Source organism: Coregonus lavaretus, assembly GCF_964263955.1.
Source record: "Coregonus lavaretus genome assembly, chromosome: 4".
Lineage (NCBI taxonomy): Eukaryota > Metazoa > Chordata > Actinopteri > Salmoniformes > Salmonidae > Coregonus > Coregonus lavaretus.
The window spans coordinates 45,118,011-45,178,958 of record NC_139991.1 but is presented as its reverse complement, the minus strand read 5'-3'; the positions used below and the strand labels follow the sequence as shown (position 1 = coordinate 45,178,958).

Genomic DNA, 60,948 nt, shown 5'->3' with positions numbered 1-60,948 from the left:
ACTGTAACTTCTGCAAGATTCGTAAATGGTGCTTTCAATGTCTGGTCAGAACACCTGTTTCACATCAGAATCCGGAATTCTCTGCCTGGAGAACCAAACGCCCTAAACATCCACAGTGTCTGGAGAAGCTTTACAGACCCTGGTGAAAGTTTGTCGTTTATGTAGTCCAGGGATAGGATGAAGGTTGATGTGCGGTGAGTCTCCATCCCTAGCAGGGTCTCCAGACAGTTTGAGGAATTCATTGACCAAGTACTCATTTGCGAAATCCCTGCAGAACTCCCAGTTTGCAGACTGGCTCCCCCCAACCAGACAGCAGATTACTGGACGGGCAACCAGCACAGCAACAGCCACAAACGGAACACTCCCATGACACGCACAGAACTTTCCTATTCCATACTTCTCTAAACTGATCAATGCACACACCATATAGCCCACCTACTTAAGAACTCTAAAGATGTATTTTCTAAAGCTGCCACCCCAAAGCTTGTCTTTGTAGTATTGTTGTTTTGTATATATTGCATATTTTACATTGTATTATATCGAAAGTGTTTTGCTAGTTTAGGATTTTACTATTTAATAATTATTTATGATTGATGTTATGATTGTAAATTGGTGTACAGTTCCGTTTATGACTTTGAGAAACCAATAGAACTTACTACATGTACTGAACAAAAATGATCTGCACATGCGTTTGTTGCACGTGACAGGCAACTTCCAACTTCTTCTTCTATGGTATAATGGCGGTCCGCAAACAAATGAGGTTCATTTTTATTTTCATTTTCTGATGCAGTACATATTTATACAATTAGACATATTCAACATATTTCAATCAAATGAAATATTTGTTAAATAAATCATAAAAAGCAGTAAAGGAAATAGGAGTGCAGTACACATTTAAATCATTACACAATTCAGGAAGTGCTTCAATTAACAAAGTCTGATGATAATTGATTTGAACATAGGCTACGAATATAACCTAATACTGTTACATTTGTTGATAAATAAAATTATACAAAATGTGCTACTAGAACTACTAACTGATTTACAGTAGTCCTACATGTTCAGTGCCAATGTATATTTTCAAGTTAAGGTGGTGTGTATAGAGGAATTCAGCAGTAGTTTCCTTTTCTGTTTAGTAACTTTATAATTTGTAAACATTTTGATTTGCATTCCTTTACACAAATCAATGGATTACAATTCATATGGTAGGCTACTCCTTGAATATTTGTCATGGAATGAATCAACACAAAAAGTGACAGTAACAAAGGAAGTTTTTGGCCAGCTGGACAGAGAAGGCGGAGAGCTGCTGGATGGCGTTGCTGCTGGGTCCCTGGGGTCCGGGGGGTCCTCACTTCAGGGGGATCTAGAAAGGAATACAGAAAAATAGGGTGATTTTTGGAGATAGGGGTGGATGGGTTGTGGATGGATTAAATGTCACCTCAGTGCAGAAGTATTGAGTTATTAACCAATTACCTCATTGTCCTGGTCCGACTGCTCCAGCTCCTGCTCCTGCTCCTGGTTCTGGTCCTGCTGTTTGGCCTTAGTCGGATTCACCCTCCAGGCATTGAGGTTTAATTGTGGGATACGGTTGCAGTTGACGATACCGTTGGTCTGACGATTGTAGATCTTGAAGGGGTTACGGGTGACTTGTAGAATGCCAGTGTTGTCACAGATGATCCGAGCCAGAGAGGCACATTTCAGGGCAGCCCTCTGTGCCGAGGTAAAGATGCCTGGGTTTTCATACCACAGCCTGGGGATCAACAAGCATGATGAGGACATGAAACACACATGCATACTCTGACAGACAAACACACACTCGAACAACCACTCCCTCTCACTCACACACACACAGACACACACACACCTGTCTCCCTGGCGGATCCTCTGGAACTGGGTGGCTATGAGGCAGGCGAAGAGAGGCCCGACGCGGCCTCCTCGTACAAAGGGTTCAGCCACGCCCCCCATCCACACATCAATGTTAGCTGGGGTGCCGTAGAGATCCATCAGTCTGCGGGCCAGGTTTCTGTTGTTCAGAACCACAGCCAGCTGAACCTGGTTCCTAGGAGTTGAGAGTCCACAGTATTTTCGCCAAGCATTGTAGCCTAGGTTGGGGGACAGAAAGAGAAGAATGAGTGCATGGAACAGATTGATATAGCTATTTTGAGGAAGACAGAGAGATGAAGGACATTTTAGAGTTGATGTTAACATGTGTAAAGGATAAGCTGGGATATGAGTATAATGGTATAGATGTGTTTATCTGTGGTATCAGTATAGTATATAGAGGGGATAAGGCAGGTGTGTACCAGGCAGGCCATGGTCACGTCCACGCTGCATGTTGAGGGAGCCCAGGTCCAGCGCCAGATGTTGTACGAACTGGAAGAGTCTCTCCCTCAGAGCGTTCACCATCATGTGATCCTGGGTGTTCAGCTTAGCAGGCTGACCCACCAGACCTCGGATCAGAGGGTCGATACCACCTGAAGGAGGACAGAGAGAGAATTGAATATTTAAATGTTTAACCTTTTCCACCATCAAAGTTAATTAGTTAACAACTGGCAAGGGGTCTACAAAGTATCTCCCACCACTCACCCTCAAACACCAGCCTCCAGGGGCTGAAGAAAGCCTTGAACAGAGGCACACTGGGGAAGTTGGCATTTTCCCTGTAGTTGCTGTCCAGGCGGGACAACATGGGCTGGATGGCCAGGTGGGCAAAGCGGTACGCTGCTGTAGCAAACACGTTGGCAATGCTGGGATCAATCTTCGCATCATAACCAGGGTAACGGCCGAGCTGGCGGGCCATGATGTCTGGGCCCACGATGTGCGGCAGGTAGTCCCGGAACACAAACACCTAGGAGGGATTGAGAGGAATAGAGTGAGAGAGACACAATTTTAGGTGTCTATGTGATAGGGAAGCTTTGTCAGAGTGAGAATATTCTAGAATATTTCCATGTGTAAGAATGAGAAGCAAAGGGAAAGAGAGTGTGTGTTAGAGAATATGCACTGGACAAGTAGCGGAGAGAAGGAACTGACACCATGAGTATTAGTGATATGTGTCTATTTGTGGTACCTGGGTGTAGGCGCCCATGATCTTACGGGCCTCCTGATAGAGTGTCTCAGCATCCCATTGTGGGTTGAGACGACGCAGGGCACGGGCCAGACGGTTGTGCTCACGCATGAACATTGTGTGAATAGATGTCAAGGCTATGTTCTCATCCACACGGACATCACCTGGCAGACAGAGACTTACTTGTTTGTCTGTGTCTGGGCAACTACAGTGGGGGAAAAAAGTATTTAGTCAGCCACCAATTGTGCAAGTTCTCCCACTTAAAAAGATGAGAGAGGCCTGTAATTCTCATCATAGGTACACAAATTGAGAAAAGAAAATCCAGAAAATCACATTGTAGGATTTTTTATGAATTTATTTGCAAATTATGATGGAAAATAAGTATTTGGTCACCTACAAACAAGCAAGATTTCTGGCTCTCACAGACCTGTAACTTCTTCTTTAAGAGGCTCCTCTGTCCTCCACTCGTTACCTGTATTAATGGCACCTGTTTGAACTTGTTATCAGTATAAAAGACAACTGTCCACAACCTCAAACAGTCACACTCCAAACTCCACTATGGCCAAGACCAAAGAGCTGTCAAAGGACACCAGAAACAAAATTGTAGACCTGCACCAGGCTGGGAAGACTGAATCTGCAATAGGTAAGCAGCTTGGTTTGAAGAAATCAACTGTGGGAGCAATTATTAGGAAATGGAAGACATACAAGACCACTGATAATCTCCCTCGATCTGGGGCTCCACGCAAGTTCTCACCCCGTGGGGTCAAAATGATCACAAGAACGGTGAGCAAAAATCCCAGAACCACAATGGGGGACCTAGTGAATAACCTGCAGAGAGCTGGGACCAAAGTAACAAAGCCTACCATCAGTAACACACTACGCCGCCAGGGACTCAGATCCTGCAGTGCCAGACGTGTCCCCCTGCTTAAGCCAGTACATGTCCAGGCCCGTCTGAAGATTGCTAGAGTGCATTTGGATGATCCAGAAGAGGATTGGGAGAATGTCATATGGTCAGATGAAACCAAAATAAACCTTGTGAAGACTTACAGAAAACGTTTGACCTGTGTCATTGCCAACAAAGGGTATATAACAAAGTATTGAGTAACTTTTGTTATTGACCAAATACTTATTTTCCACCATAATTTGCAAATAAATTCATAAGAAATCCTACAATGTGATTTTCTGGAATTGTTTTTCTCATTTTGTCTGCCATAGTTCACGTGTACGTATGATGAAAATTACAGGCCTCTCTCATCTTTTTAAGTGGGAGAACTTGCACAATTGGTGGCTGACTAAATACTTTTTTTCCCCACTCTGTTGTACATGAATTGCTTTAATTAAAAGGAAGTGAAGTTACTGGAAGAAAATGTTGAGCAGAGGCCTCATTCTGTTCTTTAGACTTTCACTTAAATATACATTGGTCTATACTCCTCAGACAAACAGAGTTAAAAAGCTAACCTGCAAGGAAGCAGGGCACCTCCTTCGCATTTGTGCTGTTGGTGACTCTCTGGCGGGTGGCACACATGTTTCCCGTCACATTTGTGAAGGGTAGCAGTTCGCGCCCTTTGTCCTTGTACTCTTTGTTGACACGCAGCAGGCCCCCATCGTTGGTGAGGTCACGGAGGTCACGCGCCAACCCCTCCTCAGAGCCGTACACCTGCCCCAAGTCCAGGAAGGCCGTGAGAGCATTGATCTGCTCCCTCTTCTTGGCCACACCACCGAAATTGAAAGCAGACTCTCCGGTGCCGCACACGGGCGCTGATCGGAAGACCGGGATGCAGCTGTCTGGGCCAGTGGGCAAGCGTGGGTCTCTGGGAGGAATCTGTTCATGGAGGAAACAACAGAAGTTGAAGACCTAATAATCCATGGACCATGGATAGAAAAGGGCAAGATATACAGAGATGACTATATAGGCATAGTGCCTGCTCTAAGTGTAAGTCTGTGGTATGTGATGTGAGAACTGTGACTGACCTGGATGGGGAAACAGGGTTCGGAACGTTCACAGCTCTCGTCACAGTCCAGGCCGTTGCTGAAGGAGCGGATGCTGGGGGAGAAGGGCGTGAACGTCAGGTCATGGTCATTCCACTGGCCAAAGAGGGTGACCATGTGTGTGAACTCGCGATCGCACTCAACACCTGTATCATTGGTTGCCAGGATACGGTTAGAGACCTCCCTTACCTGCACACAGGGAGGGAAGGAGGGAAAGAGGGAGAAGGATAAATACAATTATGTTACTGTATATAAAACTTGTGGTGACATAGTAGCAGTTATTCCAAATATATTTTTTCTCGTCAAACCAGAGGGAGCATAAAGTTGTTGTAGCGCGTGTTTCGGTCCCAGCCATTGGGTTGAGAGACCCCATTGTCATACTGAGCAGGCAGCCAACGAGTGAAGGGTGTATTTGAGGCTCCAAGACGAGGGTAATTCCTGATAAGCATGAAGAAAATACACACCAGAATTTAGAAACTTCACTTGAGGAACTCAAGGGACATGACCTTATCTCCTGCAGCCTATGCACTCAGCCAGTCCTCAGACATAGTGTACACGAACATGAACATCCCCTTACATTCCACCCTACACAACTTCTGTGTGCAAGGCTTTCAAATTGTTGTGTAAACCCGCCAGCCCTGGTGCTCTTACAGGTTGTTGCAGACGCTGGTGGCTGTGCGGTACTTGTTAACATTGGGTGTGGTGTGGCAGGAGGGTTTGCTGACACGAGCTGCACAGCCAGTTACCCGGACAATGGTGTCTAGCTCCTCTGGTGTGAGCAGGTCTGAGAAACAAGAGCGAGGGATAAGAAAGACTTGTATGTGTACTTATTACCACTGTGTGTCTACATCTGAGTGAATATGTATTCTGAATTTCTCACAGAATGAATGTGTGTGTATGTATGTATGACGGTGTGTGACTGACCTGTTGCGTTGAGCGAGCGTTTGTGCAACCTGTGCGTGCTGTGGACTTTCTCATGGATCAGTCTCAGGGTGTTCTCCAGGTAGTCTGCAGACCGAACAGCAGAGCGTGTGTCCCTGGCAGGCTGCTTCAGGAGACGCAGGACATCTGAGGGCCTGGTGGACTGTCCACGCACTCTCTCCAGACTCCTGAGTTATGGACAAGAAGCTGACAGAGTTATGAACAGAAACATGGCCCTGCAGTTGAATAAAAACTCAGTGTAGAGGAAGATTTTGTATTAAGGCCATACAAATGTAATTAAATGTTTAACAGATGCCCCTCTTCCTTTCCTAAAAAATAAAATACAAATACAAATCTGAAAAATTGAAAAATGTACTGAAGAATTGCATGGTTATGGCAAGAATTATATCGAGATACACAACTTCCTCTCTGATTGTGGCTGAACTATACCTCTTTAAGGCTGCCTCAAGAGGCTAATATTTCTTGATTAGGTTGCTCAGTGTTGAACTAAGGTTACTATAGAACTTAACATGAGGGTCTACAAAAATAATTCTCTAGCCTCACTTTAAAAATTAAAACAAATATGTTAATTATTTCATAAAATGGGTATGGCCTAATCATTAGAAATGATTAGAAATTGAAATGATAAAATATAAATTATGAAACTATTATTATTTTCTAAAGGAAATACAAAAAGTAAAATAAAGGGAAATAAGGAGGAATAAGAAAGACTACCGTAATAAATAAATAAAAGTAAATCCATCTCTTAGACTGAGTGAGAAAATGTTGCTAATTGCACACAGTGACACTAGTGCTGCTATCTACAAAGACAACTGTCAGATTCACCCACTTTTCTCTGGAGTACTTGTAAGCTTCATCTACGAGTCTCTTTGCCTCCTCCACTGAACTTTGAATGAAAGGGCCACCCAAACTTTCCTCTGTAGACAGGGCTGGCTGGCTGAACATCATGCACAACCCTAATGCCAGGAGGGAGGGAAACGGCTTCATCTCTGAAAAGCAAAAAGGGGTTCATCAGATCTTCTTTTGAAAAACCATGCTGCTCTCTGAAATCTAATGTGCTAATCCTTATGCCCTTAGCTCTTTTTCAGATAGTGTGAGAGATAACTGTTCTCTTCTCAACTGCAGAGACATCTCTAAAGAATTCACAAAATACTACTTTTCACAATATTAATAACACATTCATAGTACATGGATCAGAATTACCATGGATAACAGAGAAAAAATGTAACCTGATTAATAGACAAGAGTGAAACATACTGCATAAAATGTGTATACAATAGTCTTACCTTTGTTTTAACAACCCTTGTTGCGAAGTCAACTCTTGTCTGAAGATGTATGGTGCTCTCTCTAACTGTTCTATTTATAGTAAATGTTGCAAAGCCTCGCCTCCTGTCATCTGTCATTTCACAGGTGGGGTGTCTGATTGAATTTTGTACAGTGCCTTCAGAAAGTATTTATACCCCTTGATTTATTCCACCGTTTGTTGTGTTACAGCCTGAATTCAAAATTGATTAAATATGTTTTTATCTCTCACCCATCTACACACAATACCCATAATGACAAAGTGAAAACATGTTTTTAGAAATGTTTTCAAATGTATTGAAAATGAAATACAGAAACATCTCATTTACATAAGTATTCACACCCCTGAGTCAATACTTTATACAAGCACCTTTGGCGGCAATTACAGCTGTGAGTCTTTTTGGGTACGTTTCTAAAAGCTTTGCACACCTGGATTGTATGATATTTGCCCATTATTCTTAAAAACATTCTTCAAGCTCTGTCAAGTTGATTGTTGATCATTGCTAGACAGCCATTTCAAGTCTTGCATTGATTTTCATGCCGATTTAAGTCAAAACTGTAACTAGGCCACTCAGGAACATTCAATGTCATCTTGGTAAGCAAGATGACATTAAATCAGTGTAGATTTGGCCATGTGTTTTAGGTTATTGTCCTGCTGAAAGGTGAATTTGTCTCCCAGTGTTTGATTGAAAGCAGACTGAACCAGGTTTTCCTCTAGGATTTTGCATATGCTTAACTCTGTTCTGTTTCTTTTCATCCTAAAAAACTCACTAGTCCTAGCTGGTGACAAGCATACCCATTCCATGCATGGAAATATGAAGAGTGGTACTCAGTGATGTGTTGTGTTGGATTTGCCCCAAACATAACGCTTCGTATTCAGGACATAAAGTTTATTTCTATGCCACATTTTTTGCAGTTTTACTTTAGTACCTACAGTGGGGAGAACACGTATTTGATACACTGCCAATTTTGCAGGTTTTCCTACTTACAAAGCATGTAGAGGTCTGTAATTGTTTTATCATAGGTACACTTCAACTGTGAGAGATGGAATCTAAAACAAAAATCCAGAAAATCACATTGAATGATTTTTAAGTAATTAATTTGCATTTTATTGCATGACATAACTATTTGATCACCTACCAACCAGTAAGAATTCCGGCTCTCACAGACCTGTTAGTTTTTCTTTAAGAAGCCCCCCTGTTCTCCATTCATTACCTGTATTAACTGCACCTGTTTGAACTCGTTACCTGTATAAAAGACACCTGTCCACACACTCAATCAAACAGACTCCAACCTCTCCACAATGGCCAAGACCAGAGGGCTGTGTAAGGACATCAGGGATAAAATTGTAGACCTGCACAAGGCTGGGATGGGCTACAGGACAATAGGCAAGCAGCTTGGTGAGAAGGCAACAACTGTTGGTGCAATGATTAGAAAATGGAAGAAGTTCAAGATGACGGTCAATCACCCTCGGTCTGGGGCTCCATGCAAGATCTCACCTCGTGGGGCATCAATGATCATGAGGAAGGTGAGGGATCAGTCCAGAACTACACGGCAGGACCTGGTCAATGACCTGAAGAGAGCTGGGACCACAGTCTCAAAGAAAACCATTAATAACACACTACGCCGTCATGGATTAAAATCCTGCAGCGCACGCAAGGTCCCCCTGCTCAAGCCAGCGCATGTCCAGGCCCGTCTGAAGTTTGCCAATGACCATCTGGATGATCCAGAGGAGGAATGGGAGAAGGTAATGTGGTCTGATGAGACAAGAATATAGCTTTTTGGTCTAAACTCCACTCGCCGTGTTTGGAGGAAGAAGAAGGATGAGTACAACCCCAAGAACACCATCCCAACCGTGAAGCATGGAGGTGGAAACATCATTCTTTGGGGATGCTTTTCTGCAAATGGGACAGGACGACTGCACCGTATTGAGGGGAGGATGGATGGGGCCATATATCGCGAGATCTTGGCCAACAACCTCCTTCCCTCAGTAAGAGCATTGAAGATGGGTCGTGGCTGGGTCTTCCAGCATGACAATGACCCGAAACACACAGCCAGGGCAACTAAGGAGTGGCTCCGTAAGAAGCATCTCAAGGCCCTGGAGTGGCTTAGCCAGTCTCCAGACTTGAACCCAATAGAACATCTTTGGAGGGAGCTGAAAGTCCGTATTGCTCAGCGACAGCCCCGAAACCTGAAGGATCTGGAGAAGGTCTGTATGGAGGAGTGGGCCAAAATCCCTGCTGCAGTGTGTGCAAACCTGGTCAAGACCTACAGGAAACATATGATCTCTGTAATTGTAAACAAAGGTTTCTGTACCAAATATTAAGTTCTGCTTTTCTGATGTATCAAATACTTATGTCATGCAATAAAATGCAAAATAATTACTTAAAAATCATGCAACGTGATTTTCTGGATTTTTGTTTTAGATTCCGTCTCTCACAGTTGAAGTGTACCTATGATAAAATTACAGACCTCTACATGCTTTGTAAGTAGGAAAACCTGCAAAATCGGCAGTGTATCAAATACTTGTTCTCCCCACTGTATTTGATCATAGTATTTGATTCCCTGCATGATTATTGTCCTGCTGTAGCAAACTGGCTCAAATTAAGACTACATCTATAGCTATAGTCTGTGGTCACCATGCTTTTGCTTAATGTTGTTTCCACACACAAACTGTTACTTGAGAAAGCAGCCTGCATAGGGAAGTTTCAGTACAAAGGTAAGGTCATTAACCCTTAACATGACTAAGGACATTTGAAATAAAACAGCCACACCAATGCTTTGGACCTGGTTAAGAAATTCAAAAATGTTCATCCTGATTTCAGAGCGTGATACTTATTGATGTTATCATATGGAGGGTGGCAAGACTTATAGTTTTCTTAATTGTGCAAAGTTACATAGCTTAAGGGATAATTTGCAGCATCACACATAAAGAGGAATTTGTGGTATGTAGTATGCCATCTGTTTTTTCAACCCAAGTTATTATCAGCATAGAATAGAAGAGGTCAACACACCATGAAAATAATGAAGCTATCTTAGTTATTAGTGATGCGCAGGTTGACTCATAACCCACAGTGGGGCAGGTTTAGGGTTCAAAAGCCGGGTTCAATAAAGAGAAAACAATACCTTAAAAAATCCATAAATGTTTAATTCTTAGACAATTTATAGGCTACATTATGGGTTTCTTTTATTATTTTAGGCTATCTGGCATTAGTGCGTAAGCCTATGCATTAGGGCCAAAAGGCGTCCGAATGCTTCCCAGTCGAAACAGTTCTGAAGAGTTTGTGCATATATTATGATGTGACGTTTTTGCTAGTTTTGGAATTCGCTAAGGATTTCTTCGGTTGTTCCGGAACACATATTTTTCTTGGAACAATCCGAAGTCGGTAGCTGGAGTCTATCACCCTTTCTTTGGTGATTGGTAAACAGTAGGGATTCTTCAGTAAAGTCTTTGTTGTAATTTAACGAGAGATCCTTTTCGTGCACATTTTTTTCATTGAGGAATACTGCACAAAACATCTAAGTTAGATGTAAAATTGCGCGACTAAGATCTCCTCTGCAAAACGTCAAAATAAATGACAGATTTCTTGAGTTAGCTTAGATTTAAATATCCTACACGCAAATCGCCAAATGCTTTAGGGAACTGGCAGAAAAAGTTAACGTTGATCCAGAGGCAAAAGGGACAATGTCGGAGTTTAATTCAATAAGAGAAAAGCTGTGAAATGGAGAGTTTAAAATAAAGAGAAGGGAGTGTCAGAAAAGTAATGTTTGTAAAATATTTGGTGAAGTGGTAAAAGAGGATGATAGCAAATTCGACAGTCACAAGAGGGGGACTTCAAATAAGCCTATGGCATGTCAAGGGAACTGTATGTAGCCTACTGTTCAGATGGGTTAAATGGAAACGGAAATCTGGACACTGACTGTAGGTCTATAACCTCTCACACAGCCTTAATATTAACTCCTGCAGAATTAAGCATTTCTTGCAGTAAAATTATACACCAAATGCAGGCAACATTTTGACTTGGGAACAGGAGTGGAGAAATATGATTGATTTCTTTCAGCATCTTGCAACGAATGCAAATGCTTGGTTAGACACCATCTGTAGAGGTGCTATCTTTATCAGCATCATAAAAGCTGTTAGTAGGCTATTTCAACCACACAAAATAGCCTATACATCCAAGCCGAACGGAAATCTTATCAGAAACATATTGGGTCATTTTCACAGCTTTCTATTCCCTTACAACCGGTCAAAATTTTGCACTGAAAATCTTTCCTGTTTTTCTTTTAGTTATTGCATTTGGTCCCCGGTCCTTTGCTCCGTGAAACAAGCAGAGATGTCACAGAAAACTTTACCGGTGTTGGCTGGATTGAAACACTCAATCTATTGATTTATGACATTATTCTGGCATTACTATGGAAATGGTCCCCCCATTGCTGCTATAACAGCCTCCACTCTTCTGGGAAGGCTTTCCACTAGATGTTGGAACATTGCTAAGGGGACTTGCTTCCATTCAGCCACAAGAGCATTAGTGAGGTCGGGCACTGATGTTGGGCGATTAGGCCTGGCTCACAGTCGGTGTTCCAATTCATCCCAAAGGTGTTCAATGGGGTTGAGGTCAGGGCTATATGCAGGCCAGTCAAGTTCTTCCACACCAAAACCATTTCTGTATGGACCTCGCTTTGTGCACAGGGACATTGTCATGCCTGAACAGGAAAGGGCCTTCCCCAAACTGTTGCCACAAAGTTGGAAGCACAGAATCGTCTAGAATGTCATTGTATGCTGTAGCGTTAAGATTTCCCTTTACAGGAACTAAGAGGCCTAGCCCGAACTATGAAAAACAGCCCCAGACCATTATTCCTCCTCCACCAGACTTTACAGTTGGCACTATGTATTCGGGCAGAAACCCAGATTCGTCTGTCGGACTGCCAGATGGGGAAGCGTGATTCATCACTCCAGAGAACGTGTTTCCACTGCTCCAGAGTCCAATGGCGGTGAGCTTTACACCAGTCCAGGCGACGCTTGGCATTGTGCATGGTGATCTTCGGCTTGTGTGCAGCTACTCGGCCAAGGAAACCCATTTCATGAAGCTCCCGATGAACAGTTCTTGTGCTGATGTTGCTTCCAGAGGCAGTTTGGAACTTGGTAGTGAGTGTTGCAACCGAGGACAGACGATTTTTACGCGCTACGCGTTTCCACTTCACAATAACAACACTTATAGTTGAACGGGGCAGCTCTAGCAGGGCAACATTTTGACAAACTGACTTGTTGGAAAGGTGTCATCCTATGACAGTGCCATGTTGAAAGCCACTGAGCTCTTCAGTAAGGCCATTCTACTGCCAATGTTTGTCTATGGAGATTGCATGAATGTGTCCTCGATTTTATACACCTGTCAGCATCGGGTATGGCTAAAGTAGCAGAATCCACAAATTTGAAGAGGTGTCCACATGCTTTTGTATATATAGTGTATATAAACCCTGGATTGTTGATGCTATGTATTGGCCAGTGAGAGGCTTTGAAGGTACCGGTTGGTCATATTTGCACCATAGCCGCGGGAAGTAGGGGTGCTGAGGGTGCTCCAGCACCCCCTGAAAAATTTGAATAAAAAAATAATAGATATATTTAAAAATAATAATAAAAATAAAAAATATCAAAAGTAGTGCACTGGGCCTTTACTAGTTCTGTACTAGCGGACCGATATAGCGTCTGTAGCAAGGGATTTTGTTGTTGTTGTCAGCACCCCTCCCCACCCGTCGACAAAATCATTTAAAAAACTCGCAGCACCCACACCCCCAAACTTTATACAGTGCATTCGGAAAGTAATCAGACCCCTTTACTTTTTCCACATTTTGTTACGTTACAGCCTTATTCTAAAATTGATTAAATTGTTTTTTACCCCTTATTATTCTACACACAATACCCCATAATGACAAAGCAAAAACAGGTTTTTAGACATTTTTGCGCATTAATTAAAAAGAAAAAAGAAACAGATGCAGTACACATTTAAATCAAATCAAATCAAATCATTTTTTATTTGCCACAGAGTAGTTTCCCTTTCTGTTTACTAATACATTTACTTTATAATGTTAAACTTTTTGCTATTTTTTCTTCTGTTTGCATTCCTTCACACAAATCAAACACAGTACAATTCTTACAGCACTCCTTGATTTTTTTGTCATAGAATGAATCAACAACACCTAAAACACCCAAAATATCAGTTTGCAGAATGCAAATAAATCTTTTAAAAATCCTGTTCAAAATGACAAGAAGCCTTACTAGTTAATTGACCTTAACCAGCTGCAAGGAGTGCAGCATTCCTGAGAATCAGCTGGCTGACGTAAGGCCATTGACACAGCTCATTGTTACGCCACAGGTCCACGCTGTGAACCGCAGTGCAGAAGAAGGGAAAGTAGTAGATACCAGGTATGGTGCTGGTGGTAAATAACACCCCTGACTCTGTGTTGTAATGCTTCTGCTGTAAGTGTGAGGAAGTTGTCAGCCAGCTGATAAGGCGGACAGCTGCAGGGTGGAGTTGCTGCTAGGACCTTGGGGTCCAGGGGGCCTTACGTCAGGGGGATCTAGAAAATAATACAGAAAAAGAGGGTGATGTTTGCAGTAAGCGGTGGATGGGTTATGCAGAAGTATTGAGTTATTAACTGATGTTGAACCAATTACCTCGTTGTCCTGGTCCGACGGCTGCTGCTGAGGCTGCTGTTGTTGTTGCTGTTGCTGATGTTGTTGCTGTTGCTTCTGAGCCTGATCCTCCTCCTGATTCTGCTGTCTCTCCCTCCAGGCTTGGAGGTTTAATTGCGGGATACTGTTGCAGTTAATGGGTCTGTTCTTACCCTCAGGGATTCTGAATGGGTCTTTGGACACAACTGTAATGCCAGTGTTGTCACAGATGATCCGAGCCAAAGAGGCACGACTCAGGGCAGCCCTCTGAGCTGAGGTAAAGACGCCTGGGTTTTCATACCACAGCCTGGGGATCAACAAGCAAGAAGGGATATGAGCGACACGTGCATACTCTGACAAACACATGCTGGAACAACCACTCTCTCTATTTCTCTCTCTCTCTCACTCTCCATTTCTTTCTTTCTTTCTTTCTTTCTTTCTTTCTTTCTTTCTTTCTTTCTTTCTTTCTTTCTTTCTTTCTTTCTTTCTTTCTTTCTTTCTTTCTTTCTTTCTTTCTTTCTTTCTTTCTTTCTTTCTTTCTTTCTTTCTTTCTTTCTTTCTCTCTCGCTCCCTCTCCTTCTCTCTCTCTCTCTCTCTCTCTCCCTCTCCTTCTCTCTCTCTCTCTCTCTCTCTCTCTCTCTCCTTCTTTCGCTCTCTCTCTCTCTCAATTCAATTTCAATTCAAGGGGCTTTATTGGCATGGGAAACATATGCTTGAATTGCCAAAGCAAGTGAATAGATAATAAACAATAATAAAGGTAATAAAAAGTGAACAGTAAATATTACACTCCAAAAGAATAAATAAATTTCAAATATCATATTATGTCTATATACAGTGTTGTAAAGATGTGCAAATAGTTAAAGTACTAAAGGGAAAATAAATACACATAAATATGGGTTGTATTTACAATTGTGTTTGTTCTTCACTGGTTGCCCTTTTCTTGTGGCAACAGGTCACAAATCTTGCTGCTGTGAAAATTATCTTCCCCAAACCTGAAACTATGCCAGTTAGGCTCTACACCCATTGTAAAGCGGATTAATGTGCTTAATTTTAAGAAGTTATTTGGTCACTTTAGTTGTGATACAAACCTTATTAAAACATATAGGCCTATGGGCTAGGCTACATGATGTGTGGGACTATGATATGAAAAAGTACCCAAAACAAGGCATCATTCACAAGTGATAATATATAATTCACAAGTGATAGGCTAATATTGTCACCCATAAGACTATTCTTGATTTAATCTTGTCTTAACATATACTAAATAATATGTGTGAAATTTGTTTTGATTTAGAATGGACCATTATCATGCACCTGTCTCTAAACAGGGGCAGGGGAAAAAATACATGTAATCTATGCTGTTCATTTTCATGCCAGCCAGGTAGGCTATACTCCTGTTGTAAAGAAAAGCAATGTGCTTAATATTAGGAAAGTTGAGAAATAAATATAGTAAGCCTATAGAAAGCTGATGGGATCCTCCTCTTTTTAATAGAGGCCATCACTCTGTTTTCTCACGCAATTGCATAGCCTATAGAAATGTTGCGCAACATTAGCTCATTGGCTCTCATTAAGTGTTTGATTAGATTTCCGATTACATTTGCATTGATGTCAGAGTGATTAGAGGGACAATAGAATGCTGAGTACCAGGCAGTTAGCAAGTTTGGTAGGCTACTAATGACCATCAGAAGCATCAGAGCTTGGAGAAGCCTAATTACCATGACTGGTCACATGGAATTTGACTGCCTTCATGACTCGTGACTGCTGGTGCGGCGATAATATGGTCACCGTAACAGCCCTATATCTGACTAAGATCATAACATGGTGTCAGAAGTGCTTTAAACTTGTCAAATATAAGACAGGAGAGATTATTTCACAGAAAATAATAATGTTCCTTGAGTTTTGCCTCGTCATTGAGTAGAGCAGCACAGACGGAGCCGTTGCTATGGATAATCACAGACGCAGAGCCACCATTAGCAGCGCGCATGCAGAGCGCGCAGCGCGCAGGGAGCAAGTGACAGAGAGAGGAGCAGCTAATGGATTTACTAATGGAGGAAGTTATTTCTGATTTCGGGTTTCAGGCAGGGCCTTAAATCTGGCAGAAGCAATCGGGCCTGGGTAGGGTAGGGCCTGACCGTCTCAGGCTTAAAATTCATGCCTGTGCAGGGCTCTAACACACATACATACACACCTGTCTCCCTGGCGGATCCTCTGGAACTGGGTGGCTATGAGGCAGGCGAAGAGAGGCCCGACGCGTCCTCCTCGTACGAAGGGTTCAGCCACGCCCCCCATCCACACATCAATGTTTGCTGGGGTGCCGTAGAGCTCCATCAGTCTGCGGGCCAGGTTTGTGTTGTTCAGAACCACAGCCAGCTGAACCTGGTTCTTAGGAGTTGAGAGTCCACAGTATTTTCGCCAAGCATTGTAGCCTAGGTTGGGGGACAGAAAGAAAATAATTAGTGCATGGAACAGATTGATAGAGCTATATTTAGGATGAGAAAAATGAAAAATATTAATCTTGTAGGCAATATTTCCTCCCCAACAGATTTGGTGTCAATAGATCTACTCTGCTGAAAAAAACAGCATAGACTGGTCATGCTGGTCACCAGCCTTCGCTGTGTTTTGGACACTGGTGTAATAAAATCTAAATAAAATAAAACATGTATTTGTCACGTGCCGAATACAACGGGTGTAGACTTTACCGTGAAATGCTTGCATCACAACGATGCAAAGTAAAAATACAAAAATAAAATACACAACAATGGAGGTATATAAAGGGAGTAGTACCAAATCAATGTGCAGGGGTACGAGGTAATTGAGGTAGATATGTAGATGAAGGCAGGGTAAAGTGACTAGGCATCAGGATAGATAATAATAAAAGTAAATAAAGAACAGAGTAGCAGCAGCAAATGATGAGTGTAAAAGTGTGTGTGTATGTGTGTGTGTGTTTGCGTCGTATGCGTTTGTGTGTTACGTGTGTGTGCGTATGTAGTGTGAATGTGTGTGGGTTTTGTGTGAGAGTGTCAGTGTAGTGTGTGTGAGTGTGTATATTGTGTGTATATATATTCTTGTGAGTGTGCGATAGGGTCAGTGCAGATAGTCAGGGAACCATTTAATGAACTATTTAGCAGTCTTATGGCTATTAAGCAGTCTTATGACTTGGGGGTAGAATCTGTCTCGGAGCCTGTTGGTCCGAGAGCCGATGCTCCGGTACCGTTTGCCGGATGGTAGCAGAATAAACAGTCTATGGCTTGGTGACTAGAGTCTTTGGCAATTTTTCGACCAGCCTTCGCTGTGTTTTGGACACTGGTGACCAGTGTACCACCATATGCTGGTCACCAGCAAAACCAGCATCAAACTGCTTAATTATTTAAGCCAATACATTAAATAAATCATAATTGCTTACTTTGAGGACCTAGTTTTTCCCTAATACAGTGGCCACATCAGGCCTGCAAGTCACATTATGCTGGCTTGCAAAGTGATGTTTAATTCCTATTGGAATCCAGCCAGAGTGGGGATATCCAAATGTTTAAACTTTTATTCAACCACAATCTGCATTCAGAATGACTGCCCGGGTTAGAAAGATTAATAAATGAGACTACCTAAACACTCTAAAGTGGAACAACCATCTCAGTAACAGATGCAATAAGTCCAACTAACAGATTGGATTAGTTTAGAATGTATTTATCTTTGTGTAGTATAACATTCATTAATCAATCAATGTACATATTGAAACAAACAATTCTAAAAATCTAACTGCAATAGAGCATGCTGGGAAATATGATAATGATAGGAGTGGTTTTGCCAGAACAGCTTGATCAGCTAGCTAGAGCATAATGGACCAGCATAGACCAGCATGGACCAGCTTGGTCACAAGCATACCAGCATCACCAGCATACCAGCATAAGATGGTCACCAGCAAACCAGCATACCAGTATGAGCTGGTCACCAGCACACCAGCATACCAGTATGAGCTGGTCACCAGCACACCAGCATACCAGTATGAGCTGGTCACCAGCACACCAGCCTAACCAGCTAAACTATGATGGTCAGACCAGCTTGACCAGCAAAGACCAGCATGGATAAGAATAGACCAGGATGGACCAGCTTGAAATGTTTTTTTCAGCAAGGTATGTAAAGGATTAGCTGTAAGTATAACGTTAGAAATGTGTTTATCTGTGGTATCAGAAAGGCGGTATAGGGACGTGTGTACCAAGCAGGCCATGGTCACGTCCACGCTGCATGTTGAGGGAGCCCAGGTCCAGAGCCAGGTGTCGTACGAACTGGAAGAGTCTCTCCCTCAGAGCGTCCACCATCATGTGATCCTGGGTGTTCAGCTTAGCAGGCCGACCCACCAGACCTCGGATCAGAGGGTCGATACCACCTAAAGGTGGACAAAACGAGAATTGAATATTTAAATGTTTAACCTTTTCCACCATCAAAGTTAATTAGCATCCCTATGAGTATCTCCCACCACTCACCCTCAAACACCAGCCTCCAGGGGGTGAAGAAAGCCTTGAACAGAGGCACACTGGGGAAGTTGGCATTTTCCCTGTAGTTGCTGTCCAGGCGGGACAACATGGGCTGGATGGCCAGGTGGGCAAAGCGGTACGCTGCTGTAGCAAACACGTTGGCAATGCTGGGATCAATCTTCTCATCGTAACCAGGGTAACTGCCGAGCTGGCGGGCCATGATGTCTGGGCCCACGATGTGTGGCAGGTAGTCCCGGAACACAAACACCTAGGAGGGATTGAGAGGAATAGAGTGAGAGAGACACAATTTTAGGTGTCTATGTGATAGGGAAGCTGTGTCTGTGAGAATATTCTAGAATATTTCCATGTGTAAGAATGAGAAGCAAAGGGAAAGAGAGTGTGTGTTAGAGAATATGCACTGGACAAGTAGCGGAGAGAAGGAACTGACACCATGAGTATTAGTGATATGTGTCTATTTGTGGTACCTGGGTGTAGGCGCCCATGATCTTACGGGCCTCCTGATAGAGTGTCTCAGCATCCCATTGTGGGTTGAGACGACGCAGGGCACGGGCCAGACGGTTGTGCTCACGTATGAACATTGTGTGAATAGATGTCAAGGCTATGTTCTCATCCACACGGACATCACCTGGCAGACAGAGACTTACTGGTTAAGCCAAATAGTGATTGAGATGAACATCATACACATTGTTTGTCTGTATCCAGACAACTATTGTACATTAAAGTCAAATAATTACTCTAATTAAAGTTCTCTCTCTTTGTGTAATTCTGTTCCTTAGACTTCCTTAGTCCCATTGCAGTCAAAAATGTGATTTTCCTGTGTTTTATATATATTTCCACACCGTTAAATTGTGAACATGATAATGCCCTTTTAGTGTAAGAGCTGTTTGAAAAGACTGCCTGAAATATCCGCCTGTTTTGATGGCATTGAGTTTTGGTGATTAGTTAATAGACCAATAAGAAAGAGAGTTCCAAACCTCTCTGCCAATAACTGCAAGTTTTCAGTTTCCCCCTACCCACTCAGACCACTCCCAGACAGTCCTAGCAAAATTATTGCTTGAGAAATTGGTCTTGGTAAGAAGCTATCTTTGTTTATTTTTTAAAATGTTGATTGAAAACAATCACAGGAAGGTACTTAATTGTTGCCCAGAAGTTATATGATATTGAGAAAAAAAACGGCTGCATTGGGCCTATAACCTAAATATATACTTTCACTTAAATATACACTTATTGTACAAAATGTTAGGGACACCTGCTCTTTCCACAACATAGACTGACCAGGTGAATCCAGGTGAACGTTTTGATCCCTTATTGATGTCACCTGTTAAATCCACTTCAATCAGTGTAGATGAAGGGGAAGAGACAGGTTAAAGAATGATTTTTAAGCCTTGAGACAATTAAGACATGGATTGTGTATGTGCGCCATTCAGAGGGTGAATGGGCAAGACAAAATATTTAAGTGCCTTTGAACGGGGTATGGTAGTTAGTGCCAGGCGCACCGGTTTGTGTCAAGAACTGCGACGCTGCTGGGTTTTTCACGCTCAACATTTTCCTGTGTGTATCAAGAATGGTCCACCACCCAAACGGACATCCAGTCAACTTGACACAACTGTGGGAAGCATTGGCGTCAACATGGGCCAGCATCCCTGTGGAATGCTTTCAACACCTTGTAGAGTCCATGCCCCGACTAATTGAGGCTGTTCTGAGGGCAAAAGGGGGTGCAACTTAAAATTAGGAAGATGGTCTACTCTTCAGAGAAACAAAGTTAAAAGGCTAACCTGCCATGAAGCAGGGCACCTCCTTGGCATTGGTGTCGTTGGTGACTCTCTGGCGGGTGGCACACATGTTCCCCATCACTTTCGTGAAGGGTAGCAGGTTGCGCCCGTTGTCTGTGAACTCTTTGTTGACACGCAGCAGGCCCCCATCGTTGGTGAGGTCACGGAGGTCACGCGCCAACCCCTCCTCAGAGCCGTACACCTGCCCCAAGTCCAGGAAGGCCGTGAGAGCATTGATCTGCTCCCTCTTCTTGGCCACACCACCGAAATTGAAAGCAGACTCTCCTGTGCCGCACACGGGCGCTGATCGGAAGACCGGGATGCAGCTGTCTGGGCCAGTGGGCAAGCGTTGGTCTCTGGGAGGAATCTGGTCATGGAGGAAACAACAGAAGTTGAAGACCTAATAATCTATGGACCATGGACACACTCTTAGAAAAAAAAAGGTGCTCAGTAGAACCATACAGGGTTGTTCGGTTTGTCCCCATAGGGGATCTGTTTTTGGTGCTGGGTAGAACCATTTGCAGAGCATTCTATCTAGAACCCTCTATGTAGGGTTTTTCAAAGAACCTCATGTATAGGGTTCTACCTAGAACCGGTTTGTGTCAAGAACTACAACGCTACTGGGTTTTTCACGCTCAACAGTTTCCTGTGTGTATCAAGAATGGTCCACCACCAATCAGCCTATTACCAACCCAAATTGTGTTTGATCAGATACAATGCTATTTTACAGTAAACAAATTGACAACAGACTTTCAGCATGCTGATAGGGAAGGACATTCAACAAGCACAGCACTTACACAAATGACTGATGATTGGCTGAGAGAAATTGATGATAAAAAGATTGTGGGGGCTGTTTTGTTAGACTTCAGTGCGGCTTTTGACATTATCGATCATAGTCTGCTGCTGGAAAAAACGTATGTGTTATGACTTTACACCCCCTGCTATATTGTGGATAAAGAGTCTAACAGAACACAGAGGGTGTTATTTAATGGAAGCCTCTCCAACATAATCCAGGTAGAATCAGGAATTCCCCAGGGCAGCTGTCTAGGCCCCTTACTTTTTTCAATCTTTACTAACGACATGCCACTAGCTTTCAGTAAAACCAGTGTGTCTATATATGCGGATGACTCAACACTATACACGTCAGCTACTACAGCGACTGAAATGACTGCAACACTTAACAAAGAGTTGCAGTTAGTTTCAGAATGGGTGGCAAGGAATAAGTTAGACCTAAATATTAAAAAAACTAAAAGCATTGTATTTGGGACAAATTATTCACCAAACCCTAAACCTCCACTAAATCTTGTAATGAATAATGTGGAAATTGAGCAAGTTGAGTTGACTAAACTGCTTGGAGTAACCCTGGATTGTAAACTGTCATGGTCAAAACATATTGATTCAACCGTAGCTAAGATGGGGAAAAGTGTATCCATAATAAACCGCTACTCTGCCTTCTTAACAGCACTATCAACAAGGCAGGTCCTACAGGCCCTAGTTTGTTGCACCTGGACAACTGTTCAGTTGTGTGGTCAGGTGCCACTTAGAAAAATTGCAATTGGCTCAGAACAGGGCAGCATGGCTGGCCCTTGGATGTACACAGAGAGCTAACATTAATAATATGCATGTTAATCTCTCCTGGCTCAAAGTGGAAGAGAGATTGACTTCATCACTACTTGTATTTGTGAGAGGTATTGACATGTTGAATGCACCGAGCTGTCTGTTTGAACTATTGGCACACAGCGACCCATTGTTGTTAAATAACCACAAGGCTGTGCTTCTATACTCTGGCACAGCATATGATTACTTCCTTACTACAGAAGAGAGCCCAGCAAAAGCTGGTCAGACCTGTGGTCTATTGGGCTTGGTATTACTTAACACAGCTCGGACACCCATGCATACCCCACAAGACATGCCACCAGAGGTCTCTTCACAGTCCCCAAGTCCAGAACAGACTATGGGAGGCGCACAGTACTACATAGAGCCATGACTACATGGAACTCTATTCCACATCAAGTAACTGCTGCAAGCAGTAGAATCAGATGTAAAAAAAAAAAAAAAAAAAAATACACCTTATGGAACTACGGGGACTGTGAAGAGACACACACACACAGGCATAGACACATGCATACACACAATAACATACGCACTATACACACACGTACACATGGATTTTGTGTTGTAGATATGTGGTAGTAGAGTAGGGGCCTGAGGGCACACACTTAATGTGTTGTGAAATCTGTTGTAAATGTATTGTAATGTATTTTGTATAACAGCCTTAATTTTGCTGGACCCCAGGAAAAGTAAATGCTGCCTTGGCAGCAGCTAATGGGGATCCATAATAAATACAAATACAAATACCACCCAAAGGACATCCAGCCAACTTGACATAACTGTAGGAAGCATTGGAGTCAACATGGGTCAGCATCCCTGTGGAATGCTTTCAACACCTTGTAGAGTCCATGCCCGACGAATTGAGGCTGTTCTGAGGGCAAAAGGGGGTGGGAGTGCAACTCAATATTAGGAAGGTGTTCCTAATGTTAGGTATACTCAGTGTATATCATATGACCTTTCTTTGACGGCCTAATTACACCCTAACACAGTAGTGTTAGGAATCTCCTGGTTTACAGGCCACATCAGGCCTGAAAGTCACATTATGCTGGCTTGCAAAGTGAAGTGTAATTCCTATTGGAGACCAGCCAGAGTTAGGATATACAACAAGTGGAATTGTTAATCACCCACAACCTGCACTCAGAATGACTGCCAGGGTAGGCAAGGTTGAATACTGAGACTATGGGTGCAATAAATCCAATTACTAACAGATTGGATTAGTTTAGAAAACTGTATGTTATTTATCTTCGTGTAGCATAAAATTAATCAACCAATCAATGTACTTCCAAAAACACAGACATTACAGTAAAACAAACAATTCTGAAAATCTCTCTGCAATAGAGCATGCTGGGAAATATTATATATGGTTCTATGTAAAACCCTCGTTGCCTTCCAAATAATCCTTCTTGCCTTCCAAAGAATCATCAAAGAACCCGTTCTTCTGACCAAAACGGTTCTTGGTAGAACCCTATCCCTCCGCAAAGAACCCGTTTGGAACCCTTTTTTGTAAGAATGTAGAAAAGGGCAAGATATACAGGGATGACTGCATGCAGTCATTGTGCATGCTGTAAGTGTAAGTCTGTGGGATGTGATGTGAGAGCTGTGACTGACCTGGATGGGGAAACAGGGTTCGGAACGTTCACAGCTCTTGTCACAGTCCAGGCCGTTGCTAAAGGAGCGGATGCTGGGGGAGAAGGGCGTGAACGTCAGGTCATGGTCGTTCCACTGGCCAAAGAAGGTGACCATGTGTGTGAGCTCGTGATCGCTCTCTACACCAGCATCATTGGTTGCCAGGATACGGTTAGAGACATCCCTTACCTGCACACAGGGAGGGAAGGAGGGAAAGAGGGAGAAGGATAAATATAATGATGTTACTTTATATATAACTTGTGGTGACATAGTAGCAGTTATTCCAAATATATTTTTTCTCGTCATACCAGAGGGAGCATAAAGTTGTTGAAGCGCGTGTTTCGATCCCAGCCATTGGGTTGAGAGACCCCATCGTCATACTGAGCAGGCAGCCAACGAGTGAAGGGTGTATTTGAGGCTCCAAGACGAGGGTAATTCCTGATAAGCATGAAGAAAATACACACCAGAATTTAGAAACCTCACTTGAGGAACTCAAGGGACATGACCTTATCTCCTGCAGCCTATGCACTCAGCCAGTCCTCAGACATAGTGTACACGAACATGAACATCCCCTTACGTTCCACCCTACACAACTTCTGTGTGCAAGGCTTTCAAATTGTTGTGTGAAAGTATTCAACCCGCCAGCCCTGGTGCTCTTACAGGTTGTTGCAGACGCTGGTTGCTGTGCGGTACTTGTTAACATTGGGTGTGGTGTGGCAGGAGGGTTTGCTGACACGAGCTGCACAGCCAGTTACCCGGACAATGGTGTTTAGCTCCTCTGGTGTGAGCAGGTCTGAGAAACAAGAGCGAGGGATAAGAAAGAGTTGTATGTGTACTTACTACCACTGTGTGTCTATATCTGAGTGAATATGAATTCTGAATTTCTCACAGAGTGAATGTGTGTGTAGGTATGTATGACCGTGTGTGACTGACCTGTTGCGTTGAGCGAGCGTTTGTGCAACCTGTGCGTGCTGTGGACCTTCTCATGGATCAGTCTCAGGGTGTTCTCCAGGTAGTCTGCAGACCGTACAGCAGAGCGTGTGTCCCTGGCAGGCTGCTTCAGGAGACGCAGGACATCTGATGGCCTGGTGGACTGCCCACGCACTCTCTCCAGACTCCTGAGTTATGGACAAGAAGATGACAGAGTTATGAACAGAAACATGGCCCTGCAGTTGAATAAAAACTCAGTGTAGAGGCAGATTTAGTATTAAGGCCATACAAATGTAATTAAATGTTTAACGGATGCCCCTCTTCCTTTCCTAAAAAATAAAATACAAATACAAATCTGAAAAATTGAAAAATGTACTGAAAAATTGCATGGTTATGGCAAGAATTATATCGAGATACACAACTTCCTCTCTGATTGTGGCTGAACTATACCTCTTTAAGGCTGCCTCAAGAGGCTAATATTTCTTGATTAGGTTGCTCAGTGTTGAACTAAGGTTACTATAGAACTTAACATGAGGGTCTACAAAAAAAATTCTCTAGCCTCACTTTAAAAATTAAAACAAATATGTTAATTATTTCATAAAATGGGTATGGCCTAATCATTAGAAATGATTAGAAATTGAAATGATAAAATATAAATTATGAAACTATTATTATTTTCTAAAGGAAATACAAAAAGTAAAATAAAGGGAAATAAGGAGGAATAAGAAAGACTACCGTAATAAATAAATGAAAGTAAATCCATCTCTTAGACTGAGTGAGAAAATGTTGCTAATTGCACACAGTGACACTAGTGCTGCTATCTACAACTGTCAGATTCACCCACTTTTCTCTGGAGTACTTGTAAGCTTCATCTACGAGTCTCTTTGCCTCCTCCACTGAACTTTGAATGAAAGGGCCACCCAAACTTTCCTCTGTAGACAGGGCTGGCTGGCTGAACATCATGCACAACCCTAATGCCAGGAGGGAGGGAAACGGCTTCATCTCTGGAAAGCAAAAAGGGGCGTTCATCAGATACCGTCCTTAAAAAAAACATCCCACTGGGCACACCATGTCATTTCAGTGTGGATAATTGGGTCATATTTGTTTGAGACGTTGATCAATAAGATTTCAACCAATATTCACCCATTCAAAAAGACAGCCAGAAGTTAGTTGAAATTATCTCTATGCTTTCAACCATCTAAAAGCACAACTGTCTATCACTGCGCTTTCTACCCCCAAGCCATAACAATTAATCAAATGGCCACCCGGACTATTTACATTGACACCCCCCCATCCATTTGTTTTTACACTGCTGCTACCCGCTGTCTATTATCTATGTATAGTCACTTTACCCCTACCTACATGTCCAAATTACCTTGACTAACCGGTACCCCCTGTATATAGCCTCGTTATTGTTATTTTATTGTGTTCATTTTTATAATTTTTTACTTTCGTTTATTTGGAGAAAAAAAATCTTAACTCTTTCTTGAACTGCATTGTTGGTTAAGGGCTTGTAAGCATTTCATGGTAAGGTCTACACCTGTTGTATTCGGCGCATGTGACAAATAAAGTTTGATTTGATTTGATTTAAAAGCACACTAAAGTTCAAATGGGAATACAATGTCAGATGTTTTGTTTATTTATACAACAGATTCATGTGTTATTGCTGTTCTGTTCAACGCAACCAAATACCAACATTTGAAGGACATTTATCTTCTACTTGGATAGTTCCATCTGTGCCACTGACTCAATCTGGCTTTAATTCCAGTTTGTCTACAAATTAATAATTTATATGTGGATTCACATCTCCATCTAATATTAAAAAAAAAAAAGTTAAGTCTAAGTTAAAGAATAGGACTACAGCTGCATTGCATGCTGTTTGGGGTTTTGGGCTGGGTTTCTGTATAGCACTTTATGACATCTGCTGATGTAAAAAGGGCTTCATGAATACAATTTGATTGATTGATTGATTGACTAAATCAAATCAAATCAAACTTTAAATGCAGTAAAAAAAATTTAAAAAGATGTTGTCCTATTCTTTAACTTATATTTTTGGTTGAGATGGAGACGTGAATCCAACATATAAGCTATGAATTTGTAAACAAACTAGAATTAAAGCCAGACTAAGTCAGTGGCGCAGATGTAACTATCCTAGCAGAATGTTGATATTTGGTTGTGTTGACAACCAAACACAATTCAATATCACTAAATATCATTACATTTGAAATCAACCGGAGCTTGAAACCCTAAGCCTATTGTATTGTCTATTTTTAGTTGAATTCTGGTTTGAATTTCATCAATAGCTGTTGATTACTTTGCAAACGCTATACACCGAGTATACAAAACATTAAGAACACCTGCTCTTTCCATGACATAGACTGACCAGGTGAATCCAGGTGAAAGCTATTATCCTTTATTGATGTCACTTGTTAAATCCACTTCAATCAGTGTAGATAAAGGGAAGGAGACAGGTTAAAGAAGGATTTTTAAGCGTTTAGGCAATTGAGAAATGGATTGTGTATGTGTGCCATTAGGAGGGTGAACGGGCAAGACAAAATATTTAAGTGCCTTTGAACGGGGTATGGTAGTATGTGCCAGGCGCACCAGTTTCTGTCAAGAACTGCAACGTTGCTGGGTTTTTCACGCTCAACAGTTTCCCGTGTGTATCAAGAATGGTCCACCACCCAAAGGACATCCAGCCAACTTTACACAGAGTCCATGCCACGATGAATTGAGGCTGTTCTGAGGGCAAAATGAAGGTGTTCCTAATGTTTGGTATACTCAGTGTATAGGCCTAAATAGCATCATTGATGATATATGAGTGATAAAGTATGGTCACATTTAATTTCCCCTGTTAAACCTTCCCTTTGGAATGACTTTGATAGCAACAGTGAATCTATCTCTCAACAATCATTCTCACCATTGCACAATGGTAATAGTCTAACAAATATCATAACTAAGCGGGACTGGGCTTGGTTAAAACACTGGATGGGAGACCAAAGGGTAGCTGTAGATAGATACATTCTCCAGTAGGAGGTGCTGCACAGACATTTTTTTCTTTCTGATAGTGGATAATGTTGAAGATCTGATGTTGTTTTAAGGTACAAATTCAACATATTTGTCTATGTTGAAATTTGGTTACCATGATGACATAATCATGTGGTTGAAATTTCACCCTCAAAATAACAGTGTATGTATTTCCGTTGAAACAATGTTGATTCAACAGTTTGTGCCCAGTGGGATGCTGCTCTCTTAAATGTAATGTGCACATCTTTTTGTGCATAGCGGTTTTTCAGATTGTGTGAGAGAAATTCACAAAATACTTTTGCACGCAATATTAACATTAATAACACATTCATGCAGGGGTCAGAATTACTATGGATAATAGAAAAACAAAAATGTAACCTGATTATCAGACAAGACAAGAGAAACATAGTGAATAAAAGTGTATAAAATTGTCTTACCTCTGTTTTAAGAACTGTTGTTGTGAAGTCTTGTTGAGAAGTCAACTCTTGTCTGAAGATGTATGGTGCTCTCTCTATATTTTATATATAGTCAATCTTGCAAAGCCTCGCCCACTGTCATGTCATTTCTCAGATGTCTGACTGTGAATATATTTCCTTATTCCTTCCGAGAAGTCTGCCCTTGATTTGTCTGATAATGTGGAGCCATCAACAAAAATTGCATTTCATTTACCATAAATAAATGACTTTACTCTCACCTTCAAATGCTTCCTGTAGTTGTTGATCAGTCTCTCACGTCGCTGTGGAGGAATTTTGGCCCACTCTTCCATGCAGAACTGCTTTAACTCAGTGACGTGTGGGTTTTCAAGCATGAACTGCTCATTTCAAGTCCTGCCACAACATCTCAATTGGGATTAGGTCTGGACTTTGACTAGGCCATTCCAAAACGTCCAATTTGTTGCTTTTTAGCAATTTTCATGTAGACTTGATTGTGTGTTTTGGATCATTGTCTTGCTGCATGACCCAGCTGTGCTTCAGCTTCAGCTCACAGACGGATGGTCTGACATCCTGTAGAATTCTCTGATACAGAGCAGAATTCATGGTTCCTTCTATTAAGGCAAGTCGTCCAGGTCCTGAGGCAGCAAAGCATCCCCAAACCATCACACCACCACCACCATGCTTGACCTTTGGTATGATGTTCTTACTGTGGAATGCAGTGTTTGGTTTTCGCCAGGCATAATGGGACCCATCTCGTCCAAAAAGTTGACTCAAGTTTGCCAAAAAGCACCTGGATGATCATCAAGACACTTGGAAGAACGTTCTATGGACAGATGATTCAAAAGTATAACTTTTTGGACAACATGGTTCCAAAAAGTTGCATAACTTTGTTTATGAAATAAATGAAATAAATATGTAATTGTTGTGTTATTTGTTCACTTATGTTCCCTTTATCTAATATTAGGTTTTGGTTGAAGATCTGATAACATTCAGTATCACAAATATGCAAAAGTAGAGAAAATTAGAAAGGGGGCAAATACTTTTTCATAGCACTGTACCTCACCTTGCGAGGTTAACGTGACTGAGACTTTTTCTCAAATGTTTTATGATATTAGAGAATACATTGGGAGTGATCTTAGACCATTCCTCCATTCAGAATCTTTCTAGATCTTTCTGTCCTTCTCAATTCAAACCACAGGTTTTCAATGGGGTTTAAGTCCGGAGATTGAGATGACCATTGCAAAATGTTGATATTGTGGTCAATTAACCGTTTCTTTATGGATTTTGATGTGTGCTTGTGGTTATTGTCTTGCTGGAAGATCCACTTAGTTTCAGCCTCATAGAAGAGGCAACCAGGTTTTTGGCAAAAATGTCCTTGTACTGGATAAAGTTCAAGGGTCCCAGGACCAGTGGAAGCAAAATAGCCCCATAACATCAAAGATCCACCACCATATTTTACAGTAGGTTTGGGGTTATTTTCTGCCTATGCATCATTATTTTGATGCGAAACCCACCACTGGTGTGTGTGGCCAAAGAGCTCTATTTTCATGTCATCTGACCATTGCACCGGTTCCAATCCAAGTGCCAATGCTGTTTAACATACTCCAGGCAGTGACATTTGTTGGATGACATGAAAATAGAGCTCTTTGGCCACGCACACCAGTGGTGGGTTTGGCATCAAAAGAATGATGCATATGAAGAAAAGAACCCCATAGGGTGCCAATAACTGTTATTTGAGAAAACTCCATAGGGAAGTTTCTGAGTAAAAAAGTAAGGTCATTAACTCTTAACATTACTCATTTGAAATAAAACAGCCATACAAAAGCTTTGGAACTGGTTTAGAAATTCACAATCATTCTTCCTTGTTTCAGGGAGTGCCATTGATGCGATCTTAACAATGTGTTGATGCAGTGCATTTGCATAGAGAACTTCCTTGTATGCAACACAACCTTAATGCTATTTTGTGTTGTTCTTTGTGGAATGAGGAAAGGGAATAGAAAAGCCCTAGGTAATATTTTACCTTGGATGATGATGTGTGTTCCATGATTGATACTGCAGTATCACCTGTTTCTGAACACATAGACCAAAATATAGTTTTGTTTTGCATGGCTGATTACTAATTGCTTGGACCTGCCCATGAGACAGACACATAAGAGCATGGTTGCAACACGCAGAGTTTCCTGGGGCATGCCATTCTGTCAAGTTCGCCAGCCTCTATGGCACAATGCTGTCATGAGTCTTTTGTGTCACTGTTGCATTCGGGATCCTCAGAACCCGCTTTTTGCATATCCACTAACAGAAATATAACTGGGAAAACTATGTTTCCTTCTGTAATAGCCTACAAGGCCCATACAGGAAAGTGTTTAGCCAGTCAGTACCGGAAATTACCTTTAAGGTTTTAGACAGGTTTACCAAGAAATGGTTTCTCGTTTGCCGATACCATGACACAGAGAAAACTAATTAGAGGCCACATGATTTCACTAGTGGTGAGAGGCTGGCAGACTGTTGAGCACTTAGGTGCCCCTAGCCTCTACACCATTAGGCCATATGCTTCCATGGCCTATTCAGTCCTCTCAGCATCCAGCCATATGGGGGATAAAACATATTTGGTTTCTTGCACCTTGGTTTCAGCTCAAAGTGATATCAAGAATCAATGTAAATACCTTGAACTATACTTGAGGTAAGGCCCAATAAGTGGGTCATTAGTGTGATACATGTCATATTTATTGGCTACTTCTTGCTCATTGATCTTGTTTTATCTCATTTTGTAACAAGCTCTTCACCTATCCTGTTGCACAACAATAATAATCACCATATAAGCCATGGTTATACAATGAGGAAGTGCCCCTGAGTACAGCCTCAATAAATGGACATAAACTATAATAGTTTATATTCTAATCAGACCTGGGTTCAAATACGATTAAGGGTATTTCAAATACATTAAAAGACATTTGGAAGAAATTATTTTGATATTTTCTCTTTGAAAATACAAGTAGTTGAGTATTGGAATGTATTTGGAAATACACTTTGAAAGTATTGGGATTTATCAGAAAAGAAGTGTATTTTCAAATAGTATTTAAATACTTCATCCATTTGAACCCAGTTCTGTTTGGTATTTGAAATAACGTATTTGGAAATAGTTTCAAATAGTATGCTATTTATAGGACATTATTTTAAAATATTTTAAAATACTTCCAATAGAAATAGTTGATTCGGGCCACATTATTTGAAAATACTCAAATACACATGTATTTGAACCCATGCAGGTCTGATTTCTAATTGAATATCATAACTGAACACATTTCTTATCTTATTATGCAAATTTTTTTAAAGAAGACAAACCCCCCTGCAATATACGTTTGAAATATAATAGAGAGAGATACTGAGGCCCAGCCACCATAGCTGCTGTGATCTTAGTTGTCCCGGATATATAGACTATAACTTAATTGGCAACTTACCGTAAAGCTGACGCAATCACTGCCTCCAGGAACTGACATGCATGGTTTATGACTGTGTAATGGCTGGCCTGGGCATTCAGTGATGACCGAAAGGAGTGTCTTTGTTCAGGGCCAGTCAAATAAATCCTCTTTATGGAGATTATGGTTAGTGTAAGGAGCAGTTTTGACATAAAGCCAAAGACACACCTTTCTGTAAATCCTGATGAAGGTCTATTGACCCAAAACATTTATTTTCAGCAAAACATTGTGGAGCATACAAGAATGCCAGTGTGGGAGCATCTTGAGTTTTTAATCCTCCATGCAACTGGAACTACATAAGGTGTGTAAACAACCCTGTTGTATAGTGGTTGGGTAGGTCTATTTAGAATTCATAATTTGGTCTCACATCATAGGTCCATAAGAAATTCTCCCCAATAGCAAATACTGTAAATTAAGACACTTCAAAGAACATCAGGCATCAAGTGAGACATATCCATTTATTGTAATATTTTCTATCCTTTAAAGTTCATACTCGCTTTTCCTTTAGCTCAATATGAATTCAGAGAAAAAAACAGAATATCCTTCCATGATGGCATTGTTGTTTGACATGATATCACATCAACGGTTTATGACCTTTCAATAACTGATTATGGCTTTATTACAGTATATAGCATTACTTAGAAACAAGTAGTTTTCCTGGTGCGCTACTAGTAGTGATCACCAGAGGGAGCATACCTTTCATCAGACCGGCAGAGAGCATCACTTCAGTCCTCCGCAGCCAACCTCAACCTGACACAACATCCTACCTGTGGCAATAACATCATGTGGCACTGAGGTGCTGTTGAATAGACTAAATTGACCATAATTCAACCTACCACCAGCATTAGTCAATGATGCTCCTATGCATCTCTTGTAAAACTTCTTATAAAATAATTTGAAGGTATTTTATTTTGCATTTGTCATGGCAACCAGAGTTGATCAAAGTTCAAACAAAACTACATTTGTTTACCTTAATTGTATGCACTTCAAGTGTCATCTCCAATTCTTAAAGGATTCAGTCATTCCCAACAAAATAAAACATTTACAAAATTCACAAACTTCCAAAATCGTATTCACCTTACCTAAATCTAACCTTGACCCTATCCCTTTCAAGCATTCAGTCAGGGATGTGTAGTTGTAAACGGGTTTTGTTAGAGGATCCAGATACTTAACTGAAACAAAAATTACAGCTTATATTGAATTGGGACCCACATTACATTTGTACAACTCAGTTCGCAATACCAAAGAGAATACAAATAGCTTATCACACTTTTCTGTCAAGCTCTGATTGGCGAGGGCTTTCTGTGGTAGGTACGCCCCCCTCTATACCCCAGTTCTGCGTTGAGCAGGTATTCATTTTCCAAGTAGAGTCTTTAAGAGAGAGACTGACTTATGATGGCATTTTTCAAGCTTGTATTCGCTGTCTTAATTGCTTACCAGACCACAGGTACGAGTCCGCTATACAATAGCACACATTTTAGGTTGTTTACTCTATGAATGTGATGTTATAGTATTTTTTATTCAATGGACATTGACATATAAATTAATGTTTTAATTCAATTAAATATGTAATAAAAATATAGAATCGTGTTCATGAGACATTTAGAACCATAAATGGAGTATTCAATGGAGACATTTTTTTATCATCTTTCCACAGCTTTGGCGAGGGTTGTCGCTGGGGAGGAAACACAAAACGTCTGGGACAAGCTGAACGTAAGAACTATTGTTCTTTGGAAACAAAAACCCCAAAATATAGCCATACCTGTGTATGCAACATATTGTGCTGCCAACTAACAACAAACTGGCAAGGTTCAAAGCAGATTCAGAAAGCTAACAAATATGGGGAAAAAATGACCAGGTTTTTCACAATTCCTGAGATTTAAAATTCCCTGTCTTAGGACAGTTAGGATCACCACTTTATTTTAAGAATGTGAAATGTCAGAATAATAGTAGAGAGAATGATTTATTTCAGCTTTTCTTTCTTTCATCACATTCCAAGTGGGTAAGAAGTTTACATACACTCAATTAGTATTTGGTAGCATTACCTTTAAATTGTTTAACTTGGGTCAAACGTTTCGGGTAGCCTTCCACAAGCTTCCTACAATAAGTGGTGTGAATTTTGTGATGGCCACTCCAATACCTTGACTTTGTTGTCCTTAAGCCATTAAGCCACAACTTTGGAAGTATGCTTGAGGTCATTGTCCATTTGGAAGACCCATTTGCGACCAAGCTTTAATTTCCTGACTGATGTCTTGAGATGTTGCTTCAATATATCCACATAATTTTCCTTCCTCATGATGGGGGGGGGGGGTTATACAGAAGATAGCCTCATTTGGTATAAGACCATATTATGGCAAGAACAGCTCAAATAAGCAAAGAGAAATGACAGTCCATCATTACTTTAACATTTACATTTACATTTAAGTCATTTAGCAGACGCTCTTATCCAGAGCGACTTACAGGAGCAATTAGGGTTAAGTGCCTTGCTCAAGGGCACATTTACGTCATTTAGCAGACGCTCTAGTCCAGAGCGACTCACAAATTGATGCATTCACCCTATAGCCAGTGGGATAACCACTTTTACTTTACCCAGAGTTACCTCTGCTGCAGAGGATAAGTTCATTAGAGTTACCAGCCAGAAATTGTAGTCCAAATAAATGCTTGACAGAGTTCAAGTAACAGACACATCTCAACATCAACTGTTCAGAGGGGACTGTGTGAATCAGGCCTTCATGGTCGAATTGCTGCAAAGAAACCACTACTAAAGGACACCAATAAGAAGAAGAGACCTGCTTGGGCCAAGAAACATGAGCAATGGACATTAGACCTTTGGTCTGGAGTCCAAATTTGAGATTTTTGGTTCCAACCGCCGTGTCTTTGGGAGACGCGGTGTGGATGAACGGATGATCTCCGCATGTGTAGTTCTCACCGTAAAGCATGGAGGAGGTGTTATGGTGTGGGGGTGCTTTGCTGGTGACACTGTCTGTGATTTATTTAGAATTCAAGGCACACTTAACCAGCATGGCTACCACAGCATTCTGCAGCGATATGCCATCCCATCTGGTTTGGGCTTAGTGGGACTATAATTTGTTTTTCAACAGGACAATGACCCAACACACCTCTGGGCTGTGAAAGGGCTATTTTACCAAGAAGGAGAGTGATGGAGTGCTGCATCAGATGACCTAGCCTCCATAATCCCCCGACCTCAACCCAATTGAGATGGTTTGGGCTGAGTCGGATGGCAGAGTGAAGGAAAAGCAGCCAACAAGTGCTCAGCATATGTGGTAACATCTTCAAGACTGTTGGAAAAGCATTCCAGGTGAAGCTGGTTGAGAGAATGCCAAGAGTGTGCAAAGCTGTCATCAAGGCAAAGGGTGGCTATTTGAAGTATATATATATATTTTGATTTCTTTAACACTTTTTTGGTTACTACATGATTCCATATGTGTTATTTCATAGCTTTGATGTCTTCACTATTATTCTACAATGTGAAAAACAGTCAAAATAAATAAGAACCCTTGAATGAGTAGGTGTGTCCAAACCTTTGATTGGTACTGTATATATATAGCATTCGGAAAGTATTCAGACCCCTTGACTTTGTCCGCATTTTGTTACGTTACAGTCTTATGCTAAAATCTACACAAAATACCCCATAATGACAAAGCGAAAACAGGTTTTTAGACATTTTAGCAAATGTATAAAAAAATAAAAAACAGAAATACCTTATTTACATAACAATTCAGACCCTTTGCTTGATACTCGAAATTTGATTGGAGTCCACCTGTGGTCAATTCAATTGATTGGAAAGGCACACACCTGTCTATATAAGGTCCCACAGTTAAAAACCTGTTTTTGCTTTGTCATTATGGGGTATTGTGTGTAGATTGATGAGGGAAAAAACAATTTAATCCATTTTAGAATAAGGCTGTAATGTAACAAAATGTGGAAAAAGTCAAGGGGTCTGAAAACTTGCACAAATGCAACAATATAAATATCACATTTACATAAGTATTCAGACCCTTTACTCAGTACTTTGTTGAAGCACCTTTGGCAGCGATTACAGCCTTGAGTCTTCTTGGGTATGACGCTACAAGCTTGGCACACCTGTATTTGAGGAGTTTCTCCCATTCTTCTCTGCAGATTCTCTCAAGCTCTGTCAGCTTGAAAGGATCTGTGCCTTCAGAAAGTATTCGTACCCCTTGACTTATTCCACATTTTGTTGTGTTACAGCCTGAACTCAAAATGGATTTAAAAAATAATAATCTCACCCATCTACACACAATACCCCATAATGACAAAGTGAAAACATGTTTTTAGAAATGTATATAAGTATTCACACCCCTGAGTCAATACTTAGTAGAAGCACTGTTGGAGCTTTGGCGGCCATTACAGCTGTAAGTCTCTAAGAGCTTTCCACACCTGGATTGTACAATATTTGCCCATTATTCTTTTAAAAAGTCTTCAAGCTCTGTCAAGTTGATTGTTGATCATTGCTATACAGCCATTTTCATGTCTTGCCATAGCTTTTCAAGCCAATTGAAGTTAAAACTGTAACTAGGCCACTCATGAACATTCAATGTCGTCTTGGTAAGCAACTCCGGTGTAGATTTAGCCTTGTGTTTTAGGTTATTGTCCTGCTGAAAGGTGAATTCGTCTCCCAGTGTCTGTTGGGAGCAGACTGAACCAGGTTTTCCTCTAGGATTTTCCTGTACTTAGCTCTATTCCGTTTTTTTTTTAATCCTAAGAAACTCCCTAGTCCTTGCTGATGACAAGCATACCTATAACATGATGCAGCCACCACCATGCTTGAAAATATGAAGAGTGGTAATCCGTGATGTGTTGTGTTGGATTTGCCCCAAACATACAGTGGCTTGCCTCACAACCTGGAATTAAAAATGATTTTTGGGGGGTTTGTATCATTTGATTTACACAACATGCCTACCACTTTGAAGATGCAAAATAAAATAAAAGTGAAATAAACAAGAAATAAGACAAAAAAAACTGAAAACTTGAGCATGCATAACTATTCACCCCCCTAAAGTCAATACTTTGTAGAGCCACCTTTTGCAGCAATTACAGCTGCAAGTCTCCTGGGGTATGTCTCTATAAGCTTGGCACATCTAGCCACTGGGTTTTTGCCCATTCTTCACGGGTTCCGCTGGTGTACAGCAATCTTTAAGTCATACCACAGATTCTCAATTGGATTGAGGTCTGGGCTTTGACTAGGACATTCCAAGACATTTAAATGTTTCCCCTTAAACCACTCGAGTGTTGCTTTAGCAGCATGCTTAGGGTCATTGTCCTGCTGGAAGGTGAACCTCCATCCCAGTCTCAACAGGTTTCCCTCAAGAATTTCCCTGTTTTAGCGCCATCCATCATTCTTTCAATTCTGACCAGTTTCCCAGTCCCTGCCAATGAAAAACATTCCCACAGTATGATGCTGCCACCACCATGCTTCACTGTGGGGATGGTGTTCTCTGGGTGATGAGAGGTGTTGGGTTTGCGCCAGACATAGTGTTTTTCTTTGATGGCCAAAACGCTCAATTTTAGTCTCATCTGAACAGAGTACATTCTTCCATATGTTTGGGGAGTCTCCCACATGGCTTTTGGCGAACACCAAACATGTTTGCTTCTTTATTTCTTTAAGCAATGGCTTTTTTCTGGCCACTCTTCCGTAAAGCCCAGCTCTGTGGAGTGTACGGCTTAAAGTGGTCCTGTGGAGCTTTGCAGCTCCTTCAGGGTTATCTTTGGTCTCTTTGTTGCCTCTCTGATTAATGCCCTCCTTGCCTGGTCCGTGAGTTTTGGTGGGCGGCCCTCTCTTGGCAGGTTTGTTGTGGTGCCATATTCTTTCAATTTTTTTATAATGGATTTAATGGTGCTCCGTGGTATCTTCAAAGTTTCTGATATGTTTTTATAACCCAACCCTGATCTGTACTTCTCCACAACTTTGTCCCTGACCTGTTTGGAGAGCTCCTTGGTCTTCATGGTGCCGCTTGCTTGGTGGTGCCCCTTGCTTAGTGGTGTTGCAGACTCTGGGGCCTTTCAGAAGAGGTATATATATACTGAGATAATGTGACAGATCATGTGACACTTAGACTGCAAACAGGTGGACTTTATTTCACTAATTATGTGACTTCTGAAGGTAATTGGTTGCGCCAGATCTTATGTAGGGGCTTCATAGCAAAGGGAGTGAATACATATGCACCACTTTTCCGTTATTTATTTTTTAGAATTTTATGAAACAAGTTATTTTTTTCATTTCACTTCACCAATTTGGACTATTTTGTGTATGTCCATTACATGAAATCCAAATAAAAATAAATTTCAATTACAAGTTGTAATGCAACAAAATAGGAAAAACGCCAAGGGGGATGTATACTTTTGCAAGGCACTGTAATGATTTTATATTCAGGGCAAAAAGTTCATTTATTTGCCAAATTTTTTCACAGCATTACTTAAGTGCCTTGTTGCAAACAGGATACATGTTTTGGAAATTGTTTTATTCTGTACAAGCTTACTTCTTTTCACTCTGTCATTTAGATTAGTATTGGGGAGTAACTACAATGTTGTTGATCTGTCCTCAGTTTTCTCATATCACAACCATAAAACTCGGTAACTGTTTTAAAATCACCATTGGCCTCATGATCAAATCCCTGAGCAGTTTCCTTCCTCTCCATCAACTGAGTTAGGAAGGACGCCTGTATCTTTGTAGTGACTGGGTGTATTGAGACACCACCCAAAGCCTAATTAATAACTTTACCATGCTTAAAGGGATATTCAGCGTATTCTTTTTGTATTTTCTACACATCTACCGATCAGTGCCCTTCTGTTTTTTGTGCTTGAATCTGTGCTTGAAATTCACTACTTAATTGAGGGACCTTAAAGATAATTGTATGTGTGGGGTACAGAGATGGGATAGGCTTTAAAAAATCATGTTAACCACTATTATTTAACACGGAATGAGTCCATGCAACTTTTTATGCGATTTGTTAAGCACATTTTTACTCCTGAACTTATTTAGGCTTAAATGTATTGACTCAAGATGTTTCAGCTTCTCATTTTTTAAAATACATTTCTCACATTTTCTACAAACAAAATTCCAATTTGACATTATGGGGTATTATTGTGTGTAGATCAGTGACACCTAATCTCAGTGTAATCAATTTTCAATTCAGGCTGTAACACAACAAAATGTGGAAAGGGTAAAGGGGTGTGAATACTTTCTGAAGGCACATATATAAGTATATATATATTTGAATCAAATAAAGTATCAATAGCATTATCAATCAGATTAGTTCATATGCAGTCATTATGGAATTCCCATAATATAATAAATGCTAAATTGAACGTTTAAAAATAGCTAAGCATTAGTTTCAAGATCAGCGTACTATGCCCCAAGAAACTACAACCCCCTCTCATCCAAAATAAACTTAACTTCAATAGCCACCACAGCCCCAAACCATGGGGTAATTAAAAACAGAGTCAATTTCATTTCTGTTTTCTTGTAAAAGAAGGTAGAAAACTGTTTTGCAACACAAAAGAACAGTTAATCAAAATCCAACACTGCTTTTCAGGCAGTACCATTTCAGGAATAATATAAACTTTCACTTACAGTATATACTGAGTAGAATAAATTGAGGTATTTTCCTCAGTATCCCACCACAACTTTTTGTTAGCATTCTTCTCTTTTCCTCTCCTCCGCTCAGCAATGGGACAACTGCCAGGACTGTACCAAAATAATTGAACTCCTGACAGACCTTCTCTCCAGTCCGGACATGCAGGTGAATAAATCAGCAGAACACCCCTGAACCATACATACCATACATTTCATCATTCATAAAAACACCCATAAACATCCATCGCTAATATTTGCATTATGATGTCCATTCACCTGAGTCAGTTTTTCTTCCTGGTTGTCGAAGTAAGGCTGTGGATAGAGCCTAGAGGTTTATTTTGCGCAAACCAGAAGGAAACACAGACTTTCAGTTCCTGACATGGTTTTCACCTGTAACACCCATACAATGCCCATCTCAAACCCTCACTCAACAGTAGAAGTGGTACAGTATGTGTGTGTTTCTGTTATGCACTGCTGTTGAATTAGAGAGACACTTTCTGTTTTCTTTCTTAACATGAAAATAAACTATAGAAGTATTTCTTACAAATGAGTTCCCCTTTCCTCTGAAGCTGGTCATGCACTTTGGTCTGTCAAGTCACCTGTGAAAAGTTCATCTTAAACACAATCAGTGGCCCAACAAACTAGTGGTAGGCTAAAATAAAATTATTTTACTGTAGCTTTCAATAAATTCTTTAATACGTGTTAATGATTGTAGAACACAATTTACTTTATGCATCACAAAATGATTTCAACTGCCTCTGCCACTCCTCCATCCCCAGACCAAGATCAGGAGCGAGCTGGAGAAATTGTGTGACCACATACCAGGCCCTGCAGCACCTAAACTGTGCCGGGAGCAGGTGGATAAGAACCTCCCCCTGTCCATCACCTTCTTGACCAGCTTCGTCGTAAGTGTCTGTGGGAGGTTGAGAAAGATCCTAGTTTGTACTTCTTAAAATAATTCTGACTGAATGAGCCTGAATTAAGCTTCTCTCCTCTCCCACAGAAACCAGCTCAGGTGTGCTCCGTATTGGGACTGTGTGGCTCCCAGTCAGACCGCCAGCAGCACGACCTGCTGACCTATCAGATTCAAGATGGTCTGAAGTCAGCCATGACAATGACAAAGGTGAGACAGAAAGAACAAGGCTTATACTCTCTCGCTCTCTCTCTGACCTTTTCCCTGTGTCCCTCTGACTGTTTTTGTCTGTCTGAACCTGACTGTGTTTGTCTGTCTTTATCTGGTTTTCTTTCTCTCTACCAGGTGCAGTTCTCACCACAATGTACCTTCTGCGTTTATCTCATCAAGTTACTGGAGAGGAGGCTGCCCAAAGTAAGTACTGAGGCCTTAGAAATATAATTACTGTAGTGATTCTATTTATTTAAGGCATGCACGTGCGCACACACACACAAACACACACACACTCTTACCCTCATTTTCCCAATACCCTGTATCGGTTTCCCCTCCCAGATGGCTGTGATTGATATGCTGGGGAAGGTATGTGGCATTCTGCCCTCATCTTACAGAGAGCAGTGTGAGAACGTGATAATGAAGTATGGTAAGATGCTGATGGACATGCTCCTGAGCTACGTCACCCCTGAGGCCATCTGCACCCTCATCCAAGTCTGTCATGGCATGGAGACACCTGTCCTGGGTGAGTTCATGACCACTTCCTGCCCTGCACCATCACCATATAATCACTTTTCTCTCTATCCATTTCCTCTTTTATATTTCCCTGTTTTTAAATGACTCTTTAAACGTCTCTCTCGCTTTCTCAGAGAGTGCTCCTCTGTCTGACTGTGACTCCTGTCTGACCCTGGCGGTTTTGACTCGTCTAAAGCTGGGCTCCAACGCTTCAGAGCCCCAGACCGCCTCCTTCCTGGGCTCTCTCTGCCAGCTCCACCCCAACACCCTCCCCAAGGTCAGCCCTGCCCCCTGGTCTACATCACCCCTCATCTCACATAGGAGCCTTATAGAAGCCTCTGGGCTCATGTCTTATTTCTCTTTTCAGTGTGACGACTTCACCCAGCTCCATGGGCACCAGCTGAAGGGGGTTCTGGGTAAACCAGAGTCTGCCCTTAATGTGTGTGAGGTGTGTCATGTTTAGATTCACTCGACCACACACTATCATCACATGAAAGTCACTTAAATCCAAGTTTCTATGGGCTGGGTGGGGATGTACTATAAGTGGCTGTGAGAGTAACACAAGTCATGTGTTTCTCAGAGGGTGGGTCTGTGTGGGGCAGTGAGAGAGGCAGGAAAACAGGGAGAGGACCCATGCACTCTGGGCACCAGCTACAGGTGCAGAGACCTCAAGACTGCCCTGGAATGCGGGGTAAGGCTACTGAACGAACTAACAAAGTTTTATTTGACCTTTCTTTTAGCAGGGAGTCCCATTGAGACGAAGGTCTCTTTTTCAAGGCTACATTACACAATAGAAAATACAAAAAAGTATAGTACTATTATCATAACAGAACAAAGGTGTTTAAATCTTGGAATACAATTTGTCTTACGCAGACAGTGTCCTTCTGCCAGAAGTTTTTGTGGAAGTAAGAAGCTTTGCCCAGCACCTACTCACAAAGTGGATGGTAAGTTGATTTTATATACATACAGTATTTGTTTCAGAAAACTGGCTGTCACACACAACTCAGGTAAGTGTGGGTCCACTCTCTTTTCAGACTGACGATCCAAGATTGAGAGCCTGCAGCCTTTGCTACAATGGATGATCCCAAAGCTTTCAACATCAAATTGTAAATATTCTATATTTACAGTGTCAATATCTGATAACATTTCCCACAGACAGACATTGCACAGAATATTTTGCCATTGCTATTTTTATCTGTTTTTATCTGCTGCACACAGAATCAGTATGAACTCTACAGACCAAGTCAATACATTCCTGTGGCTTGGGATTTCTCAAGAGAACACAAAGATATTTAAACTAGACATTCTTTATATTAGCAGTAAAGTTGGCCTAGAAAGGTACTGGGGAAATTATCAGATTAAAATGAGAGCTGACGTGTTGAAACAGATTTAAAAACGACATAAAGAACAACTTTGACTTGTACCGTGTATGCTTGTGATTTTAGCTGTACATGTAGTCTCAAAATCCTTCTCAAATATATTAGTTGTGTTCATGCCAACTCTCTTTTGGTTACTGAAAGTGATGTTAAAAATCATGTATGACCAAAGCTAAACTATATCAAGTATTTTACCCAAATAAAAACTTTTCCATTTCAGCGACTGACCCGTTCGTCTAAATCATTCCCACAAAGGGGGGCAATGGTGCAGTGCAATCCAAACACTGTACATTACATTGTCCTCATTAGGGACATGATATTCTCTCTCCCAATTCAGTTGTTTCTGTTACAGACCCCATGGAGGTTTGTGCTGCAAGAGTTGCATGTTGACGAGAATAAAATACTTACGTAGAGAACGCCAGAATATACTTTTATTCAAAGATTTCACGTGGGACAGCGTTTCTTTCCGAAATGGAACATTTCAGCCAAGGGAAGGGATGTATGAATTAAGAGACAGGCTATGTAACATGTGATGGGTTGGGGATGGTAGCAGGAGTAGGTAGGGTGTGGATGGCGTGGAAGGGAAAACACTAGAAAAGGCACTTTTTCACCTTCAGTAACCACAGATTTAAAAACCTAATTTTATAATGTAGAGAAAATAAGAGCCAGTCCCCACAGACCCACTAATGAGAGCATTGTAAACGAGACCGGTTTCTCTGTACAACACCAGCCAGACTTTTGCTTCCATCTGTGGGCCTATGGGAACAAAAACATTGAATTTGTTTTACTTCTTGGGGAGGTCAATCATCTCACAAACCTTTGTCGCTAATATATAAATAACACAGGCAAATGCTTACTAGCTTACGGCTAGTGCCCCCGCACTAGCAGGTCAAAATTGTGTGCAGTACAAAAAGCATGTAGGATCTTTAATTTAAAAAGTCTGATCATAACTGACTTGAACATTAGGCTACGAATATAACCTAATACGGTTACATTTGTTGATAATAAACAAATTATATTTTTGAGGTAAGGTGGTGTGTATAGAGTAATTCAGCAGTAGTTTCCCTTTCTGTTTACTAATACATTTACTTTATAATGTTAAACTTTTTGCAATTTTTTCTTCTGTTTGCATTCCTTCACACACATTCTTACAGCACTCCTTGATTTTCTTGTCATAGAATAAATCAACAACACATAAAACATCCAAAATATCAGTTTGCAGAATGCAAATAAATCTTTTAAAAATCCTGTTCAAAATGACAAGAAGCATTACTAGTTAATTGACCTTGACCAGCTGCAAGTAGTGCAGCAGATTTCCTGAGAATCAGCTGGCTGACGTAAGGCCATTGACACAGCTCATTGTTACGCCACAGGTCCACGCTGTGAACCGCTGTGCAGAAGAAGGGAAAGTAGTGATACCAGGTATGGTGCTGGTGGTAAATAACACCCCTGACTCTGTGTTGTAATGTTTCTGTTGTAAGTGTGAGGAAGTTGTCGGCCGGCTGGACAGAGAAGGCAGAGAGCTGCAGGGTGGAGTTGCTGCTGGGACCTTGGGATCCAGGGGGCCTTACGTCAGGGGGATCTAGAAAATAATACAGAAAAATAGGGTGATGTTTGCAGTAAGCGGTGGATGGGTTATGGATGGATTAAATGTCACCTCGGTGCAGAAGTATTGAGTTATTAACTGATGTTGAACCAATTACCTCGTTGTCCTGGTCCGACCGCTGCTGCTGAGGCTGCTGTTGTTGTTGCTGTTGCTCCTGAGCCTGATCCTCCTCCTGATTCTGGTTCTGGTTCTGCTGTCTCTCCCTCCAGGCTTGAAGGTTTAATTGCGGGATACTGTTGCAGTTAATGGGTCTGTTCTTACCCTCGGGGATTCTGAATGGGTCATTGGATACAACTGTAATGCCAGTGTTGTCACAGATGATCCGAGCCAAAGAGGCACGACTCAGGGCAGCCCTCTGAGCTGAGGTAAAGACGCCTGGGTTTTCATACCACAGCCTGGGGATCAACAAGCAAAAGGGATATGAGCGACACGTGCATACTCTGACAAACACATGCTGGAACAACCACTCTCTCTATTTCTCTCTCTCTCTCCATTTCTTTCTTTCTTTCTTTCTTTCTTTCTTTCTTTCTTTCTTTCTTTCTTTCTTTCTTTCTTTCTTTCTTTCTTTCTTTCTTTCTTTCTTTCTTTCTTTCTTTCTTTCTTTCTTTCTTTCTCTCTTGCTCCCTCTCCTTCTCTCTCTCTCTCTCTCTCTCTCTCTCTCTCTCTCTCTCTCTCTCTCTCTCTCCCTCTCCTTCTCTCACTCTCTCACGCTCCTTCTTTCGCTCTCTCTCTCTCTCAATTCAATTTCAATTGAAGGGGCTTTATTGGCATGGGAAACATATGCTTGAATTGCCAAAGCAAGTGAAATAGATAATAAACAATAATAAAGGTAATAAAAAGTGTACAGTAAATATTACACTCCAAAAGAATAAAGACATTTCAAATATCATATTATGTCTATATACAGTGTTGTAAAGATGTGCAAATAGTTAAAGTACAAAAGGGAAAATAAATAAACATAAATATGGGTTGTATTTACAATTGTGTTTGTTCTTCACTGGTTGCCCTTTTCTTGTGGCAACAGGTCACAAATCTTGCTGCTGTGAAAATTATCTTCCCCAAACCTGAAACTATGCCAGTTAGGCTCTACACCCATTGTAAAGCGGATTAATGTGCTTAATTTTAAGAAGTTTTTTGGCCACTTTAGTTGTGATACAAACCTTATTAAAACATATAGGCCTATGGGCTAGGCTACATGAGGTGTGGGACTATGATATGAAAAAGTACCCAAAACAAGGCATAATTCACAAGTGATAATATATAATTCACAAGTGATAGGCTAATATTGTCACCCATCAGACTATTCTTGATTGAATCTTGTCTTTACATATACTAAATAATATGTGTGAAATTTGTTTTGATTTAGAATGGACCATTATCATGCACCTGTCTCTAAACAGGGGCAGGGGAAAAAATACATGTCATCTATGCTGTTCATTTTCATACCAGCCAGGTAGGCTATACTCCTGTTGTAAAGAAAAGCAATGTGCTTAATATTAGGAAAGTTGAGAAATAAATATAGTAAGCCTATAGAAAGCTGATGGGATCCTCCTCTTTTTAATAGAGGCCATCACTCTGTTTTCTCACGCAATTGCATAGCCTATAGAAATGTTGCGCAACATGAGCTCATTGGCTCTCATTAAGTGTTTGATTAGATTTCCGATTACATTTGCATTGATGTCAGAGTGATTAGAGGGACAATAGAATGCTGAGTACCAGGCAGTTAGCAAGTTTGGTAGGCTACTAATGACCATCAGCAGCATCAGAGCTTGGAGAAGCCTAATTACCGTGACTGGTCACATGGAATTTGACTGCCTTCATGACTCGTGACCGCTGGTGTGGCGGTAATATGGTCACCGTAACAGCCCTATATCTGACTAAGATCATAACATGGTGTCAGAAGTGCTTTAACCTTGTCAAATATAAGACAGGAGAGATTATTTCACAGAAAATAATAATGTTCCTTGAGTTTTGCCTCGTCATTTAGTAGAGCAGCACAAGCGGAGCCGTTGCTATGGATAATCACAGACGCAGAGCCACCATTAGCAGCGCGCATGCAGAGCGCGCAGCGCGCAGGGAGCAAGTGACAGAGAGAGGAGCAGCTAATGGATTTACTAATGGAGGAAGTTATTTCTGATTTCGGGTTTCAGGCAGGGCCTTAAATCTGGCAGAAGCAATCGGGCCTGGGTAGGGTAGGGCCTGACCGTCTCAGGCTTAAAATTCATCCCTGTGCAGGGCTCTAACACACATACATACACACCTGTCTCCCTGGCGGATCCTCTGGAACTGGGTGGCTATGAGGCAGGCGAAGAGAGGCCCGACGCGTCCTCCTCGTACGAAGGGTTCAGCCACGCCCCCCATCCACACATCAATGTTAGCTGGGGTGCCGTAGAGCTCCATCAGTCTGCGGGCCAGGTTTGTGTTGTTCAGAACCACAGCCAGCTGAACCTGGTTCTTAGGAGTTGAGAGTCCACAGTATTTTCGCCAAGCATTGTAGCCTAGGTTGGGGGACAGAAAGAAAATAATTAGTGCATGGAACAGATTGATAGAGCTATATTTAGGATGAGAAAAATGAAAAATATTAATCTTGTAGGCAATATTTCCTCCCCAACAGATTTGGTGTCAATAGATCTACTCTGCTGAAAAAAACAGCATAGACTGGTCATGCTGGTCACCAGCCTTCGCTGTGTTTTGGACACTGGTGTAATAAAATCTAAATAAAATAAAACATGTATTTGTCACGTGCCGAATACAACGGGTGTAGACTTTACCGTGAAATGCTTGCATCACAACGATGCAAAGTAAAAATACAAAAATAAAATACACAACAATGGAGGTATATAAAGGGAGTAGTACCAAATCAATGTGCAGGGGTACGAGGTAATTGATGTAGATATGTAGATGAAGGCAGGGTAAAGTGACTAGGCATCAGGATAGATAATAATAAAAAGTAAATAAAGAACAGAGTAGCAGCAGCAAATGATGAATGTAAAAGTGTGTGTGTATGTGTGTGTGTGTTTGCGTCGTATGCGTGTGTTTGTTACGTGTGTGTGCGTATGTAGTGTGAATGTGTGTGGGTTTTGTGTGAGAGTGTCAGTGTAGTGTGTGTGAGTGTGTATATTATGTGTATATATATTCTTGTGAGTGTGCGATAGGGTCAGTGCAGATAGTCAGGGAACCATTTAATGAACTATTTAGCAGTCTTATGGCTATTAAGCAGTCTTATGACTTGGGGGTAGAATCTGTCTCGGAGCCTGTTGGTCCGAGAGCCGATGCTCCGGTACCGTTTGCCGGATGGTAGCAGAATAAACAGTCTATGGCTTGGTGACTAGAGTCTTTGGCAATTTTTCGACCAGCCTTCGCTGTGTTTTGGACACTGGTGACCAGTGTACCACCATATGCTTGTCACCAGCAAAACCAGCATCAATCTGCTTAATTATTTAAGCCAATACATTAAATAAATCATAATGGCTTACTTTGAGGACCTAGTTTTTCCCTAATACAGTGGCCACATCAGGCCTGCAAGTCACATTATGCTGGCTTGCAAAGTGATGTTTAATTCCTATTGGAATCCAGCCAGAGTGGGGATATCCAAATGTTTAAACTTTTATTCAACCACAATCTGCATTCAGAATGACTTCCCGGGTTAGAAAGATTAATAAATGAGACTACCTAAACACTCTAAACTGGAACAACCATCTCAGTAACAGATGCAATAAGTCCAACTAACAGATTGGATTAGTTTAGAATGTATTTATCTTTGTGTAGTATAACATTCATTAATCAATCAATGTACATATTGAAACAAACAATTCTAAAAATCTAACTGCAATAGAGCATGCTGGGAAATATGATAATGATAGGAGTGGTTTTGCCAGACCAGCTTGATCAGCTAGCTAGAGCATGCTGGACCAGCATAGACCAGCATGGACCAGCTTGGTCACAAGCATACCAGCATCCCCAGCATACCAGCATAAGATGGTCACCAGCAAACCAGCATACCAGTATGAGCTGGTCACCAGCACACCAGCATACCAGTATGAGCTGGTCACCAGCACACCAGCATACCAGTATGAGCTGGTCACCAGCACACCAGCCTAACCAGCTAAACTATGATGGTCAGACCAGCTTGACCAGCTAAGACCAGCATGGATAAGAATAGACCAGGATGAAACCAGCTTGAAATTTAGGCTGGTCTATGCTGTTTTTTTCAGCAAGGTATGTAAAGGATTAGCTGTAAGTATAACGTTAGAAATGTGTTTATCTGTGGTATCAGAATGGCGGTATAGGGACGTGTGTACCAAGCAGGCCATGGTCACGTCCACGCTGCATGTTGAGGGAGCCCAGGTCCAGAGCCAGGTGTCGTACGAACTGGAAGAGTCTCTCCCTCAGAGCGTCCACCATCATGTGATCCTGGGTGTTCAGCTTAGCAGGCCGACCCACCAGACCTCGGATCAGAGGGTCGATACCACCTAAAGGTGGACAAAAAGAGAATTGAATATTTAAATGTTTAACCTTTTCCACCATCAAAGTCAATTAGCATCCCTATGAGTATCTCCCACCACTCACCCTCAAACACCAGCCTCCAGGGGGTGAAGAAAGCCTTGAACAGAGGCACACTGGGGAAGTTGGCATTTTCCCTGTAGTTGCTGTCCAGGCGGGACAACATGGGCTGGATGGCCAGGTGGGCAAAGCGGTACGCTGCTGTAGCAAACACGTTGGCAATGCTGGGATCAATCTTCTCATCGTAACCAGGGTAACTGCCGAGCTGGCGGGCCATGATGTCTGGGCCCACGATGTGCGGCAGGTAGTCCCGGAACACAAACACCTAGGAGGGATTGAGAGGAATAGAGTGAGAGAGACACAATTTTAGGTGTCTATGTGATAGGGAAGCTGTGTCTGTGAGAATATTCTAGAATATTTCCATGTGTAAGAATGAGAAGCAAAGGGAAAGAGAGTGTATGTTAGAGAGTATGCACTGGACAAGTAGCGGAGAGAAGGAACTGACACCATGAGTATTAGTGATATGTGTCTATTTGTGGTACCTGGGTGTAGGCGCCCATGATCTTACGGGCCTCCTGATAGAGTGTCTCAGCATCCCATTGTGGGTTGAGACGACGCAGGGCACGGGCCAGACGGTTGTGCTCACGCATGAACATTGTGTGAATAGATGTCAAGGCTATGTTCTCATCCACACGGACATCACCTGGCAGACAGAGACTTACTGGTTAAGCCAAATAGTGATTGAGATGAACATAATACACATTGTTTGTCTGTATCCAGACAACTATTGTACATTAAAGTCAAATAATTACTCTAATTAAAGTTCTCTCTCTTTGTGAAATTCTGTTCCTTAGACTTCCTTAGTCCCATTGAGTCAAAAATGTGATTTTCCTGTGTTTTAGATATATTTCCACACCGTTAAATTGTGAACATGATAATGCCCTTTTAGTGTAAGAGCTGTTTGAAAAGACTGCCTGAAATTTCCGCCTGTTTTGATGGCATTGAGTTTTGGTGATTAGTTAATAGACCAATAAGAAAGAGAGTTCCAAACCTCTCTGCCAATAACTGCTAGTTTTCCTTTTTTTTATTTTTTCAGAAGTTATATGATATTGAGAAAAAAACCGGCTGCATTGGGCCTATAACCTAAATATATACTTTCACTTAAATATACACTGATTGTACAAAATGTTAGGGACACCTGCTCTTTCCACAACATAGACTGACCAGGTGAATCCAGGTGAACGTTTTGATCCCTTATTGATGTCACCTGTTAAATCCACTTCAATCAGTGTAGATGAAGGGGAAGAGACAGGTTAAAGAATGATTTTTAAGCCTTGAGACAATTAAGACATGGATTGTGTATGTGCGCCATTCAGAGGGTGAATGGGCAAGACAAAATATTTAAATGCCTTTGAACGGGGTACGGTAGTTATTGCCAGGCGCACCGATTCGTGTCAAGAACTGCGACGCTGCTGGGTTTTTCACGCTCAACATTTTCCTGTGTGTATCAAGAATGGTCCACCACCCAAACAGACATCCAGTCAACTTGACACAACTGTGGGAAGCATTGGCGTCAACATGGGCCAGCATCCCTGTGGAATGCTTTCAACACCTTGTAGAGTCCATGCCCCGTTGAATTGAGGCTGTTCTGAGGGCAAAAGGGGGTGCAACTTAAAATTAGGAAGATGGTCTACTCTTCAGAGAAACAAAGTTAAAAGGCTAACCTGCCATGAAGCAGGGCACCTCCTTGGCATTGGTGTCGTTGGTGACTCTCTGGCGGGTGGCACACATGTTCCCCATCACTTTCGTGAAGGGTAGCAGGTTGCGCCCGTTGTCTGTGAACTCTTTGTTGACACGCAGCAGGCCCCCATCGTTGGTGAGGTCACGGAGGTCACGCGCCAACCCCTCCTCAGAGCCGTACACCTGCCCCAAGTCCAGGAAGGCCGTGAGAGCATTGATCTGCTCCCTCTTCTTGGCCACACCACCGAAATTGAAAGCAGACTCTCCTGTGCCGCACACGGGCGCTGATCGGAAGACCGGAATGCAGCTGTCTGGGCCAGTGGGCAAGCGTTGGTCTCTGGGAGGAATCTGGTCATGGAGGAAACAACAGAAGTTGAAGACCTAATAATCTATGGACCATGGACACACTCTTAGAAAAAAAAAGGTGCTCAGTAGAACCATACAGGGTTGTTCGGTTTGTCCCCATAGGGGATCTGTTTTTGGTTCGGGGGAGAACCATTTGCAGAGCGTTCTATCTAGAACCCTCTATGTAGGGTTTTTCAAAGAACCTCATGTATATGGTTCTACCTAGAACCGGTTTGTGTCAAGAACTACAACGCTACTGGGTTTTTCACGCTCAACAGTTTCCTGTGTGTATCAAGAATGGTCCACCACCAATCAGCCTATTACCAACCCTTAGTAAACTTTGGGGAAAATTGTGTTTAATCAGATACAATGCTATTTTACATTAAACAAATTGACAACAGACTTTCAGCATGCTGATAGGGAAGGACATTCAACAAGCACAGCACTTACACAAATGACTGATGATTGGCTGAGAGAAATTGATGATAAAAAGATTGAGGGGGCTGTTTTGTTAGACTTTAGTGCAGCTTTTGACATTATCGATCATAGTCTGCTGCTGGAAAAAACGTATGTGTTATGACTTTACACCCCCTTGACATGTTGAATGCACCGTGCTGTCTGTTTGAACTACTGGCACACAGCGACCCATTGTTGTTAAATAACCACAAGGCTGTGCTTCTATACTCTGGCACAACATATGATTACTTCCTTACTACAGAAGAGAGCCCAGCAAAAGCTGGTCAGACCTGTGGTCTATTGGGCTTGGTATTACTTAACACAGCTCGGACACCCATGCATACCCCACAAGACATGCCACCAGAGGTCTCTTCACAGTCCCCAAGTCCAGAACAGACTATGGAAGGTGCACAGTACTACATAGAGCCATGACTGCATGGAACTCTATTCCACATCAAGTAACTGCTGCAAGCAGTAGAATCAGATAAAAAAATAAAAAAAAGATAAAAATACACCTTATGGATCTACGGGGACTGTGAAGAGACACACACACAGGCATAGACACATGCATACACACAATAACATACGCAGTATACACACACGTACACATGGATTTTGTGTTGTAGATATGTGGTAGTAGAGTAGTGGCCTGAGGGCACACACTTAATGTGTTGTGAAATCTGTTGTAAATGTATTGCAATGTGTTTTGTATAACAGCCTTCATTTTGCTGGACCCCAGGAAAAGTAAGTGCTGCCTTGGCAGCAGCTAATGGGGATCCATAATAAATACAAATACAAATACCACCCAAAGGACATCCAGCCAACTTGACATAACTGTAGGAAGCATTGGAGTCAACATGGGTCAGCATCCCTGTGGAATGCTTTCAACACCTTGCAGAGTCCATGCCTGACGAATTGAGGCTGTTCTGAGGGCAAAAGGGGGTGGGAGTGCAACTCAATATTAGGAAGGTGTTCCTAATGTTAGGTATACTCAGTGTATATCATATGACCTTTCTTTGACGGCCTAATTACACCCTAACACAGTAGTGTTAGGAATCTCCTGGTTTACAGGCCACATCAGGCCTAAAAGTCACATTATGCTGGCTTGCAAAGTGATGTGTAATTCCTATTGGAGACCAGCCAGAGTTAGGATATACAACAAGTGGAATTGTTAATCACCCACAACCTGCACTCAGAATGACTGCCAGGGTAGGCAAGGTTGAATACTGAGACTATGGGTGCAATAAATCCAATTACTAACAGATTGGATTAGTTTAGAAAACTGTATGTTATTTATCTTCGTGTAGCATAAAATTAATCAACCAATCAATGTACTTCCAAAAACACAGACATTACAGTAAAACAAACAATTCTGAAAATCTCTCTGCAATAGAGCATGCTGGGAAATATTATATATGGTTCTATGTAAAACCCTCGTTGCCTTCCAAATAATCCTTCTTGCCTTCCAAAGAATCATCAAAGAACCCGTTCTTCTGACCAAAACGGTTCTTGGTAGAACCCTATCCCTCCGCAAAGAAACCGTTTGGAACCCTTTTTTTGTAAGAATGTAGAAAAGGGCAAGATATACAGGGATGACTGCATGCAGTCATTGTGCATGCTGTAAGTGTAAGTCTGTGGGATGTGATGTGAGAGCTGTGACTGACCTGGATGGGGAAACAGGGTTCGGAACGTTCACAGCTCTTGTCACAGTCCAGGCCGTTGCTGAAGGAGCGGATGCTGGGGGAGAAGGGCGTGAACGTCAGGTCATGGTCGTTCCACTGGCCAAAGAAGGTGACCATGTGTGTGAGCTCGTGATCGCTCTCTACACCAGCATCATTGGTTGCCAGGATACGGTTAGAGACATCCCTTACCTGCACACAGGGAGGGAAGGAGGGAAAGAGGGAGAAGGATAAATATAATGATGTTACTTTATATATAACTTGTGGTGACATAGTAGCAGTTATTCCAAATATATTTTTTCTCGTCATACCAGAGGGAGCATAAAGTTGTTGAAGCGCGTGTTTCGGTCCCAGCCATTGGGTTGAGAGACCCCATCGTCATACTGAGCAGGCAGCCAACGAGTGAAGGGTGTATTTGAGGCTCCAAGACGAGGGTAATTCCTGATAAGCATGAAGAAAATACACACCAGAATTTAGAAACCTCACTTGAGGAACTCAAGGGACATGACCTTATCTCCTGCAGCCTATGCACTCAGCCAGTCCTCAGACATAGTGTACACGAACATGAACATCCCCTTACATTCCACCCTACACAACTTCTGTGTGCAAGGCTTTCAAATTGTTGTGTGAAAGTATTCAACCCGCCAGCCCTGGTGCTCTTACAGGTTGTTGCAGACGCTGGTTGCTGTGCGGTACTTGTTAACATTGGGTGTGGTGTGGCAGGAGGGTTTGCTGACACGAGCTGCACAGCCAGTTACCCGGACAATGGTGTTTAGCTCCTCTGGTGTGAGCAGGTCTGAGAAACAAGAGCGAGGGATAAGAAAGAGTTGTATGTGTACTTACTACCACTGTGTGTCTATATCTGAGTGAATATGAATTCTGAATTTCTCACAGAGTGAATGTGTGTGTAGGTATGTATGACCGTGTGTGACTGACCTGTTGCGTTGAGCGAGCGTTTGTGCAACCTGTGCGTGCTGTGGACCTTCTCATGGATCAGTCTCAGGGTGTTCTCCAGGTAGTCTGCAGACCGTACAGCAGAGCGTGTGTCCCTGGCAGGCTGCTTCAGGAGACGCAGGACATCTGATGGCCTGGTGGACTGCCCACGCACTCTCTCCAGACTCCTGAGTTATGGACAAGAAGCTGACAGAGTTATGAACAGAAACATGGCCCTGCAGTTGAATAAAAACTCAGTGTAGAGGCAGATTTAGTATTAAGGCCATACAAATGTAATTAAATGTTTAACGGATGCCCCTCTTCCTTTCCTAAAAAATAAAATACAAATACAAATCTGAAAAATTGAAAAATGTACTGAAAAATTGCATGGTTATGGCAAGAATTATATCGAGATACACAACTTCCTCTCTGATTGTGGCTGAACTATACCTCTTTAAGGCTGCCTCAAGAGGCTAATATTTCTTGATTAGGTTGCTCAGTGTTGAACTAAGGTTACTATAGAACTTAACATGAGGGTCTACAAAAAAAATTCTCTAGCCTCACTTTAAAAATTAAAACAAATATGTTAATTATTTCATAAAATGGGTATGGCCTAATCATTAGAAATGATTAGAAATTGAAATGATAAAATATAAATTATGAAACTATTATTATTTTCTAAAGGAAATACAAAAAGTAAAATAAAGGGAAATAAGGAGGAATAAGAAAGACTACCGTAATAAATAAATGAAAGTAAATCCATCTCTTAGACTGAGTGAGAAAATGTTGCTAATTGCACACAGTGACACTAGTGCTGCTATCTACAAAGACAACTGTCAGATTCACCCACTTTTCTCTGGAGTACTTGTAAGCTTCATCTACGAGTCTCTTTGCCTCCTCCACTGAACTTTGAATGAAAGGGCCACCCAAACTTTCCTCTGTAGACAGGGCTGGCTGGCTGAACATCATGCACAACCCTAATGCCAGGAGGGAGGGAAACGGCTTCATCTCTGGAAAGCAAAAAGGGGCGTTCATCAGATACCGTCCTTAAAAAAAACATCCCACTGGGCACACCATGTCATTTCAGTGTGGATAATTGGGTCATATTTGGTTGAGACGTTGATCAATGAGATTTCAACCAATATTCACCCATTCAAAAAGACAGCCAGAAGTTAGTTGAATTTATCTCTATGCTTTCAACCATCTAAAAGCACAACTGTCTATCACTGCGCTTTCTACCCCCAAGCCATAACAATTAATCAAATGGCCACCCGGACTATTTACATTGACACCCCCCCATCCATTTGTTTTTACACTGCTGCTACCCGCTGTCTATTATCTATGTATAGTCACTTTACCCCTACCTACATGTCCAAATTACCTTGACTAACCGGTACCCCCTGTATATAGCCTCGTTATTGTTATTTTATTGTGTTAATTTTTATAATTTTTTACTTTCGTTTATTTGGAGAAAAAAAAATCTTAACTCTTTCTTGAACTGCATTGTTGGTTAAGGGCTTGTAAGCATTTCATGGTAAGGTTTACACCTGTTGTATTCGGCGCATGTGACAAATAAAGTTTGATTTGATTTGATTTAAAAGCACACTAAAGTTCAAATGGGAATACAATGTCAGATGTTTTGTTTATTTATACATCAGATTCATGTGTTATTGCTGTTCTGTTCAACGCAACCAAATACCAACATTTGAAGGACATTTATCTTCTACTTGGATAGTTCCATCTGTGCCACTGACTCATTCTGGCTTTAATTCCAGTTTGTCTACAAATTAATAATTTATATGTTGGATTCACATCTCCATCTAATATTTTTTTTTTAATAAGTTAAGTCTAAGATAAAGAATAGGACTACAGCTGCATTGCTTGCTGTTTGGGGTTTTGGGCTGGGTTTCTGTATAGCACTTTATGACATCTGCTGATGTAAAAAGGGCTTCATGAATACAATTTGATTGATTGATTGATTGACTAAATCAAATCAAATCAAACTTTAAATGCAGTAAAAAAAAAAAAAAAAGATGTCCTATTCTTTAACTTATATTTTTGGTTGAGATGGAGACGTGAATCCAACATATAAGCTATGAATTTGTAAACAAACTAGAATTAAAGCCAGACTGCGCAGATGTGACTATCCTAGCAGAATGTTGATATTTGGTTGTGTTGACAACCAAACACAATTCAATATCACTAAATATCATTACATTTGAAATCAACCGGAGCTTGAAACCCTAAGCCTATTGTATTGTCTATTTTTAGTTGAATTCTGGTTTGAATTTCATCAATAGCTGTTGATTACTTTGCAAACGCTATACACCGAGTATACAAAACATTAAGAACACCTGCTCTTTCCATGACATAGACTGACCAGGTGAATCCAGGTGAAAGCTATTATCCTTTATTGATGTCACTTGTTTAAATCCACTTCAATCAGTGTAGATAAAGGGAAGGAGACAGGTTAAAGAAGGATTTTTAAGCGTTTAGGCAATTGAGAAATGGATTGTGTATGTGTGCCATTAGGAGGGTGAACGGGCAAGACAAAATATTTAAGTGCCTTTGAACGGGGTATGGTAGTATGTGCCAGGCGCACCGGTTTCTGTCAAGAACTGCAACGTTGCTGGGTTTTTCACGCTCAACAGTTTCCCGTGTGTATCAAGAATGGTCCACCACGCAAAGGACATCCAGCCAACTTTACACAGAGTCCATGCCACGACGAATTGAGGCTGTTCTGAGGGCAAAAGGAAGATGTTCCTAATGTTTGGTATACTCAGTGTATAGGCCTAAATAGCATCATTGATGATATATGAGTGATAAAGTATGGTCACATTTAATTTCCCCTGTTAAACCTTCCCTTTGGAATGACTTTGATAGCAACAGTGAATCTATTTAGTTTTTAAGTGGAGATCTCTCAACAATCATTCTCACCATTGCACAATGGTAATAGTCTAACAAATATCATAACTAAGCGGGACTGGGCTTGGTTAAAACCCTGGATGGGAGACCAAAGGGTAGCTGTAGATAGATACATTCTCCAGTAGGAGGTGCTGCACAGACATTTTTTTCTTTCTGATAGTGGATATAACGTTGAAGATCTGACGTTGTTTTAAGGTACAAATTCAACATATTTGTCAATGTTGAAATTTGGTTACCATGATGACATAATCATGTGGTTGAAATGTCACCCTCAAAACAACAGTGTATGTATTTCCGTTGAAACAATGTTGATTCAACAGTTTGTGCCCAGTGGGATGCTGCTCTCTTAAATGTAATGTGCACATCTTTTTGTGCATAGCGGTTTTTCAGATTGTGTGAGAGAAATTCACAAAATACTTTTGCACGCAATATTAACATTAATAACACATTCATGCAGGGGTCAGAATTACTATGGATAATAGAAAAACAAAAATTAAACCTGATTATCAGACAAGACAAGAGAAACATAGTGAATAAAAGTGTATAAAATTGTCTTACCTCTGTTTTAAAAACTGTTGTTGTGAAGTCTTGTTGAGAAGTCAACTCTTGTCTGAAGATGTATGGTGCTCTCTCTCTGTTCTATATATAGTCAATCTTGCAAAGCCTCGCCCCCTGTCATGTCATTTCTCAGATGTCTGACTGTGAATATATTTCCTTATTCCTTCCGAGAAGTCTGCCCTTGATTTGTCTGATAATGTGGAGCCATCAACATAAATTGCATTTCATTGACCATAAATAAATGACTTTACTCTCACCTTCAAATGCTTCCTGTAGTTGTTGATCAGTCTCTCACGTCGCTGTGGAGGAATTTTGGCCCACTCTTCCATGCAGAACTGCTTTAACTCAGTGACGTGTGGGTTTTCAAGCATGAACTGCTCATTTCAAGTCCTGCCACAACATCTCAATTGGGATTAGGTCTGGACTTTGACTAGGCCATTCCAAAACGTCCAATTTGTTGCTTTTTAGCAATTTTCATGTAGACTTGATTGTGTGTTTTGGATCATTGTCTTGCTGCATGACCCAGCTGTGCTTCAGCTTCAGCTCACAGACGGATGGTCTGACATTCTCCTGTAGAATTCTCTGATACAGAGCAGAATTCATGGTTCCTTCTATTAAGGCAAGTCGTCCAGGTCCTGAGGCAGCAAAGCATCCCCAAACCATCACACCACCACCACCATGCTTGACCTTTGGTATGATGTTCTTACTGTGGAATGCAGTGTTTGGTTTTCGCCAGGCATAATGGGACCCATCTCGTCCAAAAAGTTGACTCAAGTTTGCCAAAAAGCACCTGGATGATCATCAAGACACTTGGAAGAACGTTCTATGGACAGATGATTCAAAAGTATAACTTTTTGGACAACATGGTTCCAAAAAGTTGCATAACTTTGTTTATGAAATAAATAAAATAAATATGTAATTGTTGTGTTATTTGTTCACTTATGTTCCCTTTATCTAATATTAGGTTTTGGTTGAAGATCTGATAACATTCAGTATCACAAATATGCAAAAGTAGAGAAAATTAGAAAGGGGGCAAATACTTTTTCATAGCACTGTACCTCACCTTGCGAGGTTAACGTGACAGACTTTTTCTCAAATGTTTTATGATATTAGAGAATACATTGGGAGTGATCTTAGACCATTCCTCCATTCAGAATCTTTCTAGATCTTTCTGTCCTTCTCAATTCAAACCACAGGTTTTCAATGGGGTTTAAGTCCGGAGATTGAGATGACCATTGCAAAATGTTGATATTGTGGTCAATTAACCGTTTCTTTATGGATTTTGATGTGTGCTTGTGGTTATTGTCTTGCTGGAAGATCCACTTAGTTTCAGCCTCATAGAAGAGGCAACCAGGTTTTTGGCAAAAATGTCCTTGTACTGGATAAAGTTCAAGGGTCCCAGGACCAGTGGAAGCAAAATAGCCCCATAACATCAAAGATCCACCACCATTTTTTACAGTAGGTATGGGGTTATTTTCTGCCTATGCATCATTATTTTGATGCGAAACCCACCACTGGTGTGTGTGGCCAAAGAGCTCTATTTTCATGTCATCTGACCATTGCACCGGTTCCAATCCAAGTGCCAATGCTGTTTAACATACTCCAGGCAGTGACATTTGTTGGATGACATGAAAATAGAGCTCTTTGGCCACGCACACCAGTGGTGGGTTTGGCATCAAAAGAATGATGCATATGAAGAAAAGAACCCCATAGGGTGCCAATAACTGTTATTTGAGAAAACTCCATAGGGAAGTTTCTGAGTAAAAAAGTAAGGTCATTAACTCTTAACATTACTCATTTGAAATAAAACAGCCATACAAAAGCTTTGGAACTGGTTTAGACATTCACAATCATTCTTCCTTGTTTCAGGGAGTGCCATTGATGCGATCTTAACAATGTGTTGATGCAGTGCATTTGCATAGAGAACTTCCTTGTATGCAACACAACCTTAATGCTATTTTGTGTTGTTCTTTGTGGAATGAGGAAAGGGAATAGAAAAGCCCTAGGTAATATTTTACCTTGGATGATGATGTGTGTTCCATGATTGATACTGCAGTATCACCTGTTTCTGAACACATAGACCAAAATATAGTTTTGTTTTGCATGGCTGATTACTAATTGCTTGGACCTGCCCATGAGACAGACACATAAGAGCATGGTTGCAACACGCAGAGTTTCCTGGGGCATGCCATTCTGTCAAGTTCGCCAGCCTCTATGGCACAATGCTGTCATGAGTCTTTTGTGTCACTGTTGCATTCGGGATCCTCAGAACCCGCTTTTTGCATATCCACTAACAGAAATATAACTGGGAAAACTATGTTTCCTTCTGTAATAGCCTACAAGGCCCATACAGGAAAGTGTTTAGCCAGTCAGTACCGGAAATTACCTTTAAGGTTTTAGACAGGTTTACCAAGAAATGGTTTCTCGTTTGCCGATACCATGACACAGAGAAAACTAATTAGAGGCCACATGATTGCACTAGTGGTGAGAGGCTGGCAGACTGTTGAGCACTTAGGTGCCCCTAGCCTCTACACCATTAGGCCATATGCTTCCATGGCCTATTCAGTCCTCTCAGCATCCAGCCATATGGGGGATAAAACATATTTGGTTTCTTGCACCTTGGTTTCAGCTCAAAGTGATATCAAGAATCAATGTAAATACCTTGAACTATACTTGAGGTAAGGCCCAATAAGTGGGTCATTAGTGTGATACATGTCATATTTATTGGCTACTTCTTGCTCATTGATCTTGTTTTATCTCATTTTGTAACAAGCTCTTCACCTATCCTGTTGCACAACAATAATAATCACCATATAAGCCATGGTTATACAATGAGGAAGTGCCCCTGAGTACAGCCTCAATAAATGGACATAAACTATAATAGTTTATATTCTAATCAGACCTGGGTTCAAATACTATTAAGGGTATTTCAAATACATTAAAAGACATTTGGAAGAAATTATTTTGATATTTTCTCTTTGAAAATACAAGTATTTGAGTATTGGAATGTATTTGGAAATATACTTTGAAAGTATTGGGATTTATCAGAAAAGAAGTGTATTTTCAAATAGTATTTAAATACTTCATCCATTTGAACCCAGTTCTGTTTGGTATTTGAAATAACGTATTTGGAAATAGTTTCAAATAGTATGCTATTTATAGGACATTATTTTAAAATATTTTAAAATACTTCCAATAGAAATAGTTGATTCGGGCCACATTATTTGAAAATACTCAAATACACATGTATTTGAACCCAGGTCTGATTTCTAATTGAATATCATAACTGAACACATTTCTTATCTTATTATGCAATTTTTTTTAAAGAAGACAAACCCCCCTGCAATATACGTTTGAAAAATAATAGAGAGAGATACTGAGGCACAGCCACCATAGCTGCTGTGATCTTAGTTGTCCCGGATATATAGACTATAACTTAATTGGCAACTTACCGTAAAGCTGACGCAATCACTGCCTCCAGGAACTGACATGCATGGTTTATGACTGTGTAATGGCTGGCCTGGGCATTCAGTGATGACCGAAAGGAGTGTCTTTGTTCAGGGCCAGTCAAATAAATCCTCTTTATGGAGATTATGGTTAGTGTAAGGAGCAGTTTTGACATAAAGCCAAAGACACACCTTTCTGTAAATCCTGATGAAGGTCTATTGACCCAAAACATTTATTTTCAGCAAAACATTGTGGAGCATACAAGAATGCCAGTGTGGGAGCATCTTGAGTTTTTAATCCTCCATGCAACTGGAACTACATAAGGTGTGTAAACAACCCTGTTGTATAGTGGTTGGGTAGGTCTATTTAGAATTCATAATTTGGTCTCACATCATAGGTCCATAAGAAATTCTCCCCAATAGCAAATACTGTAAATTAAGACACTTCAAAGAACATCAGGCATCAAGTGAGACATATCCATTTATTGTAATATTTTCTATCCTTTAAAGTTCATACTCGCTTTTCCTTTAGCTCAATATGAATTCAGAGAAAAAAACAGAATATCCTTCCATGATGGCATTGTTGTTTGACATGATATCACATCAACGGTTTATGACCTTTCAATAACTGATTATGGCTTTATTACAGTATATAGCATTACTTAGAAACAAGTAGTTTTCCTGGTGCGCTACTAGTAGTGATCACCAGAGGGAGCATACCTTTCATCAGACCGGCAGAGAGCATCACTTCAGTCCTCCGCAGCCAACCTCAACCTGACACAACATCCTACCTGTGG

The 60,948-nt window shown here is 41.3% G+C and overlaps 4 protein-coding genes across 4 annotated transcripts; 1 reads left to right on the top strand and 3 right to left on the bottom strand.

Annotated features, from left to right (window-relative positions):
- Positions 1 to 756: 756 nt before the first annotated feature.
- Positions 757 to 7,308, bottom strand: LOC311127127 (eosinophil peroxidase-like). Its single transcript, XM_084158892.1, has 13 exons — positions 7,279 to 7,308; positions 6,822 to 6,981; positions 5,975 to 6,159; positions 5,702 to 5,834; positions 5,359 to 5,488; positions 5,033 to 5,239; positions 4,520 to 4,883; positions 3,065 to 3,225; positions 2,587 to 2,845; positions 2,304 to 2,474; positions 1,865 to 2,102; positions 1,474 to 1,750; positions 757 to 1,363 (listed from the first exon to the last, which is right to left on the bottom strand). The coding sequence occupies exons 2-13, from the start codon at positions 6,977 to 6,979 to the stop codon at positions 1,349 to 1,351; spliced, it is 2,298 nt and encodes a 765-aa protein (XP_084015018.1). The 5' UTR covers positions 6,980 to 6,981; positions 7,279 to 7,308; the 3' UTR covers positions 757 to 1,348.
- A 6,273-nt stretch (positions 7,309 to 13,581) lies between these two features.
- On the bottom strand, positions 13,582 to 25,395 carry LOC311127448 (eosinophil peroxidase-like; the record flags this gene model as incomplete). Its single annotated transcript, XM_084159286.1, has 12 exons — positions 13,582 to 13,767; positions 13,968 to 14,271; positions 16,153 to 16,390; positions 18,175 to 18,345; positions 18,443 to 18,701; positions 18,919 to 19,079; positions 20,230 to 20,593; positions 23,446 to 23,652; positions 23,772 to 23,901; positions 24,124 to 24,256; positions 24,397 to 24,581; positions 25,238 to 25,395. 12 exons carry the CDS (start codon positions 25,393 to 25,395, stop codon positions 13,582 to 13,584), a joined length of 2,496 nt encoding a protein of 831 aa, XP_084015412.1.
- A 7,327-nt stretch (positions 25,396 to 32,722) lies between these two features.
- LOC311127447 (prosaposin-like) lies at positions 32,723 to 43,546 on the top strand (the record flags this gene model as incomplete). The annotated part of the gene is made up of 11 exons (XM_084159285.1): positions 32,723 to 32,777; positions 32,988 to 33,043; positions 39,037 to 39,111; positions 39,725 to 39,850; positions 39,949 to 40,068; positions 40,204 to 40,284; positions 40,411 to 40,594; positions 40,719 to 40,861; positions 40,952 to 41,032; positions 41,165 to 41,275; positions 43,442 to 43,546. 11 exons carry the CDS (start codon positions 32,723 to 32,725, stop codon positions 43,544 to 43,546), a joined length of 1,137 nt encoding a protein of 378 aa, XP_084015411.1.
- Positions 43,547 to 43,606: 60 nt separating this feature from the next.
- Positions 43,607 to 54,230, bottom strand: LOC311127446 (eosinophil peroxidase-like; the record flags this gene model as incomplete). Its single annotated transcript, XM_084159284.1, has 11 exons — positions 43,607 to 43,961; positions 45,827 to 46,064; positions 47,868 to 48,038; positions 48,136 to 48,394; positions 48,612 to 48,772; positions 49,794 to 50,157; positions 52,275 to 52,481; positions 52,601 to 52,730; positions 52,953 to 53,085; positions 53,226 to 53,410; positions 54,073 to 54,230. 11 exons carry the CDS (start codon positions 54,228 to 54,230, stop codon positions 43,607 to 43,609), a joined length of 2,361 nt encoding a protein of 786 aa, XP_084015410.1.
- Positions 54,231 to 60,948: the final 6,718 nt, after the last annotated feature.

Coding starts and splice junctions, on each gene's coding strand:
- LOC311127127 (XM_084158892.1), bottom strand. CDS start 6,979: ATGAAGCCGTTTCCCTCCCTCCTGGCATTAGGGTTGTGCATGATGTTC. Junction 4,884..5,032: donor AACCCTGTTTCCCCATCCAG/GTCAGTCACAGT, acceptor CTCCATGAACAG/ATTCCTCCCAGAGACCCACG. Junction 3,226..4,519: donor GGTGCCCTGCTTCCTTGCAG/GTTAGCTTTTTA, acceptor TCTGTCTGCCAG/GTGATGTCCGTGTGGATGAG.